Below are 71,667 nucleotides of genomic sequence, written 5' to 3'. Positions count from 1 at the left end.
AGCCTGCTGTCCGTACTCCTTAACCGCTGGAAAGTCGGTTAGGGAGTGGGCAACTGAAGCACGATGATGCGTCATTGTTTATCGCGGTCCCTATGGCGACCTGCAGCTGGTGGGGTGGGGGCCAGAAGAATGTCGGAAGCGGATCGTGATGATGCAAGATGATGTCATGGCCATCTTCACACAGGCTCTCTACCGATATCAAACCATCGATCAAACCATCCATCTTCTTCACTTAGACGTTCAGAAGGGGAGACCAGACCCAAGTTCCGCCAAGTCCATTTCAAGTCTGTTTGGCCATTGGAAGTCTCTTTGGGGGTTGAATGGAAGTCCAGCCATGCTCTCAGCTTTCCTCTTTGGCATCAATCAATCAATCAATCAATCAATTATATTTGTACCCCACCCCTCCAGTACACTTCTGCTTGGGGTGGCTCAGGTTAGTAAAATAGATATAATCTAAAGTAAAAGATTAATAAAACTGAAGAAGTGAAAAGACCCAAACCACATTTAAAATGACAAATTTTAAAAGTTTCACATTAAAAGTTATTAATAAACAGCTAAAAACTAAAAAATTAAAGGACCAACCAGATTATAAGCAGCAGATAAGACATTAAAAAGCATCTTTAAAAAGATATGTTATTGTGGTGGTTGTTTTTAAAACACTGAGGGAGTGAGCATGGCAAAGATCTTCCAGGAGGGCATTCCAAACCAAGGGGCTACAACCGAGAAGACAACTGAGAAGACCGAGAAGACCCTGTCTCTAGTCCCCCCCAACTGGATTGCTTTTAGGTGGGTCAAACACTCATGAAGCCACTTGCGCCCAAGAGATTCTACAGGTAGATCTAACTGTATAATGATGTTGTCATCCACCCCAAATGACCCCAATCTGATAGGGACATCGGAAGCTGTCTTGTACTGAGTCAGACCACTGATCCATCTCATTGAGTATCATCTACGCTGACTGGCAGCATCTTTCCAAGGTTCCAAATGCTGGTGAGAGAATCTGTATAGGTGCATCCATCTGACCCATTTCTCACTTCCCATCTGACCACTCCCCTCTTCTCCTACCTAGCTTTTGGAGTTCACACAACCCTGGTTCGGGAGTGCACCTGGCTCTCTTACCTTGGCTGGGTGCTCCACCTACACAGGTGGGGATCATGTGACCTAGCTTACTCTCTCAAACAGAAGTCGTTGACTGCCGTAGTCACTTTAGCCAGAAAATACCCCACTTCTGTCTGCGCTGCTTCCTTTGTTGATTCCCTTCTGATCTTGGCAGTGTGAAACTGAAGGACTGTACCACTTAGGGTTACCATATTCAAGCTTCCCAAATCCGGGTGGCCTGATTTGCAGATTATGCAGATTACAGACAACTAATTTGCATTATTTATTTATTGATTGGACAGATTTGTATACACTCCTTCTCTACCCTCCCATGTGATTGGATCCAGAGTAAAATCCGGAGTAAAATCCAGAGTAAAAAGCACATTTGAAATCCACGTCAATCCGGGTGGAATTTAGCAGCCGGGTGGAGGAACCAAAATCCGGGGGCTCCGCTAAATTCCAGGGTGTCTAAACACACGAAAGTTCAATGAGGCAGGGGAAAGCATGTGGCTAAATGGATTGTAATTGTAGAGCACAAGAATGAAGAGCTCTTCACCACCTTATTTCCCACCAGAGTGAAGAGAACACAAGTCTTTCTTTGGGATATAGATCAATATTTAGTGACCATGTAATATTCAGCCTCATGAAAGACATGTGCTCCACCAGCCTAACAGCTTTGTGACTATGCATTGACTGTTTTATTAATATAATAGCTTTTATGATGATGTTTATACTTCTACAGTTTTATAGCTTCATCACCTAGTATCTGCTATTGCAGTTCTATCACTTTGGTAGAATACAGGAGGGGTTGACCATTGCCTCCTCCCACACAGTCTGAGATGATGCCTTTCAGCATCTTCCTAGATGGCTGCTGTCTGATATAGTACCAGTGGGGATTCGAACCGGCAACCTTCTGCTTGTTAGTCAAGCATTTCCCCGCTGTGCCACGTCTCTAACCATACTTGTAAATCGCCTTATACTTTGTACTGGTCTATGATCATAATCAAGATTGATTGATTGATAGATATTTATGTGGAGTCAGGGGGGTCACTAACAGGGAACAGGAGGTGAAAAATGTCCCTGGGACCATCAGGGAGCCCCCCCTCCACCACTCTGGGCGACTGAGCAACTGCTCCCTCCCTCCCCCCTCTCTGAAGAAGAAGATGGGGAGGGGGCCCATCTTTACCTTTTGTCCTGGGGCCCTTGCTACGCCCCTGTGTCGCGTCTGCACATTTATAGGGTTTCCCCACCCACACCCCCTTGTACAACTGCAGTTGGTATTTCAAAAACAATTCATACCTGTGGTCATTCATGATCCATTTTAATTCATCATAAAAATGTGTGGATAAAGACAGATGGTTTCTGCACTTCTGCTTACGATAGAAGATGAAAACCTGAAGACAGATTCTAGTTTGTTTTGCGGCAGATATTCTTGGTGGTGGCAAGTCAAAGGTAGGGGTAGGGATGTGCGGTTTGGTCTGGATCCGGACCGGTTCGTTCCAAACCGGTCCAGATCCGGCAGTTCGATCCCGGACCGAATCGGGCCCTTTTGGGACCGATCCGGACCGAATCCGAGCCGGTTCGGGAGTGCCAGAGGCTTCTATTGAGTGTCTGGAGTGTCTATTTCAAGTTTAGAGTGTGTCCTCCATTTTGTGGCTCATTCCTGAAACTTTTGCTCCTGGCATCCATTTTGTGTGATGCTATTTTCAGGCATTGTATTGGCTGCACTATTGATCCTTTGATTGGCCAGAATGAGTCCTTTGGTCTGGTAGGCTGCTTGGCTGTTGCACTGTTGAGAGCTGGCACCCTGTTGGCCGTGGGGGGAGTGCAAAGGTGGGGGCTCCCAAAGGAGGGAATTTCAAACCTTTATAAACCCAAGCCTCTTCCATGGAAACTTCTCTTGGCTGCAGTTGTGGGATCATCTCTGAGACCTTGCTTGCTCTTTTGCTGCTGGTGTCTGCTGTGAGTCCCTGCTGACTGTGTGTCACATTAGTGTGTGTCTGTCTCTCTGCTCTCTCTGTGTGTTGTTGTGTGCCACCTTTTGTCCATCTGCCCTCTGTCTGTCTCATCTGTCCAAAGTTACCTCTTTACTTTTCCCTCAACTTTTCCCAACTTTTCCTGTTGTGTTTTCTGTTCTCTTCTCACCCTTGCTCTCTCTATCCTTCTCCCAAAGTTTTGGCTTGCCCTCCTCCCCCCCACCCCCACCCCCACCCATCTTCTGCATTGCGTTCCTGTTTTTGTGCCTTGCCTGACTTTTGTTCCACTTTTTGAGTTTCATTCAATTATTGCTTCTGTGTAAATTTATATATTTGCTGATTTTGGTTTTTAATTAATAACTTGTGCCATTGTTATTGCTGGCTGCCTGTCTGAGTTCTGTTTCTGAGGATTTAGTTTATATTATTGCTGCAATTTGATTCCATTTCCTTGGGTTCTGATTTTGATTGTTAATTTGTTCCCCTCTGGCCCTGCTCCTAGCTTCCCCCCTCCCTCCCTCCCACCCAGATAAGATTGTTTCCCTCCTCGCTGGTGCTGCTGCCTGTTGAGTCTTGCATTCTTTGGATTTCTTTGTGGAATTAGGTTCTGGTTTTGGTTTTGCTCGCTGTGTGTGTCCCACCCACTCCCCCAGTCCCTCCCCCTGGTAGTTGCTCCCCCCCCCCGAGCCTTTCTGGCTGCCCTTTTGTCCAAGGTTTCCTTTTTTTTACTTTGCATATAGATTGTTTTGATTCAAATTTGATTGTTCCCCTGTGTGGTCCTGCTCGTAGCTTCCCCCCTCCCACCCCTCCAGAAACCCACTCCCCCCACTGCCAGCTCCTCCTCCACTCCTGCCCTGCCTGCCCCCTCCCACCCAGACTGAGTGTTGTTCCCCATCCTCCCTGGTGCTGCTGCCTGTTGAGTCCTGTCTTAATTTGGATTTTCTTCTGAAATTAATTAGCTTCTTTTGTTTCTGGTTTTGCTGTGTGTGTGTGTCACATTCCTCCCTGCTGGTTGTTGTTGGTTCCCCCCCCCCCAGACTTTCTGCCCATTGGTCCCAGGTTTTCTTTTTTGAACTTTTTTTCATATTGATTGGTTTGCTTTGATTCATTGATTGTTCCCCTCTGTGTGGCCCTCTGCTCCCAGCTTCCCCCCCTCCCGTCCAGAAACCCCTTGATTCTGCCCCCTTGACGCACACTAATCCCCCCAAAACACACCCTGCCCTCTGGTCTCTCCCCCTCTCGCCCCCCTGACTCCCCGCTACATCCCCCAGACCCCCTGAAACACACCACACACCCCAAACACCCTCTGGTCTCTCCCCCTCTCGCCCCCCTGACTCCCCGCTACATACCCCAGACCCCAGAAACACACCACACACCCCAAACACCCTCTGGTCTCTCCTCCTCTCGCCCCCCTGATTCCCCGCTACATCCCCCAGACCCCCTGAAACACACCACACACCATAAACACCCTCTGGTCTCTCCCCCTCTCACCCCCCCGACTCCCCGCTACATACCCCAGACCCCCTGAAACACACCACACACCCCAAACACCCTCTGGTCTCTCCCCCTCTCGCCCCCCCGACTCCCCGCTACATACCCCAGACCCCCTGAAACACACCACACACCCCAAACACCCTCTGGTCTCTCCCCCTCTCACCCCCTGACTCCCCGCTACATACCCTAGACCCCCTGAAACACACCACACACCCCAAACACCCTCTGGTCTCTCCCCCCTCTCGCCCCCCTGACTCCCCGCTACATCCCCCAGACCCCCTGAAACACACCACACACCCCAAACACCCTCTGGTCTCTCCCCCTCTTGCCCCCCTGACTCCCCGCTACATCCCCCAGACCCCCTGAAACACACCACACACCCCAAACACCCTCTGGTCTCTCCCCCTCTTGCCCCCCCGACTCCCCGCTACATACCCCAGACCCCCTGAAACACACCACACACCCCAAACACCCTCTGGTCTCTCCCCCTCTTGCCCCCCCCACTCCCCGCTACATACCCCAGACCCCCTGAAACACACCACACACCCCAAACACCCTCTGGTCTCTCCCCCTCTCGCCCCCCCGACTCCCCGCTACATCCCCCAGACGCCCTGAAACACACCACACACCCCAAACACCCTCTGGTCTCTCCCCCTCTCGCCCCCCTGACTCCCCGCTACATACCCCAGACGCCCTGAAACACACCACACACCCCAAACACCCTCTGGTCTCTCCCCCTCTTGCCCCCCTGACTCCCCGCTACATCCCCCAGACCCCCTGAAACACACCACACACCCCAAACACCCTCTGGTCTCTCCCCCTCTTGCCCCCCTGACTCCCCGCTACATCCCCCAGACCCCCGAAACACACCACACACCCCAAACACCCTCTGGTCTCTCCCCCTCTTGCCCCCCTGACTCCCCGCTACATCCCCCAGACCCCCTGAAACACACCACACACCCCAAACACCCTCTGGTCTCTCCCCCTCTCGCCCCCTGACTCCCCGCTACATCCCCCAGACCCCCTGAAACACACCACACACCCCAAACACCCTCTGGTGGTCTCTCCCCCTCTCGCCCCCTGACTCCCCGCTACATCCCCCAGACCCCCTGAAACACACCACACACCCCAAACACCCTCTGGTGGTCTCTCCCCCTCTCGCCCCCTGACTCCCCGCTACATCCCCCAGACCCCCTGAAACACACCACACACCCCAAACACCCTCTGGTCTCTCCCCCTCTCGCCCCCTGACTCCCCGCTACATCCCCCAGACCCCCTGAAACACACCACACACCCCAAACACCCTCTGGTGGTCTCTCCCTCTCTTGGGACCATCACCGCTGCTGCTGCTGTCCTCCCACACCCGAATCCCCCCTCCCTGCTGCTACATTACAGCTCCTGCTCTCTTCTTCCTCTCTCTCTCTCTTTCTCTCTCCTCATCCCTTCACTTCTTCTTCCTCCCACAGCTGCAGCTACACAGTATATCCTACCTCCGACCTCACCTGGAGGTCCCCGCCATCGGTTTTTTTTCTTTTGAAAATTCTTTTATTTCATTTGTCTCTGCTTGGGGGTGAGTTGAGCAACAAGACATAAATAGTGTTGTCTCCTCACTTCTGCCCCTCCATCGTTGAACTACCCCGGTTGCCTGTGCCTCGTGCGGCCGCCCTGTTGTGTCCCAGCCCAGGGGGTTGGCTGGCGGCGGCGCATCCGTGACCAGCAGTGAGCGGCAGGAGAAGGACCAGAAGAACGGGGGGTTAGTGCGTATGCAATTGTGCACCTTTTGTTGCCCCCTTTCTCTCCCTAGCTGGCGGTTTTAAATAGGGACACCCCTATTTTGAAATGCATTTGGGTGTGGGGAGGAGGGAGAGGAGATGTACGGTTGTAACTTGTGTCTTCATGCCCAATAAAGAAATTGCTGCTGTGTGTTGCGTTGCATTGCATGCGTCTTGAAGTTGGTTTTTGAACAGGTGCCTTCTTCCAGAGTGTTTCCTTGCCTCTGGGGCAGTCTGAGTGGGGTCAGGGGATCGGATGCTGCCACTACATGCTGGGCCAATGCCATGCCAGAGTGCTTCCTTGCCTCTGGGGCAGTCTGAGTGGGGTCCTGGGTTCCGATTCTGCCACTACATGCTGGGCCAATACACACATATGATGATGATGTTCAATCCATGATGCTGCCATCAAGTGTTTGCTGCTGCTTGCTTGCCATGGCATTGGGCAGGCAGAGTCACAGTGGGTGGGTTCAACCTCTGTGTAGGTGCGACTGGGTTCTGGTTTTGGTTGTGTGCAATTTAGAGTCACTAAATAGGCTGCATTGAGTTTGATGCTCCCCCCGGAGGAGCATTACTTGAGAACCACCCCCCAGAACCATACCACACTTTGTGTTTCAGTTCACTAAATAAGGGTTTCCTCCTTTGATCTGCAGGTTCCCAAGCGTTGACTGCGTCCCTCCCCCCCCCGGTAGGTGCTGTGCCCTCCCCCCATCCACTCCCCCCCCAAAATTAAAAACTTGCCACCCACACCACAACTACTCCACCCAACTGCCTGTGCCACCCACACCAGGGGTCCACCCTTTAATCCCCTATTTTTAAAAAAACCCCTCCCAGACCCATCTCCCCAATTGGCTTGACTCCCAAATTTTAAAAGGACACCCTCCACCTCATTTCAATTGGCTTCCCCCCCATATCAAAAACTCTTCCTTTCCCCCCAATTGGCTTACTTTTTCTAAAACAAACTTCCCCCCACCATCTCCAAATCAGCTGTCTTTTTTTTGGCCCCTAACCCCCTCCAAATTATTTTTTTGACCCTGTCTGGCCTTCCTCCTAAAGTCTCCCTCCTTGTGACCTAGCATGTCTGAGCGCCGTGTGGCGGGCAGGGCTCGCTCAAGGTTGCCAGGCAGAGGTGGGAGAGGCCAGGTGCGGGGTGTGCCTGCGGCACGGGCAGGGAGAGGACGCGGGGAGCCTGAGGACACCCCAGTTCTCCCGATTGGAGAATGCTTCGCTCCGGCCCCATCTTTGGTGCGCAGGATTCAGTTCCCCCCGCCTGCTGCTGGCAATTGCGGCAGAGGCAGAGGCACCGTTAGGGCTGTGGCGGGTCCCTCCTCGGCGGCACCAGGTGCTGCTGAGGTACCGCCAGTTGTTGTGGTGGAGGAGACTGTGGAGGTGGAAGAGCAGGTAGAGGGTGGCGAGGATGTAGCCATGTTCTCCCTCCCTCTGGGGCCCCTTCCCCCTATCCTTTCACCACTCAGTGGGCCCCCCCCTCGTGAAGCTCGACACTCTGGTGGGGAGCGGTCTGGCAAGGTGGTGGAGGAGAGGCCTGCCTCTCCGATGCCAGTTGAGCCGGGCCCTTCCCCCGCTGTGGAGGGCGGAAGGGGTGGGTTGGGTGGCAGCAGTGGGCAGGCAGCGGCGGCCACCCCCCCCCCCCCCAGGACTGCAGCCACCCTGTGAGAAATGGCCTAGAACGGCACCCAGGGCATAGGAGGCCAAGGGCAGTGGTGTATGGGTGCATTTTGAGGTCCCTCAAGATGACCCATTCCACGCCTGCTGTGTCCACTGCAGGATGCTTGTCAGCTGTGGAAGGAACCCTGCGCACCTGGGTACGACGCCTATGTGGAGACACATAGAGCATCACCACCCAGGTCTCAGGGGACAGGCTGGCAGCGCTAGTGCGCCTTGTGCATCTGCCACTAGGGCGGGCAGCGGCAGTGTGCCAGCCAAAAGGCAGGCTACACTGCCCGTCCAGCGGTGGACACAGTCGTCGGGCAGCCAGCGTATTGTTCGCATGGACCATCATCACCTCACCCGCCTCATAGGGGAGAGGATCTCCACCGATGACCAGCCGTTTCAGGTGGTCGAGAACAACGGCTTCTGCCGGATTCTCCAATACCTGGCTCCCGAATACGTCATCCCCTCAAGGACCACGTTCAGCCGGAACGTGGTCACCTCCCTGTACTGCCGATGCAGGGAGCTCGTGTCGGCCGAGCTGCGTGCAGCTCCGGCCGGGACAAGCGTGCATTTCACGACTAACCTCTGAACCAGTGTCAGTGGGATGCAGGCTTCTTTCCTGGCCCTCACTGCCCACTGGTGCGGACCGGAGAGTGAGGGGACCTCCGCGGGCGATGCTTCCGGGTCCGGCGCGGCTCCCGCTGAACTATGGCACAGGTGGGCCGTCCTGCACGTGGAGACGATGGACACGAGGCACACCGCGGAGGAGGTGGCGGCCGTACTCGACCGCCAGATAGAGGAGTGGATTGGCGGGTGTCCACACCTCTCCCGCGGCTTCATTGTCACCGACAATGGAGCCAATGTTACCGTCGCTGTCGAGACAGTCATGGACTGTGTGAACATACGGTGTATGGCACACACGCTCCATCTGACCGTCAGGGACGCCCTTGGCCTTAAGGAGCTGAAGGCGTCCCAGGAGAAGGGGGCCCGCCACATCCCAGTTGCTGTTGCAGCCACGGCCACGCTTGTGGATAAGTCTCGCAAGCTGGCCGCCCACTTCCACCGCAGCGAGAAGTCCAGGAGACTGCTTCGCCAGAAGCAGGATGACCTTGGGCTTCCTCGCCATCTCATCCCTTCGGATGTGGAGACGCGGTTGAACTCCACCTTCCTCCTGTTCCAGCGCCTGTTGGAGCAGGAGAGAGCCCTTGTCGCCTTGGCGAGGGACGAGTACTTGGATGTCTGTGACCTCTCGAACACAGAGTGGAAGCAGATGTCCGAGGCGGTGTCGGCACTCCACTCCCTTGAGCTAGGCGCTGCCCACAGCTATGGGTCTGGAGAAGCTGATGGGTGAACTCCATATCTCTCTGACCACGCCAGAGGGTCGTGCTCTGGCTGGGAGGCTGAGGTCTGGGGTTGACAGGCGGCTCGTTGATGTGCTGGGAGACAGGGAGGACTATGTCCTCGCTCTTCTCTGTCACCCAGCCCTCAAGGGCAATGCCGTGAGTGCCGACGAATTGCCCAGGTGGAGGGGCATCCTGGTCGAGAAGGTTAGGGAGGAGGAGGCCGCTAGGGCCCGCAGAGACCAGGGTGTTGGTAGTGGTGCGGGGGCAGCCCTCGCGGCCCAACCCGCACCCAGCAGCAGCATGGGCGGCCAGCCGGCGTCAGCTTCCCCTTCCCCTTCCTCTTCCCAGTCCAGCAGCGCGGCATCCCAGGCGGCACCATCACAGGAGCCACTTGCTACCGACACGAGATCCGCCCAGTGGTTTCAGAGGTTCTGCTATGGTGCCATGCCTGGTATGCAGGAGGCTCGACCTGCCAGGCCCCCCTCCAGTGCTGAGCAATGCGTTGCACAGTACTTGGAGGAGCCTGTGGAGGAAGACGGCGTGGACTGCGCACAGTTCTGGGCGAGCCGCCGCCAAGTCTGGCCGGACCTGGCGGTGGTGGCTGTGCGCCTCCTCTCCTGCCCCCCAACCAGTGTCCAGTGCAAGCGGGTGTTTTCACGTGCCGGGGACGTGGTGACACCCTCTCGCTCCCGCTTGGACCCTGGTCTGGTGGAGCAGCTGGTCTTCCTTAAGGTGAACCTCCCCCTGTTGGGCTACCCCAAGCTGGAGTTTGAGCTGGGCGAGTGATTACCGTGGGTTGCCCCATGGTTGGTCACCTGCCTGGCTCGACCTCTGTGCTTATCCCTACCCTCCCCACATCCACCACCTGTAGCTGAGCTGACGTGCCAGATGCTGAGCCATGCCAGCCAGTCGCAGCGTGTAGTGTGCCCACACAGAGATGCAGTGGTAGTAGTAGTTGTAGTGCTGCGACTGGCCAGATGTTTACAATGCCCACACCCACCTAAAAAGAAACCCAATGCTGACCAGCACAGGCCCTTATCTCTCCACCTGTCAGCATTTGGGGACCTGGCATGGGCATGGCACACCCCCCCAAAGTAGCACAGCCCAAAGAGTACTAGACTTAGCGGCAGCGGCGGGTATACGTTCTAAAATGCAGTGTAAATATGTAAATACTGTATGTAAATAAACATGTAACTAAATTTTTCTTTAAAAACCCCATGTTAAAATCAAGCCTCAAAATTATGCAAAAGAAAAGAAAAAGGTGACAAAGGGAGAACAAAATGATGAATGCTAATGAATTGATTTTATTGAAAATGACATGTTAGCAGAAATCATGTGTGGGGGGCTTGGTTTACATGGAGAAAATAATTGGATGATTTTTTATAATGAAAGGAATGAATTATTATCATCTTATGTTCATCTTGATTGTGGTCACTGTTGATGTTGGCTGATGGCAAAAAACCAAAAACCATCAGAATAGCAATGAACTGGCTGCCAACACAACATATTGATTGATAACTATGCAGGGGGGGAATTGGGTCTCTCTCTCTCTCTCTCTCTTTCTCTCTCTCTCTCTCTCTCTCTCTCTCTCTCTCTGTGTGTGTGGTGCAGGCTCAGTCTGTCTCTTCCTGTTGTGTGTCTGTCTGTCTGTCTGTCTGTGTGAATGGATGCCTAGCACTGTCTCTGTGTGTGGATGCTTTCTCTGTGTAGTGTGCTGTGTGTCTGTCTACATGTTTTTTTCCTCCTCCCTCCCCCCCATGCCTCCATCCATCCCTCCCCTCTCATCCTCCCCCCTTCCTCTTCACCACCCTCCATCCTCCCTCCCTTCCAGCCCACCACCGCCTCACCTGCCCCCAACCCCGGTCTGGCAGATGATGAGAATCTGGTCTCTCCCACCGAAGCATACACGTGAGCACGTGTGTGCATAAATATGTGGCTGACAAACTCTGAGCCGGACCCTCCCCCCCTTCAATCCCCTCTACATCCCTCTCCCCCTCCCCTTTCCTCCCCCCTCCCTCCCTCCCTCCCTCCCTCCCTCCCTCCCCCCTCCTAGCTAGCAGCACACACATACACACACAAAACACCTGTGGTGGCAAACACCACCAGCACACATGCACTCACACTGGTGCCACCACCTCTGCCTTGGGCCTCTGTGTCCTTGAGCAAATATGTGGTGGTGGACCAGAGAAGCATTTCTTTCCAGTAAGGAAAAAGGCATGCACTCACTGCACACACACACACACACACACACACACACACACACACACGAAGAAGAGGTGAAAAGACGAGAAGAGGCAACTTCTAGAACCAGCAGCAGCAGGTGAGTGTCTTGTAATTGTGTTGCTTCCCAAGGCCACTGCCCATGCTCAATGCTCAGTCTGCTGAAACTAAAGAACTAGCTACTATCATCCTCAGACACGCAGCTCAGCTGAGCCGCTGCACAGCACTCACTAACTGGACACTACAGCTGCTGGTGGTAGAAAGAAGAAGATGTCCTGTCCTGGTGGATTTTAAACTTTCAAATCTGTGCTAGGATTGCCTCGCCTCCTCCTCCTCCTCCTGCCTGTAATTGTGCCCTCTCCCTTTGCAGTTGCGCCGTCGTGATGGGTTGGTGATGTGCGTGCGCCGTCTACTTAGCTCTCTCCTCCTCATGTTGGCTGGGCTTGCTAGGCACTGGCTGGCAGCAGCTGTTGGCTGTGTGTTAGGCTCAGGCTGTGGCGCGCGTGACTGGACTGGGAATGTTAGTGTAGCAGCAGCACTGGTTGTGGTGGTAGCAGTAGTAGTAGTTGTTGTTGCTGGGCTGGTGGCTGCTGCCCTGTGCTGACTCTGCGCACTTGGTCTGGTAATTTGGATGCAGATGTAGGGTGTGTGTGCATCATCCATGGGGAGCATCAGAGCAGAGCAGAGCAGGTTGGCTGGCTTCTGTCTGTCGGGTCTAGTCAGTGGCAGGCACTGAGTGAGGCAGTGGTTTCTTTGGGCATCACATCACCCATCATGCAGAGCATGGCCTCAGTCCCTCCCAGCAATCCCCGGAGAGATAGGAGTGATGGTTCTGTTGTTTCTGAGGTGTTCTGAGTGTGGATTCTGTGATAGCAAATAAGAGTGGATTCATGGTGTCTGATTGGAAATCTCATTTGCTATCATAGAATCCACACTCAGAATACCTCAGAAACAACAGAACCCTCACTCCTGTCTCTCCGGGGATTGCTGGGAGGGATTGAGGCCATTTTTGCCATGGCCCCAGACCCACTTTCGAGGTGCTGCCACCCCACAGAGGCGGGTCTGGGGCAGCCCCAAACCCCCATTCTAGCCAATGTGAAATATTTTATTTTCAAAAATTCACCAATAATACTAGGAGCCACCAATTGCCTTGGGATTTTTGGGGTGGAGGACACCCATGGGTGGCTACCACCCACCCCAGATTTTTGCCCCTAAGTGCTCCACATTGGGAGTTATGGGCAAAAATTAAGTTTTTTTAAAAAATTGTAAAAAATCAGAGGAAGGTCCAATCGACTTGAAATTTGGGTGGCAGGTAGAACACAAGGTCCCCTTCAAAACCAGCCACTTTTTGCGATCTGAACCAGTTCGGTTCAGATCCGAACCGGTTCAGATCCAAACCGGTTCGGATCCGAACCGGACTGGGGTGGTGGTTTGGCAGAACCAAAACTGAACCACCCCGGTCCGGTTCGGACCCAGTTTGGATCCGAACCAAACCAGGAGACCCGGTTTTATGCACATCCCTATAAATGATCAATTCCTGCTGAGATGAGTACAATTATAAGTAGGGATGTGCAAAACCAGTCTGGCGGTCCGTGGTCTGGCGGTTTGGTCCGGATTTTTGAGGGTTCGGGATCAAACTGAAACACACCCCACCCCCCAGGTTCCGTCCAGACCGGAACCGAATTGCTGGACAGGTCCGCAAATTTGGTCAGTGAATTTGACCCATGAATTTTTTAAAAAAAATTAAATTAAAGTTAAATACCTGTAGCCCCTTCGGGGGGCTTGCTGTAGGCCGTGAGGGGTCCACGAGGGCCAAAAATACTACATTTACCCGGCTGTGGCATTGATGAGGGAGGCCGGCAGGGGGAGGGGGAATTCTCACGGACACACACCCCCGTGGCCTACAGAAAGCCCCCCAAAGGGTCTACAGGTATTTAACATTAAGTTTTTAATTCCTTTTTAAAAAAAATCACGGTCCCCAGCAGACTGGACCAGTGTGTGTGTGTGTGTGGGGGGGGGGTTTCGATGGAGGCCGGAATGAACTGGCCTGGTTCTGTGCACACCCCTAATTATAAGGCAGAGGCTAGGTTTGAGTCCACAGTTGTCATTACTAAATATATTTTGAGGGGTTAACTCAGAGTTGTCATCTAAGTAAGGAATTGATAGTATTTATGTTAACAACCACCAGATTGTCTATTGTACAACGGTGGAAAAATAAAACGATGACCCTTCTTGATACTTGGTATCAGCACATGTAGCTGATGAATCAAATCAATCCGAATCAATCCGACATGTAAGGGGAGGGGGGAGGGGGACGGGATCCTCCTTTCAGCCTTTTTTTAAAAAAGGAAAGAGGCGCTGGGAAATTACCTTTGCTGTGCAGAGCCCGCAGTAACGGGGGAGGGAAGAGGCAGCGCAGGGGTGGGGGAAGGCAGCAACCGACCCACCATCACTGCTTTTAAAAACAAGAGATGCAGAAGCACCTTTGAACCACTCCTGGGAGCAGTAACAGCAGAGCGCACAGAAGCTGGGAGGCAGAGACTCGATCCACCATCCCTCCCCATGTCCTGCTGGCCGTTCACACCAGGCTAACCCTTTAAATGGCCTCTCTGAACATTTGCCTGGTGTTTTTGCTCCAATTCTCTAGTGAAAAGAACACCAGGTTATCCTTTTAAATGGCCTCCCTGCATATGTGCAGAGGACATTTAAAGGGTTAGCCCAGTGTGAGCAGCTGAAGGCCCATGGGGAGGGATGGCGGGTCTGAAGTTGCTGCTCCCAGGAGTGGTTCAAAGGTGCCTCCACACCTCTTGTTTTTAAAAGCAGCGGCTAGTGGGCCACAGGGTGATGGCAGGTCAGGTTGCTGCCTCTCAATCCAGTGCCTCTTTCTTTCTTTTCTTTTTTTTCAAGGCTGAAAGGAGTCTCTCCTGCCTCTCCCTCCACCCATATAGGTTAAATCGATTTGGATTTGAATAGAATCGGGACCAAATTGAATCAGACTATTTAGGGCTCATTTGATTCGTGTTCAAATTGAAACACATTTTGATTCAAAATTGAATCAAATCAAGGTTTTCAATTCATGTACATCCCTATTTGAATCTTGGGTCAATCCTTCCTCTTCCACACCCTTTTGCTGTTCCCATCCCCTTAACAGCAGTTTGACTTACATAAACAAAGCATGTGAAGCTATTTCCAGGATGGAGATCAAGTAATGGGGGAAAGCTTCTCAAGCGGACTGCCCTCGGAGGCATAATAGGACCAGAAAAAAAGTTAGCATGCAGTTTAAAAAGCAACAACTGGGAAGTTCAGTCAATTATGTAACTGAACGACTCATTGGAGCTATTCCAACGATCAGGCAAAATTGGGCTAGGGGAGCCTAGGCTCCGTGCCGCAGCCACTCATGAGGAGACCCCCAGAGGGGAGGCGAAAAGCCGCCTCCCGGCTCCGGGGGTCTCGCCAGCATGCCCTGCACAAGCCAATCACCATCCAATCACCAATCACTGTCACGGAGCTGTCAATCATGTGGGCAGCTGATCCGACTGCCCAGGGCTCCCGCCCTGCTCATGTGCGGGGAGAGCGGGCTTAGCCTGATCTCCCTGCTGAGCTCCTGAAACCGGGTCTCACTGATCATGAAACCCGGCTCATTGTTTTATAAACTTGTTTCCTTTAAAAAAAAAATTAAGCTCAATGGCTAGCATATGAGTTTGGAAATAATAGAACACAGCAACAATCGAACTGAGCATCTTTGCCTTACCACATGCTTGCTTGTACTTTCTTTTATGACACTCCATTGAGTCAACCACCCATAAAATCGTTTTCCTGAGGTGGTGGAGATAGAGGGAAACAAAAATAGGCTTTCTGACAAGCAAACTTCGCCCCTTCTGGCTTTAGCAAACTTTTTTTCCTGGCTCCAGTTAAGCATTTCATAACAGCTAGTTAATGAGGCTATTATTTATTTATTTATTTATTTATTTTATTCTATACATTTCTATACCGCCCCAAACCAAAGTCTCAGGGTGGTTCACAATAATAAAACAATACAAAACCACAAAACATTTAAATCAATCACAACACAAGCAGCCTGGGGTAACCCAGGTGACTTGTATTGTCTGGAGCACGGGAAGCCCTCTGTCCCAGCTGTTCCAGAAGACAGTAGCCCTGGTTTTTTTGATCTGGCATTTAACCTGCGGTTTGTTTTACCTCAGTAGGCAATTGTGTGCATGATTGCCCTTGGGTAAAAATACTACTGCCTGGCCTGCTGCCATTTCCAGCAGTGAGCTGGTGGGAAACCAGGGCTGGTAAGGCAGGAGCTGGTAATAGTTTGACTCAGGGCAGGGAGGCAGCACAGCAGGAAGGGGGGAGAAGGGGTTTCTATGTGGCTAGTTGCATTTCTAGCCTGACCAGAATGAGAGGTGGCATGGGGGCAAGGCTGAGTTCATAGACTCATTTCCAAGCTCTACTAGGGGTGTGGTAGAGAGGGAGTGCTAGAGCCAGAGAGAGTCCCAAAATTCCCCCCAACACAGGCATTCAACACAGCTGTGGAAGGCACAGAGAATTTTTCTGAGGAATTGAGGTGGAGGAGGCAGAGCAATCAAGGGTAGGGAAGGGGAAAGTGTGACTCCTGGATGAAGATATAAGGGAGGAAGACTTGGGGGCCTTAAGTGAAAGAGGCCTCAAGTGAAAAAGAAATGGAGTGAGTTGCAATGAAGTCCCCCACATTTATATGCTCAGGTATGAAAATCGGGGAAGCACTACAGTCATTACCAAGTCGGAAGACTACAGGAATTGATGGAATAGCTACAGAAATATGGCAGGCAACAGAAGAAGAATCAGTCAAGGCTCTAACTAAACTATGCCAGCAAATTTGGAGAACGACACAGTGGCCAACAGATTGGAAGAGTACCAATACCAAAGAAAGGAGACATACCAACTATATACAACATACCAATACCAAAGAAAGGAGACTTAACAGATTGTGCAGACCATTGCACAATATCCTTAATTACACATGCCAGCAAAATAATCCTCAGGATCATCCAATGCAGATTAGAGCCCTAAATGGAAAGGGAAATGCCGGATGTTCAAGATCTCCAGAAAAGGCCAAGGAACAAGAGACATAATTTATTATTTATTTATTTATTTATTAAAACTTTTATACCGCCCTTCCAAAAGGCTCAGGGTGGTTTACATTAAAACACCATTAAAATCAATTAATAATTAAACAAAAATTATAAAACATAAAACAATGATTAACAATTAAAAACATCATAAAACAACAATTAAATAATCAGAACAATTTAAAAACATGTTTTAAAAAGCTGAGAAAGCCTGGTTGAAGAGATGTGTTTTCAGGTGTTTTCTGAAAATTGCCAGAGATGGGGAGGATTATATCTCAGCAGGGAGCACATTCCACAATCTCGGGGCAGCAGCCAAGAAGGCCCATCTCTGTGTAGCCACCAAACGAGTTGGTGGCAACTGGAGACGGACCTCCTCAAGTGACCTCAGCGGCCGGTGGGGCTCATAGCGAAGAAGACGCTCTCTTAAATACCCAGGGCCTAAGCCATTTAGAGCTTTATAAGTTATGACTAGCACTTTGTATTTTGCCTGGAAACCTATTGGCAGCCAGTGTAACTCCATCAACAAGGGAGTAATGTGGTCTCTCCGAGATGACCCAGAGACCAACCTGGCTGCCGCATTCTGAACCAACTGAAGTTTCTGGACTACAGAAGTCTAGTCTGGAGTTTACCAACAAATGTACCACTGTTTTTAGGTCATTGATCTCAAGAAACGGGCGCAGCTGGCGTATTAGCCGAAACTGTTAGAAAGCATCCCTGGCCACCGCCTCAACCTGAGAAACCAAGGAGAGACGTTGATCCAGAAGTACTCCCAGACTGCGAACCTGTTCCTTTTGGGGAAGTGTGACCCCATCTGGTTAATGCATGCTGGTTAATTGAGAAAGCCAAAGAATACCAAAAAGAAAAAATGTGCTTTATTAACCATAGACAAGTCTTCGATGGCATCGACCATGTCACATTGTAGAATATCCTTAGGAAAAAGGGCATCCCAGAACATCTCACCATTCTCATGAGAAACTTATACACAGGACAGAAGCCATAGTCCAGACAGAACATGGTGAAACACACTGGTTCTAGATCAGCAAAGGTGTAAGACAAGGCTGTATATGTTCTCCTTACTTATTCAATTTATATGCTGAACATATTCTGAGAGAAGCTGGATTGGAAGAAGATGAGCATGGTTTTAAAGTTGGAGGAAGAAACATCAATAACCTGTGCTACTCTGATGACACCACTCTGATAGCTGAGAATGCAGATGATCTGAAAGCTCTAGTAATGAAAGTCAAGGAGCACAGTGAAAAAATGGGACTACAACTAAATGTAAAGAAGACTAAGCTAATGACAACTGGTACAGCAACCAGACTCAAAATTGGTGATGAAGACATTGAAGTGGTGGATAGCTTCGGCCTTTTAGGATCGCACTTCAACAGTAAGGGATCCAGTAGTCAAGAAATATGCCACAGACTAGCACTTTGTAGGGTTGCCATCAAGGCCTTAGAAAGGATATTTAGATGCTCTAACGTGTCTATGCTTACAAATATTAGAATTATTTGGACAATGGTTTTTCCTGTGACACTCTGTGGATGTGAAAGCTGGACTTTGAAGAAGCAAGATAGAAAAAGCATTGATGCTTTTGAACTTTGATGCTGGAGAAGACTTCTGAGGATACCATGGACAGCCAGGAAAACAAACAAATACATGGATCATAGAACAAATCAATCCAGAATTTTAACTCACGGCACAAATGACCAGGCTCAAACTATCATACTTCAGACACATTATGCGAAACCCAGTTCCCTTGGGAAGTCCATAATGCTGGGAAAAGTTGAAGGAAAGGCTTAAGGTTGAGTTGGTTTTCCATCGAATTGGGCCAGCTCGAGGGTTGACCCTTGAGCTGGACCAGGCCTGGTTTGGCTCAACCTTGAGCTGTACCCTCCAGGCCAGCTTAGAGCCAATCCAGGGTTCGAAATGTTACAAAAAAATTTTTTTTAACTCACTGGCGGGCCCGGGGCCATTCTGCTGCCTCTGGGGTGTGTTGCTGTGGAAGTGTGTGTGTGTGTGTGTGTGTGTGTGTGTGTGAAACTTCCGTCTCCCCCACCAGCCTCCCCCTGTTATTTTCTAGATCAGTTTGGCCTGTTTTGGGTCTGTCCTGGGGCCAAGGGAAGCCTAGGCTCCCATCATCCACTAATCCCCATGCCAGGAGATCTGCACTGCTGTTCTGGACCCCAGCATTTTGAATGAGTGTAAAGGAACATCAAGGAACCCGATCTCTCCATTGCCCACACATGGGGCATGCCCTGACACATGGCCCCCTTATGGCAGGGATAGCCAACATGACCAGAGCATTTCTTGTTCAGGTGGAGAGCAAATGATTGGGTGGGGGGGGGGGGCTCCTGTCCAGGTTTAAGAGGCTGCCACAAGCAGGGGTTGCTAAGTTCTACTGTTTTCACCAAAAGGTTGGGGGCGGGGACCCGGCTCCTTCCCCAGGGGGTATGTTGTTCATCAGCAAGGCTGCTCACCAGGGTCAGTGGTGCTCCAGGATTAGGAGAGAGAACTACCACTGTGAGGACAGATTTGGCTGACCCTGGACAGCCTGCTCATGCATAGGAGTGCCAGGCTGTGGGGACACCCCCACACAACTCATGAGAAGAACCATCAGAGGGGAGAAATCATATGTGAATAATCATATGCAAAAAATAAAGCATCCCTTTCTCCCTTGGACAACTCCCCCCACAAGAGTACAAGGCCATTGGGGCTCTAAATAGAGCATGATCGCTGTGTGGAGGGAAGCCTTGGGGAGGGTACCTTGGAGACTTCTTTCCCTGTCATGGTGACTGCTGCTAAGTAGCTGTCAGAGCATGCCACCTGCGGACACGTCCATCCATGTGGACATGTGCATCCTTGCCCACACCCTTGAAGGGCGCTCCCACTGTCCTGGGCAAGAAGGAAACTGGGCTTATCCTCTCCTGGGAAGCCATATGCACACAGGTTTGCATATGGTGGCATGACACAAGCAGCCCAGGAACTTTAAATGGGTTTGAAGGTCTGTCCCTGAACCCCTTGCTTCCCCCACCAGCAAAACTACTTTGGGGGTAGGTGGGTGCTCATGGCCGACTATAATGGGCTGCCCCCAATCAGGTATTCTATTTTCCACACTGAAAGTTTGGGGAATAGGGGCCCAGCCCCTTCCCCTTTGGGGGTTTGTGTTCCCCAGGCTTACTCACGAGTAGGCATGATTGCCAAGGTTAGTAGTGCCCCAGTAAGTCTTACACTTCAGCTGTGAATATAGGGACACCTGACCAGGGGCACACTGCTCAATAATGAGAGTGGAAGGCCATGGGGACACCCTCTTAAAGCTCACGAGAACAACCACCAGAGGGGAGGGGAGGGAATTGCCGAGCAAATTCCGTCATGATGTCTGATAGCAAAACATCCCATTGTTTCAACTATCTCTCCCTCATGGGAGTGACAAACCACTGGGGGCTTAAAATAGAGCAAAGTTGCAGTGGGGAGGGAAGCCATGGGGAGGGGCAACCCGGAGACTGTTTTCCCTGTCTTGGCAGCTGTTGCCAAGTGGCTGTGAGAGTATGCCCCCTACCAGCCTATCTGCATATGTGAACATGTGCACCCTTGCCCCAAAATGGCAACCCCACTATACCGGGGTCAATTCAAGACAAGGTCACCCCTCTCCTGGGAATCCACATGCTGGAAGATCTGTATCCAGCATGATGCTGGACTGGGAGCTTAGATTCTGAATGGGTTTTAAACTCCATCCCAGTGTCTTTCCCCTCCCCTCTGCACACACATCCAGGCCGTGGCATGTGGAACATCTAGATGTCCTTTGATGTTCTTTGGGTGCATGGACGTATCCAAAGGGATACTTCCCCACAGGGTGGGGGAGTTTAGGGGGGGCTTTTCTATCTTTATCAGTGAGTGTTGGGGGTCCCACACAAACAGGACCCCCTTGGATGTGTTGGTGGGTGGGCTGGCTCAACTTGTGAGCTCACAGTCCATGGGTCGGGCTGCACCTTTACTTGAGCATCACCTTCCCCAGAAGACTGACTCTCTCACAAGAGGGCTAGCCCACTCGGCAGCAAGCTGCCAGACAGCAGGATTTCAGCTGGGTCTAAATGGACTGCTGGTGTTGCCCCTTGCAACATCTTCCCAGGTTATGGTGGGACAGACCCCCCCCCCCAGCATCCTTTCCCTCCCTCATCTACATACCCCCTCCTATGAAGTCTCTATGTTCCACTCCCCTCCCTTAATTAAAATGGAATACCAACCCCACCCGACCCCAACCCCCCGATAATTTGTGTTTGTGTGGGACTATAGGGGTGTGGGGCTACTTCGGGAACAGCGGTGCCATCGCTGGCAGAAGAAGTGCTGCTATGGCATGGCAAGACAGGGTAATTATATGGGTTTAAATGCCCTTTTCATGCTGAGGGTGGCGGAGTACTCTGAAAATGCACAATTGTGCTCAGCATGCCTCCTCCCAGAATGTGGCCAATCGCGGATGCCCCCCTGATGTGGTCTGGCTGTGTAGCTGGCTACTGTAGGATCTGCCTTGGAGACTGAACAGCAGGGAGGGGCTCCCCTCTCCTTCAACTGGAGTTTGGTGGTTTGACAAACATCTGCAGTGGGATTTGGAGTGACAAATTGAAATCTCGACGACGTTTAACTCCGGTTTGGCATTATATGTGAATGCAGTCTCAGAGAGAACAGTTCAAAGTTAATAATTTAGGTTCTTCTATTAACAAAAGAGCTGGCAATAGGGCTATGTGAAGCTTCAGGGATGTATTTGAATTTGGCCAGCTTTGGACCCCTTCCACCCAAAGGGAAGTGGTACCTGGAAGGCCTGAAATACAGACAAAGCAAAGCAAGCTGGGAGGAACCCTCCAGCCCCTTGAACTTTCTTTTACACACCTCCACCCTTCAAACTACTTACCAGGACTGAGGAGAAAAGCCTCTATGCTTCCTCTTTGCTCTCCCACAAGGGAAGCATGCTTTTAAATGACCCCCTTCCAGTAATTTCAGTCAGACTTTTAAAATGACTCTCTCCCCCACTTTTCACACAGAGTCCTGGGAATGGTGCAGGTGCACTTGGTAACTGTAGTCTTCTTTGAGACTGCAGAAATGGCTGCAGCCTCAGAGAGGATTACAATTCCCTGATGGACCCGTGCCATTCCCAAGGCTCTATGGGAAAAGCGGGAAAGTCTTTTTAAAATGACTTAACTGCCTTGAGCCATTTTTGGAGGGGGCGGTATATAAAATCTAAATGAATGAATGAATGAATGAATGAATTAAATTAAATTAAATTAAATAATTAAATTAAATTAGTCAAGCCACAAAAGTTAGCTTCTTGGTTCCTCATGGCAGAGCCAAGAGTGCCTTGTCACGCTGGTCAGAGAATTCAGGGTAGGAGTCAGAAAAGCATGCTAGCAGGCTGAGCTAGCTTTGGTCAAGTGGTGGTGGTGGGGGGGCAGAACAAAGGGACAGAGTTGGCCTTGGTGAGGCTAGCAAGAGGGTGGATTCTTGTGAGATGGAGATCCTCATGAGATCTGTTTCGACGGCTGTCAACTATTTAGATGAAGGCCAGAGAGGATCAAGCACTGAGGGCTTGGAGCCAAAGGAGAGAGAGAGAGAGAGAGAGAGAGAGAGAGAGAGAGAGAGAGAGAGAGAGAGAAGGAGCATTACTTATAGCCAGCAATGGGTGCCGCGATGCCTGGACCAGGTAGGTGCCATGGAGGGACCACATTTATGGGTGTGGTGAAGCAAAACTTTGAGTGGCTTAAGAGTTCAGCTTGAAGTGGGGCCAAAGAAAGCTCTCAAGTGGTCCTCAAAATGAAGTGGGACTGCTTTGCAGAGGCCTGTCAATTAAGCTTTAAATAACAAAGGGTATTTGTTGGTACATGCAATGTTATTAGACCCATCCAAACAAATCAACTCCTATGTGTCCCATTTGTACCCCAAGAATCCTATCCACTCTTCACCCTCATCAGCTAACTCTACAACCGTCAAAACCTATCTCTTTCCCCATATCATCCTCTTTCCCCCTTTTGCCGCAGTGTTTCATGCTCTATGAGATCCGTCCCTCCCCACTCAGACTCACCCAAGATCAGAGCTCACAACATTAGCAAAGCTTTTTTTTTTTTAAACCATAATCTGGTAGCAGTAATTCTTTCCCCAAGCTGAAGTAGTCTTTTTAAAAAATATGGCTGTTAGACACCTAATAATTCCAAAATATTCACAGCAGTCCAAGAAAGGGAATGGGGAAACTCCCACAGAAAACTGCCAAATCACCATCAAGTGGGAGATGGAAAGACTCATTTAACACAGGAGGGCAGTGTTTGCAGGCAATATGCAGGGGGTTTTGTTTGTTTGTTTTTTTGTTTTGCAAAGTTATATGCAATGAGATACTTCTGGGCACTTGCTGTTTTAAGTCTAGGATAGAGATTCTGCATAGATATAAGCATGTCCAATTTTTAAACTTTTCCTCCAGACCCATGTTACCATTTTCCTATTCTTTCCAAACCATGTCCTCAAAACATAATACATTATATCTGAGTAATGTCACAAGAGGTTGCTGGTTCGAATCCTGACTGGTATGTTTCCCAGACTATGGGAAACACCTATATCAGGCAGCAGCGATATAGGAAGATGCTGAAAGGCATCATCTCAAACTGCATGGGAGATGGCAATGGTAAACCCTCTGTATAAAGAAACCACATGGCTCTGTGGTTGCCAGGAGTTGACACCAACTTGATGGCACAACTTTACCTTTAATTTTTTCTTGGAGTAAATTTAAGATGATGTTCCCGGGGTCTTCTGCATGTAGCAGATACAAACAAGTTCAAGGACATGGAAAAACTGTTTCTTCTTGGGAGGAACCCAGAAATTCCTGTTCAAATTGGGATTCACTGTGGAAGGCACTGCCTCAATACTGCAGGTTCAACAAGGTGATATACAGCTTGACTTTCAGGTTTACTAACCGATAAAATACTTAGAAAACAACACCTTTTCCAACACTGGAATCCTATTACATTATTTATTTGTGTGTGTGTGTGTGTGTGTGTGTGTGTATGTGTGTGTGTGTGTGTGTGTGTGTGTGTGTGTGTGTGTGTGTGTGTAGAAACAAATAGCTTTTGTTCAAAAATATTTCCTAAAATTTCTGTGGTTAAACAGACCAAATACATCACACACACACACACACACACACACACACACACACACACACACACACACACACTTTAGAACTGTTGTCCATTGTCTAGGTTTTCCTTTACTTTGTCACACCAGCAGAATGGGAATGTCCCACAGCATGGCTGCAGCCATGGTTTCCACATTATGTTGTAGAATGATAACTGCTGTGGGACGGGCGTAAGAGTCCTGCGATGTTCATCCACAGCTTTTTCTATTCTTTTAATAACTATATGGAACAGTGGCTCCATGTCTGGTGACAGGGGAAGGTTTTCCGATGGGTCTTGAGAGAGATCAAACAGCAAAGGAGGATTATGATGTGTTACACCTTCTCCAGAACACGGACAATATTTAACTTCATAACATCCTTCAGACCCCTCTGGCTGAAAAACTGGTGTGATGAAATGGGCCTTCCACACATTCCCACCTGGAGGGAAAGAATACATATGATTAAGACAAATGCAGACTATTTAAAGTATCATGAGTTTGTAGACAGTGGCTGTCATCCAGACTAATGATGCACCAGCATTCTCTGTCCCGTGAGGCAGGTGGGCCAATTTTGTATGATCTCCCCTTCCTTCTGAAGTTGCCTGTGCCTTCTGAAACTGCATTCTGAAATAGCCTGAGGGTTGGAGGAGGTGCTCTAAGCAATACCACTGAGCTACACCCCAACCCCTAAGAGGAATATCTTACAGCAGACAGAGTTCACAGGTTGTCACCCACCCAAATGCAAACCAAGGCAAACCCTGCTTAGCAAAGGAGACAATTAATGCTTGGTACCACAAGATTAGCTTAATCCCATTATCCCATTGCTACACTATATCCAGAAAAAGGGGTTTTCCCTGGTCCGGCTATTGTTTTATCATCATTTATAATCTACCAATAAGTTTGGGGTAATTGTTGTAAAGGAGTAGGGAAATAACTCATACTTACTATCCTTCTGGTGCCACCGTACTGCATGCAAATGTATCCCACAGTAGTGAAACATGAATTCATGGTCTGATTGCTGAACTGATCCTAATAGCAGAGGCATCAAATTCCGGCCATCAATAACCCTGAAAGGACAGAGAATGCAGCAATGGCCTCAGACCCAGAAAAGACTACACTTCCTAGTATCACCACACCATTCCTAGGGCTCCAGGAGAATTAAAGAAAAAATAATTTTAAGATGTAAGCCATGAAAGACACTTCCGGTTCCCTGGCTGCCACAAGGGAAGATACAGAAAAGCAGCTTTTAGAAGTGAGGAAAGGGGGATAGGCCTAATGGTTTGGACTGAAGTGAGGCAAGAGCCCTTGCAGTGGGTACGAATCAAATTGGGGATTCCTCTGAAGATAGTGGGGAAGTAACCTGTCTAGAGAGCAGGAGGTTGTTGGCTGGAATCCCCACTGTTGTGTTTCCGAGAATATGGGAAACTCCTATATTGGGTAGCAGTGATGTAGGAAGGTGCTGAAAGGCAGGCATCCTCTTGTACGGCATGGGAGAAGGCAATGGTAAACCCCTCTTGTATTCTATCAAGAAAAACCACATAGCTCTGTGGTTGACACCAACTCGACGGCACAACCTTTCCTTTCCTGAAGATTTATTTTCCAGACCCCACCTTCAAGGAATACTACATCATGATAAAGAATAAGTCTGAAGGGGGGCTGGGAAATAAAAATAGCCATTGCCAGCAGGGACAGTACTGCTGCTGGTAAGTTTTGTGCCTCCAATCCCCTTCCCCATCCCCTCCATTTCTACTGCTTGTAAATTGGATTGTGAAAATCAGAGGGACATTTTTGCTTAGCCCTAATTTGTTCCCTTTGTACACTGAAGCACACATGGAATTTCTGATGAAGACTGATTTAACTGAAAACCTGAGTGAAGTAAATGTCCTAAGAACAGAGCTTAAACAAAGGGAGAAATTCCTAGTGTGTCTATTTAAATGTAAGTCCCAGTGAATTCAAATGGGACTAACTCCCAATTCTGTTTAGGACTGCAACCTAAGAAAAATTACACACATAAGTCATATTTATTAAAATTAAAAATTTAACTTAGTAGCAAGAAGCCTGAAAGTTCATTTTTCTCATTTTCCAAAATCAGATAACTCTGCATGAACACGAGAATTCAAAACATCTATATATTTAATTCTCCTGGGTGCACCTTGGAATGTGTGTCCCAGCGCCCAGCTGATTGGCTGGGTGGGCGGAGGCACCTGATTGGCTGAAACGCACCCAGGAGGATTGGTCACCGCGACGGCGGTGGCGGGCCTGACCGTGGAGGCCAGAGGTGGCAGCGGCAGGTCCGGCCCAGCTGCGGAGGCAAGGCCCAGGAGGGGGGGAAGAAAGTGGGGGGCAGAAGTTGCGGTGGGGAGGAGAGGCAGCTGAGCCCAGCATGGGCCGGCCATGGTCAGGAAGTGGAGACTGGAGCAGAAGGTGGTGGGGGAAGAGGTAACTGCTGGCCCCAAAGAGCGCACAGACGCTCTGTGCGGGGTCGGCTAGTCTATTTTATTATTGCAGGATTCACTATTCACTTGCAGGAATGGGTCACTGAGGCACTGAGGAATGGGTCACCAGTGGCACTTATGCATTATGAGTTTACTGCCGGTGAAGACGCCCTGGAGTAATATAGATGTTTCCTTCATTATTCAGTGTGAAGTACTTCCCTAATTTTGATGATGTTCTAGCTGGAAAAATATGAAAAAGTCTCAAGTAGCAATTAAGAAAGACATTCCAGGCATTCATAATTTGACCTTCTTTCTCTTTCTAAAGTCCTCGAGTTCTTCCTTTTCCTATATTTATTTTGCATTTTCTCATGTCTCCATAAAGCATCTCTCTTGTTCAGAAAGCTATGGTTTCATTCTGCCTAGTTCATTTAATCAATTTAACACATTTATTTGCTGCCCTTTAATATGCATATTCTGAGGGCAGCTCACACAGTAAAGGTAGCACATTAAAGCTGCCACAAGGCACCAGCAACAACAAATAAAAATAGCAGACAAGAAGATATCTTAGTTTTCCAGGCTGTGATAAATTGTATTTGCCAAAAGGACAGCAGGTGAAACCCTCTGGGTAGAGAATTCCATAATTGAGGTACCTTAGCTAAGGCCCTCTCCTCAGTTACTATTCACCTTCATCCATTATCTTTTCTCTGAAGCAGAGCATACTCACAAGAAAATTCATACTTGTATTGTAAAGAAATTACACACGTTTGCTCCTCACCATGGTGCCCAGTAGGGATGTAAGAATTGATTTGAGGTTGAATCGATTCAACTCAAATCTGGTCAATTCAAGTGATTTGACCTTGAAACAATATGCCCAGTCACACCTGGCCAAATTTGAGCTCAAATTGAATCTCACCAGATCCAATTCAAATTGATTTGAGATTCGAGTTTCCTATATTCATTCCCCCCTGATTCCCAGCTTTCTTTCTTTCTTTTTTTTCTTTTTTAAAAGCTAAGCTCTAGCACTTGTAGAAGTGGAGTTATGGAGCAAAATGTACAGTCACTATTTTTGAAGTGTTTAGACTCTATGGTGTGCAATGACTTTTCCTCATAATGAATCCCTATGAGGAGTCATCACACACCAAAGAGTCTAAACACATCAAAAATTCCTTTAAAACATGAACTGAGTACCTCACTCAAGGTTAGACTAGGATTAGGGTTAGGGCTGTTTTGAATCCCCATTATTTCTTATGGTGCAAATATACACAATCACTAAAAACTAAAACATTCGTTAAAAAGTCAACCAAGTGCTCCACTGCCTTGAAATCTGGGTGGTAGGTGGCACTCATGTGGCCTTACCCACAACCTCACAGTGGTGCCCCCTGGACATTTACTATTGGGTTGAAGTGATCCAAATTAAATCAAATCCTACTCAAATCAAATCTGATCATATTCAAGTTTACAGATTCTAGTTTGAATTGAATCTGGCTGATCTGATTCGATCTTGAATCGAATAACAAAAATCAATTTGTGCACATCACTAGTGCCCAGTTTCTGAACACATGAGTGTACCTATTTGTATATTTTAAGGGGAAACTAGCCACTAGCATATGTAGTGGATCTTATTTGCAAGATGGAATGTGGATTTTGAAGTGTTCTGGATTCATAATGTTGCTTGGGTTCTTGAGGAAGTTATTCTTACAAAACAAATGAAATATAAGCAGACCCATACAGCTAACTTTCAGAAATTCATAACACAACGTAGGAAACAAGCAGTTGTTAGCAGTGTCACTGACAGACGGTGACAACAAAAGCTGCTATGATGGACCTGAGGCAGCAGGGGGCCTGCCCAGCGAGCTGGAAGTTGTGTTTGCTCACCAGCGGCTTGGTTGTAACAGTGACTGAGAGAAAGGCGGTAGCTGCATTTAGCAGTCCTTTTCTCACTTTTTCAGGTCAAAAGGAAAAACAGCAGGAACAACAGGGGGGCAGCATGGGAACAGCATAGCCACGCAAAAAAGTGTATAAGGCTAGGCAAACTGGATTGTTAAGATTTTAAATTCCTTTTATTCAGACTGTGCTTAAAAAATAGCAGTGTGGGGAGGAAGAAAGCATCTGCTTCTATTTTAGAGAGTAAGCAAGTCAGACATGGGCACATGTATGCTTACTTGAAAGTAAGCCTATTGAACTTAGTGGGACTTCTGGGTATTTGTGCATAGGATCAGTACCTTAGCTTTCTTTTCTGTCCATTTTAAATTAAAAAGTTAACAACATAGAAAACCTTTCTGACTATCTCAAACCCATCTTTCTAAACCCCCAACATATTTTAAGAAGAAGAAGAAGAAGAAGAAGAAGTCATAGCTGCAATGTAACTTCAGATTAAGCCCACTGAATTCAGTGAGTAAACATATGTAAAGAGAGAACAAAAGGGTCTATTCAGCAAAGCCCTGAGAAACAGCTGTTTTGTCTGAAAACAAATTTATTAGCACAGGGGCCTAAAGGCTTGCTTGGATAAACCATTGCAACCTGAGTAGGTTTTACTCTTTGGCTGATTGTCTGTGCACTGGCTAACTGCAATTCCTATTTTTCTGGGTTTGTGGGATTTTTTGTAATGCTGCTGGTCTTACTTTGATTAGACATAGAATCTAGTTCTGTATAAATTTAGTTCTCAGACTGCCTTCAATTTTATGTATAGTAATTTGACAGTGTAAGTGTCACTAGATGTGGGCATAATAATTAGAATGTGGGACTTAAATCAAGAAAACCTTGGTTCAAATCATTCAGCCAGGAAGCACTGTGTGACCCTGGCCCAGGCACCAACCACCTTAGAGGATTGCTCTGAGGATAGAGGGGAAGCTCTGAGCTCTTTGGAGAAAGGATGAGATGACAAATAGTTTTAAGTAGAACTAATGAAGCCTACTTTCTACTTCTTTTAACATGATAACTTTTACATAAGATCCCTTCCCATGTGCTGTTTGGTTTGTATTGGATTGTCAGCACATGGATTACAAAAGGGTGATGCCTATACTGTGAGTGACTGCTGCCTTGAAATAACAACAACAAATATTTATATACCGCTTTTCAACAAAAGTTTCCAAAATGGTTTACATGGAGAAATAATAAATAAATAAGATGGCTCCCTGTCCCCAAAGGGCTCACAACCTAAAAAGAAACTTAAGATAGACACCAGCAACAGTCACTGGTAGTACTGTGCTAGGGGTAGATAGGGCCAGTTACACTCTGCCTGCTAAATAAAGAGAATCACCATGTTAAAAAAAAGGTGCCTCTTTTTAGCAGGGGAGACGGCTGATCAGCAATAAGATGGCTGATCAGCATAAAAAAAGTACGCCCATTGGGGTCCTCAAGAACCCCCTCTCATCTGCTGTGAATTTGGGTTGTACTTGACTATAAAAACACACAAAATATTACAGGGGGACACATAGGCATGGTGATCTCATTTTAGCTCACTTCCCTTTGGAAAGTGAGCTAAAAATGAAATAGACATTGCAATTCTGTAATTCTGTAATAATATGTAATCAGCAGTTCTTGCCAGTAGATTGTGGGTGGGTGGTCCAATCTACTACATACAATGTACTGGGCCCAGAAAATCTTACTGGCATTCCTGATTGTCAGTTTCAAGCTCAACAACATCCATACCTATCTTGTGGTACTGTTCCACCAGCCAGATGAACCAATGTGGGGTAAATGTCCATCAGACTTGTTGGTTCATCGATGATCTTGCCCTCAGGTAGAATTCCTGTCCATCTAACTAATCCAGGGACACGAATTCCTCCTTCCCAGCCTGCCATGGCTTTTCCACCTAGAGTTAAATCATACACAAGTTTAGAAACTAGAAACCTTCTCATCTCAAAAACTTGTGTTATGTCCAAGTTCAGCTTACCTTGTGGGTCCCAGAGCATGGTCTAAGAGCACATGATACAGCCACTTTGCTGAAGCTACTAGTACTCAGTTATCTTTAAGAAATAATTTAGTTCCCTTTTCATTTCATGTTCTTTTGGTGTGTGTGTGTGTGTGTGTCTATATCTATATCATCTATAAAAGTAAAGTGTGACGTCAAGTCGATTTTGACTCCTGGTGACCACAGAGCCATGTGGTTGTCATTGGTAGAATACAGGAGGGGTTTGCCATTGCCTCCTCCCACGCAGTATGAGATGATGCCTTTCAGCATCTTCCTATATCACTGCTGCCTGATATAGTACCAGTGGGGATTCGAACCGGCAACCTTCTGCTTGTTAGTCAAGCATTTCCCCGCTGAGCCACTATATCTCTATCTCTATCTCTACCTCTACCTCTATCTATAAATAACATATAAATACGAATATGATGAATATTGCTTATCAACAAAGTTCCCAAGCATTTACATATAAATAAATAAATAAATAAATAAATAAATTTAAATAAAGATGAATAACATAGGTATGTTAGATATGTGTACACAGACATGCCCCTTACCTTCAATTAATGTACATATGTAGGGGAGCTGTACTGTATCTGGTTCATTTTAGCCAGTACTAGCTATTTCCTCTTAAAGTAAAGGATTGTATCCAAAGAAAGATAGTCATAAAAAAATCCCATTGAAATGGATGTATTTCAGTTAGTCACAATTAATTCATACCCCATGAACACTGATGGGACTTCATCATTGTGACGAACCTTCTTTGGGTACAACGCAGTGGCTGACTTCATAACCCAGTGCATGTGTTGGTAGGGTTCGTGGGGGTGTAGTGGGAGCCCTTGTGCAACTCCCCCAGTCCTCTTGTGCTTGCACAGCTGCACAAGAGCTTCAATACTTTCAAGAGCTGCCTGCCCTCCAGAAGTGCTCTGTAAGAACAGCAAGATGTCACTGAGGTGGCCCTTGTGCAGGCAGCTCTTGTGCTTCTACTTTGACAGAGGGTTTATGGAATGTGGGAAGCATTCAGAAGTTCTAGAGCCTTGGTGCAACAGTGTGAGCACAAGAAGACTGTGATAGATGTACAAGAGCAGACAATGCAGGCACTTCATTAGTCAGGATGTCAGCCATTGTTCTTAATATTTCTGCTTTCCCTATAGGAACTTCTGATTTTCTCTGAAACCTTTCCTTTGTATCATATGGATTATCTGCAATTATGGAGCCTGCTTTGGATTCTCTAATTTAAACTATGCACGTGTCAGCATTTTATGGACTGGGGACACCTTCCGTTGCTTGGTCTGATTTTTGATGGTCCAAATATTTAATCACATTTTACTTAAGGTAACAATTGTTGGGCTACCAAATACAGTTGATTACTGAAAAGCAGCTTAGGAAGCACACTGGGGAAAAATCTGAATTCTCACCTTTGTATATGCCATTCCATCCGCCTAGCTGAACATTTCCTTTCCGAGCTTCTAAGTGTCCACCATGGTCAGAGGCAAAATATGTCAGAGTCCTGTTTTTCAAACTTCCATTCTCAAGAGTATCCAAAATTCTTCCTATAAATCAATAGTGAAATATTGGTATTGCTAAACATAAGAAAGCTCTGTGCTCCACTTTCACAGCATAACATTTTGCGGTTGTTTTATGTCTCCAATTAATATCACTATACCCTTGCACTTAGCCAGATCCTTCAAGATTAGACCAAAATCATAATATCTCAGCTTCAGTTGATAAAAGAATTCAAGCTTTTAATGAAATTCCAGGGAAAGTACAGCTGTAGCAATATTTATTTATTTATTTATTTATTTATTTATTTATTTATTTATTTATTTATTTATTACATTTATAAACCGCCTCATCCAAAAGCTGTCAATACACTCACTACAGTAGAGAGAAACTTCATTTTACTTAAAATTAATCATGTGATTTTTTTCACACGTACAAAGGACCCAGTGAGCAGAATTTGAGTGCTATTGTTTATTTCTTGCTTTGCAGCTGCAAGTAGTTAGTATACTGAAGTATTGCTTTCACAGTATTCATTGTTTCTATATGTTTGACAGTTGCACATGTAATTCTATCCACTTCTAATAGTTTCCACACATTATTTTGTTGTGTAGTATTTTAAAATAGTTGTAGTCAAACACTCCAATCCTAAGCACATTTACTTGGGAGCAAGTGACATTGATTTTCCTGTAAGACTGCTGCTCACCGAAATGAATTGAGATTCCACAGTAGGTCAGTATGTGAGAAGGTTAGATAGGGAGACAAACATGCAGAGTTTCTAGATTTTAGGAGTTCCAACAGAGCAAGATGCTTCTAATGCTTTCATGAGGTAAGATTTTCACTTAACAATTTACTTCCTGGTTTATCTATCAGAAAGAAAACTGGTGATAGGATATGGGACGAGTGTCAATTCAGCTCTGTACATATCACATCATATTTGGGATGCACATAGTAACCAATTCTGTGAAAATGAGCTGCTGAAAACATGCTTTATCTGACAAGTTTGTTCTACACATTACATTATGCATTTTCTGGCTGTGTGGAGACTCATGCTTCCATCTCCCCATGTAATATTTGTTGGGATTTTGCTGTGGACATTAAGGCTATTCCCACGATCAGGAGAAATTGGGCTAGAGGAGCCTAGCCTGATTTCGCCTGACCGTAAGAACGACCAGGCTCGCAGGCAAGCCCGGTGGCCTCCTGGCGGTTAACCCGCCAAACTACCCCTCGCTTTAAACTGGGTTTGCAGAGCACGCGCTCCACAAACCCGGTTTTTTAACTTGTGTGTTGCCAAGGCACGGCTCTGCGCTGTGGCAACTCATGAGCAGACCCCCGGCCAGGAGGCTCAAAAGCAGCCTCCCGGCCCGGGGGTCTCTCCAGCATGCCCTGCGTACTCGTGCAGGGCATGCTGGAGCTTCTGGGACCTGTTTGGCCCCCAATCCCCCCAGCCCCCGCCGGCTCTGTAACGGAGCCGGCAGTCGTGTGAGCAGCTGATCCGGCCGCCAAGGGCTGCCACCCTGCTCGTGTGCGGGGAGAGCAGGCTAAACCCGCTCTCCTCGCTAACCCCCTAGAGGCTCTTCTCACGCATCGTGAGAAGAGCCTCATTGTCTCAGTTCTTTGTGTGGAGGAGCATGCTTGTCTGTGTTTGAATGTGTCTATTTGGGTGTGGAGTCACAGTTTGTGTGTCTGCTTCTTACTCGCTGTCCTGATTTCAAACTGAGAGGTCCTCCCTTTCACTGCATGAGAGAATGTTAGTTTATTGTTTTCTTAGCCTATGTTTAATTAGTAATAAATATCAAATTCTTGTTTCTCAGTTAAAGTAAGCTTCCTGTGTAACCACTTATACAAGATAAGTAATTTATCTGCAACAATACTGACTGCCGGTCATCACACAACTCCTCAGTACGGTGTGTGGATTTTCCACACCACCATGAGGTGGTTCCTGGTCAGTTCTAATACTGGAGCAGAAACTCTGTGTGGCTCTACACACAATCAACGTGTAGAGGCCCATGGGTTTATGTGGAGAAAGCAAGCTTAGCTCTTAGTTGCTCGCTGCTGGGTGGCCAGATCAGCTGCCCAGAAAAGGGTCACTCCCATACACGATCCAAGAAACAAATGTAGCAAGTGCTCCGTTAGCCTCGTTTAAGGGGAGGGGTTTTTAGGCAGGCTAGCCACCCTGGAACCACCAGGCTTGCCCACGAGCCAAGTGGTTCTCACAATGGGGGAAAACTGGGCTGGTCTCTGGTTTCCTCTCATCGTGAAAATAGCCTCTACATATGACAGATAGGAATCACAGTTATGTTGGGTATGTAGACACAGAGAAGCTCCTCAGCTTCCAGGATCAGTCATGGTGAGCAGGTGTGTGTAGAAAGTTGCAGAAGCAGCCAGCAGCTCAGCAACTTAACATGTAGACTGAAACTTTTGTCCAGGGACCCAATAAGAATCATTTCACCAGTTAGGTCCTACTTACCTACCATCCAGTCCATCTCTTCTACATTGTCACCATACAAGCCATGGTTGCTTCTGCCAATAAAATTTTCTGTGGTAACTAAAGGGGTGTGAACATGCAAGAAGGAAACAAAGAGGAAGAATGGCCCGTGCTTGTTTCTGGGAGGGAAAAAAAAAGCAGAGTTGCCAAAAACCTCTGTAGAAATTTGAACTATTTATGTTTAATGTTAGTTTAATACTATTTAAACTAGTTTCCCCAATATTCTTGTCAATGCCTTGTGAAGAATCTATACTGATAACCGTTAATCAACCAAAAAGCTTATGTGCCAGTGTTATCATATCCTGATATGTTTTCCTTGTTTCCTTGAACATATCTTTCCCCCCTCTTCATTCACTGTTTTCCACACTCTCATGAAATAAAAGAAGTTTAAAGGACTCTCATATTACCTTTCAATAAAGGAAATGGCCTCTCTCAGCATAAGAGATGAAGCTCTCTCTACTTTCATTGGCTGTTCGGTGATTTCATCATTTTTCATCATGATACAATCCCAGTATCTTACAAATCCATAGCTTGAATACCAAGAAATGAAGAACAAGAAGCCAAACACAGCAAGGAAGAAAATAGTTTTCCACGGAACAGACACCAAATGAATAAGTTTTGCTGCTAGAAGTGTGAGCACAGTAAGAGCAATTATTTGAGTGTAGGACCAGAGTTTGGCCCGTAGGGGTCCATCTAACTCTGCAGGCTGTGATACCTGACAGTCATTCATTAGTGTAAAAGGCATCCCATAAAAAAAATCAAATCCATGCTGTAAGGGGTGGTGGCAATTGTCATTATGGTATTCACAATTCATACCTAGATGCCATTTCCCTGAAAACAGAATTTGAAAAGAGAAAAGAAAAGAAACATGAATCTGACAAGATTGCCAATCAATGGCTGCAAGGCAGTTATTGACAAGTTGGTTTCCAAATTTCCCAATGCATTTTAAACATTAATGTTCTTCCTCAGAGGCAACTAGTCAACAGGTACAATGGGGGGGAAACCCACTATTAAACATTAACTTAGGCTTGCAAAACTGATATAATCACTTCAGCAAGTACCACCAGTTTTCACAAAAATATATATTCTGACTTTTCATATCTATATATTGATTGTTTTCCTGCCCTGGAAGAAGAATACGTAGGTATGAAGTGTGTTGGAAATGGTTTTCCTGTATCTTTCTGCTTACCACTTTCTCGATGTCAACCATACCAGCTGTGCACATGTTAAAAAAGTTAATTGGTAAAGTTATTCAGGAATTATATCCTCATAGCTGTAGTCCCTCTTCAACTTGTCCCCCCACCCACCAGCAAATATGTCCCTAGTGAATCCTGGCAGAAAGATGATTTACCTTTCACCTATTGTGATCAATTTGCCATTCATAATGATAATTCATGTTTCCTTTGTCCAATGCTTTCAGAAAGCATTGAGTAGGCATTTGGAAGTGTGACCATTGTAAATAAAAAGGCATTACTTCATGGTTTCAGAGGGAGTCAGATGTACATCTCATGCATATTTGACTCAAACCACCAGCACGCCAGTGTTCCACATGTACTAGATCTCCAGCATAGATCTTCCACATGTGCTAGATCTCCAACAAATGTGCTATAACTCAACTGCAGACCTTTATGAAACCAGCAGAGGTGGTGCACTATGTATGAATCAGTGATGCCAGTGCACAGGATTATGCATTGCTTTGAGGAACTGTCCTTGCACCTCCAGTTCCATACCGTATTAGGAATTTGGACAGTTCCTATGCAGTCATTCCCAAAGAGCATATAAGGCACAGCCGCTCTTCCCAAATGAACTCCTTTCCTCTACACTACTGTGAAATATAAAGATAATCAAAGATGAGCAGGAGAAGCCCAAGTTTCTTCCTTCAAATATCTAATGCTGTCCACATTCAAAATATTAGAAATCCTGATCATCACTGGCTTGGTGGGTAAAAGTATACCTATGCAATTTCCTTATTGAACATTGACAATGCTTGGCTGTATTTCATAATTCTCATCAGAAATGAGATTTTCTGATATCTTTTCTGAAATATTATGTCTGCTAACTGGACAAAGAGGCACTTTTTAAGAACGTAAGAACAGTTCTGCTGGCTCAGGACCAAGGCCTATCTAGTCCAGCATCCTGTTTCACACAGTTCCCTACCAGATGCCTCTGGGATGTCCAAAGGCAAGAGCTGAGGGCATACCTCTCTCCTGCTGTAGGTATCTTGCTTCTTAGGCTGGAGATGGCCTGTAGCCCTCAGATTAGTTGCCATTGATAGACTTGTCCTCCTTGGCTAAGCTCTTCTTAAAGCCATCCAGGCTGGTGGAAGTCACCACATCTTGTGGCAGGGAATTCTATAGGTTAATTATGTATTGTGTGAAAAAGTTCTTCCTTTTGTGGGTCCTAAATTTCTTGACAATCAGTTTCATGGGATTACCCCTGGTTCTAGTGTGATGTGAGAGGGAGAAAAATTTCTCTCTCTCCACTTTCTCCACACCATGCATAATTTTATGTTGCCCTCAGTCATCTTTTTTCTAAACTTAAAAAAAGGACCAGTTCTTGTAGCCTTACCTCATAAGGCAAGTGCTCTAGGCCCCTGATCATCCTGGTTGCCCTCTTCTGCACCTTCTCCAGTTCAATGATGAGGTATGGTGACCAGAACTTTACACAGTACTCCAAGTGTGGCTGCATCATATATTTGTATAAGGGCATTATAATATTAGCATCCTTATTTTCAACCCCTTCCTATTGATTCCAAGAATGGAATTGGCCCTTTTCAACGAGCTGTCCACCATGACTCAAAGATCTCTCTCCTGGTCAGTCACTGACAGTTCAGATCCCATCAGTGTATATGTGAACTTGGGGTTTTTTGCCCCGGTATGCATCACTTTACACTTGCTAACATTGAAACACATCTGCCATTTTGTTGCCCACTCCTCCACTTTGGAGAGATCCTTTTGGAACTCCTCACAACCTTTTTTGGATTTCGGTACCCTAAATTGTTTTGAGTCATTTGACCACTTTGCTGCTCACCACAACTTCTATATTGTTTCTGAATAAATTAAAAACCACTGATCCCAGAAGAGTACAGATCCCTGGGGGACCCTACTTCTTACTTCTCTCCATTTAGAGGATTGTCCATTTATATCTGTTTCCTGTCCTTCAACCAGTTACCAATCCACACATTAACCTATTCCCTTATCCCATGACTGCTAGGTTTTCTCAAGTGTCCTTGATTACAAACTTTGTTGAAAGCTTTTTGAAAGTCCAAGTATACTATGAGGCGGGTCTCATGATCACAGAGACCCCCCCTGGGGAGAGTGAGCAGGGAGAGCGGGCTTAGCCCGCTCTCCCCCACACGAGCAGACAGTCTGCTCTGAGCAGCCGAAGCGGCCACCCACATGACTTCTGGCTCTGATACAGAGCCGGCGGGTGCTGGGGGGAGCGGGGGCTGATTGGTTGTGCAGGGCATGCTGGAGAGACCCCCGGAGCCGGGAGGCAGCTTCTCGCCTCCCCTCCGGGGGTTTCTTCGTGAGTTGCTGTGGCGTGGAGCCGTACCAAGGCAACTCAGGATTGCTCAGACTCGGGTTAAGCACTGGGCTACTTAAGTGGGTGACCTGCTTAAGAACCACTGGGCTCGCAGTCGAGCCTGGTGGTTTTGATGGTTGTAGAAAATCGAGCTAGCGGAGGCTAGCTTGATTTTCTACAGTCGTGTGACTAGCCTCCCTGTCAACTGGATCATCCTATGTATTTAACTCTCTATATTGCAGATTTGCAAGAAATCAAAATTTTACCCTTTTGCATCTCCAACATTATCCTAGTGCAGTTGTGTACATGCTTTTAATCTTGTCAGGCATATAAGACCATTGATATAATGCTTCAAAGAAATCATGGCTATCATAATTGTGAATTAATCTTGGCTTTTTTGAACTAATATGCAAATTGAGGGATTTAAGTTTATCGTTTTTAAAAAAAAACAACAACAAACCTTCCTCCACTTAAATCGAGGGATTTAAGTTAATAGTTTTTGGTTTTTTTTTTAAACAACAACCAAAAAACCTTCCTCCACTTTTCCTCTCCTGCTTGGGGAGCATCTGTTGCAGTTAAAATGCAAGGCTTGGTAGCATGCTAAAAGTTGAAGGACTGGGCACTGAAGTACACAGTATAAAACAATGAGCGGTGTGGGGGAATCCAGGATATAAACATTCTTTCATGAGAACTTTTAAGCAAAGAAGTGCACCCTGTCAGTTGATACAAGCAGGGGTGGTGGGCAGGGGTAGGACAAAATGGCAACTCCTTTATATTTAGCAGGGGAGAACAAGAGTCCATATTTGTACATATGTGAGCGCTTAGATTTTGAGCCCCTTTGGGAAAGGGAGCTTTCCTCTCATTCCTTTTGCTGTGTAAACCACTTTGAGAACTGTGCTTTCAAATGCTGCATATACATATTAATACATAAATATGCTTCTTACCAAGCAGGTTTTAATTAATGCTTCTGAATATAACCTGCATGCTAACATTCAGCCTGAAAAAAATGTCAAGTTCAGCTGCATTTTAAACAAGCCCTTTAAATACCAATTGTCATCCACATTCCAAACATGAGAAATGCCCACATTCCAAACATGAGCAGACTATAAATTTTCACCCAAACATTATCCACAAGGCATCATACCTATTAATCCGGTGGTGTAGCCTTGCTTCTGCAATATCTTAACAAAAGTGGTTTCATTTGGAGGGAGGCCACCTGAACCAGCAACCCACTGAAGGACACGATAGACATTGCTTTGATCCATACCTGAGATATAAAAAGGATGGCCAGTAGCATGATGGTGAATTTCAGTCAGTCAACCAACTAAAGTTCTAATTGCAGATTAAGAGTTTCCCTTCCCCCTTAATCAACAAACAGTTCTGTATAATCTGTGGAGTGACAGAGTCACTGAGGGAAAGTGAAAAAATGGTCATTTCAGCACTTCTTTAATATACTCAGTGGTTTCATAGAAATGGAAAAGTATCCTGCAGTTTATCTTGTACAAACCTAAGGTTGTGAAAAACTGGTCATTTCTAGGGGTGTGCATAAATTGATTTTTTCATTTCAATTTGTACCCAAATCAAATCATCCACGATTTGTTTTAGGTCCAAATCTGCCCCCATGTATCACCCCAGATTCTATTTGTACCTGAAGTTTCCAAATCTGCATCTGAATCAATTTGGATCAAAAAATGATCCCAGGGCTAAATGGGTGGGGTAGGTGATAGTGTCCAATGGGTGGAAGCTACCGTCCAAATTTCAAAGAAATTGGACAAAGGGCTGATTTTTAAAGAATCTTTGAAGTTGGTGTATCTTTAAGCTTTCCCCCATAGGGAATAATGGGGATTTCAGCAACCTTATAGCTCCACGTGGGGGGAACCAGGGTAGCGCAGAGTGGGTTTTGGTGGGTGGTAGTGCCCCATGGGTGCAAGAAAGCTACTACTCAGATTTCAAAGAAATTGGGCAAAGGGGTGATTTTTAAATGATTTTTGAAGTTTACACGACTTTAAGCTTTTTCCCATAGGGGATAATGGGGATTTCATCAGCTTTAGCTATTACTCTGGGGGGGGGGGGTAGCACCAGGGTGGCCCAGAGCGGGTTGTGGTGGGTGGTAGTGCCCAATGGGTGCAAGGAAGCTACCACACAGATTTCAAAGGAATTGGGTAAGGGGTGATTTTAAAAGAATTTTTGAAGATGGCATGCCTTTGGGGCAGATTCGGGGCAGAAAAGGGGTTTCAGGGACAAAAGAGTGCGTCTGGTGGTAATGCCCCAGTGGGTGCCTGCTACCTTCCAGATTTCAAATAAATGGGTGAAAGGGGTGATTTTTAAAGAATTTTTGAAGTTTGCATTCTTTAAGCTTTTTCCTCATAGGGAATAATGGGGATTTCAGCAGCCCCGTAAGTGTACTTGGGGGGCAGTACAGTGGCCCAGAGTGAGTGGTAGTGTAGTGCACATAGGGTGCCAACCACCCCCAAACCCACAAGCCCACAAATCATTTGCTACCAGAGAATCTACTCTCAGAACACCTCAGAAACAACAAAACCCAGTGCCCCGTGGGCTTGTGGGTTTGGGGGTGGTTTGCACCCTATGTGCACTACACCACCACTCACTCTGGTCCCCCTGTTCCCCCCCCAAGTAGAGTTATGGGGCTGCTGAAATCCCCATTTTCCCCATATGGGGAAAAACTTAAAGTCACATAAATCATCCCTTTGACCAATTCCTTTGAAATTTGAGTGGTAGCTTCCACCCATTGGGCACTACCACCCAACCCACTTTGGCCAAAAAATGGAGGTCTGAATCCTAGCTTTTTGGGGTACAAATTTGGGGTGATTTGTTTCATACCCGAATCTGGGCTATTGAGGAGGACATGGGTGATTTGTTTTGTATACAAATCACCTGAATTGGCCAGATTTGGGTACAAATAGTTTTGTACTCAAATTGTTTCACACATCCCTAGTCATTTCAGCACTTCTGTAATCTTCTCAGAAGAAAAATATCCTGCAGTTTATCTTGTCCAACCCTGACCCTACTGAAAGATATCCAGTATCCGCAAATAGTAACATCAGGGACACTTCCAAAATGGTATTGAAGGACAATAGTTTGTACTTGCAATTAGACTATGTCATACAACAATATAGCAAACCTGATCGGATGGGGTATCGTCCTGTTAAGAAAGCTGCTCTGCTTGGAGTGCAAACTGGAGCGGCAGCAATGTGCTGAGTGAGTTTCACTCCTTCCTTTGCTAGTCGATCTATATTAGGAGTCCTAAGAGGGAAAAAATATCAGCACAGCCCCTTTCAGTTGAATGGTTGGAAAGCAAATAGGAACTGCCAAACTCTTGCATGAATTCATTGATATGTATCTAGTACTGAATTTATACACTTGTGCAAATGCATTTCTGCCCCCTTTACACTGAGACCATGTATGTATACATATTACCTTAGTGCTTGCCAGGCGGCACCTGAAGTATAAATCACCTCTGCTAGAGACTCATTTTTGCCAGAAACTGGCAGTTTGAGATACCTGCTTGATGCCTTAGACTGGGTGTTCTCAAACTTGGGTACCCAGATGTTGTTGAACTATAACTCCCATAATGCCTTAAGGTTCCATATTGTCTCCGATGTTGTTTAACATCTACATGAAACCACTGAAAGAGATCATTAGGAGATTTGGTGCAGGGTGTTATCAGTATGCTGATGACACCCAAATCTATTTCTCCATTTCAGCATCATTGGGAGAGGGCACAAGCTACCTAAATGGCTGCCTGGAGTCGGTGATGGGCTGGATGAGGGATAACAAACTGAGACTGAATCCAGATAAGATGGAGGTACTCATTGTGAGGGGTCAGAACTCGAGAGACAATTCTGATCTTTCTGTTCTGGATGGGGTCGCACTTCCCCAGAAGGAACAGGTATGCAGTCTAGGGGTGCTTCTGGATCCGAGCCTCTCCCTGGTCTCCCAGGTTGAGGCGGTGGCCAGAAGTGCCTTCTATCAGCTTCGGCTGATACGCCAGCTGCATCCATTTCTTGAGGTGAACGACCTCAAAACAGTGGCACATCTGCTAGTAACCTCCAGACTGGATTACTGCAATACTCTCTATGTGGTGCTGCCCTTGTATGTAGTCCAGAAACTACAGTTGGTCCAGAATGCGGCAGCCAGGTTGGTCTCTGGGTCATCTTGGAGAGACCATATAACTCCTGTATTGCAGGAGCTACACTGGCTGCCAGTATGTTTCTGTGCAAAACACAAGGTGCTGATTATCTCTATTATTAATTCTCCAAGACAGGCCATGCGTGCGGATGTGGTAGAAAAGAGGCGATTGGCTGACAGAGGAGGAGAAAGTTCCGGAGCAGCAGGGAGTTTTGCAGGGCGGCTGGGAAGCAGTTTGACAGTTGGCTCGGGGGTCCCGTCAAGCAGCAGGGAGCTCGGAAGCTGGGGGTGGCTTCAGGAGTTGGACAGTTGGTTCTGGGGGCTGCCGGCGGCAGGCAGTTGGCTGAGCTGCACCATGAAGCGAAAGGGAGCAGGGGGCTTGGAGGCTGTCAGCCGAGCGGGCGACAGTCCCTGGCAGTGGCAGGGGGGAGCAAGGACTGTGAGACAGAGATAGAAAGACGGAGGACAGAGTGTGACAGAGAGAGTTGCAGGGGGGGGGCGGCAAGAGTGAGTGTGAGTGACTTGGGGGGGGGAGCGGGCGAGAAAGTTGCGGGGGTGGCAAGAGTGAGAGCGAGAGTTGGAGGGGCGGCGAGAGCAAGCGAGAGAGTTGTGGGGGTGGGATGCCACAGGCTCAGTGCAAGACCTCACAGATGCTCTGTGCGGGGTCAGATAGTAACGTATAAAGCCCTACACAGCTTGGGCCCTGGGTATTTAAGAGAATGTCTTCTTCGTCATGAACCCTACCGCCCACTGAGATCTGCTGGAGAGGTCCGTCTGCAGTTGCCACTGGCTTGTCTGGTGGCCACTCTGAGGCTTCCCCGGGGCTTTGGAATGCGCTCACTATTGAAATAAGAGCCTCCACATCGATGACAGCTTTTAAAAAGTCTTTAAAAATGCATCTGTTCACTCAGGCTTTTAATTAGTATTGTTTTAATGGTTTTAATGCTGTTTTAAAATATTCTTTAAAAAATTTTAAATTGTTGTAATGTTTTAAACTTTTCATTTTTGTTTTAATTAATGTTTTACTTTGTTTTTATTTTGTTGTAAACCTCCCAGAGACACAAGTTTGGGGTGGTATAAAAATGTGTTAACAAATAAATAAATAAATAAATAAATAAATAAATAAATAAATAAATAAAAATAATCCTCAGCCACAATGACCTTTGGGTATTGTGGCAGGGCATGATGGGAGTTATAGTCCAACAATAACTGGGGACCCAAGTTTGAGAGTCCCTGTCTCAGATGGTTAGGCCCCTATCTTTTACCTGATAGTGTTGTTTCCATAGCAGCCTATATCTCCAATGCCCAGGTCATCAGCCAAGAAGAGGACAATGTTGGGCTTGTAGCTGACCAAAGCTTGCAATTCAGGCAGTTGTAGCAATAAGTACAAAGCTAGAAATGAGCCTGCAGCGCTCCTAGAAATAAGAAAAAATGATTTAACTGTAACATCTTAATCAAAATTTAAAACAAATGGCTAAACATTTAATTAAGAACAATTGGCTGTATGATCATTAGGGCTTTTGTCTTTCTTCATGCCCTGCTTGTAGGCTTCCCAGAGGTTTCCAGCTGGCCACTGCTGGAAACTGAATGCTGGTTCTTATGATATTTGCTCGTTGGAAATGCAATGGTCAGAGGCACTCTTTCCCCTGGACTTCCGGGCCGAAGTCCTAGGTAAACTCTGGCAGTGGTGACTCTACATGATGTGAAGTAACCCAAAGGTATTCTCCATGAGAGATCATAAGATACTGGCATTTCCTAAAAACAATTCAAGCATCTCTGTCAGTTTCATTTGGATTCCTATTATTAGAAGTCATCCTCAGGGATTGGCATTGCTTGACAGCTGCAAGAACCCAAGAGCTGCAGAAGGGCCCACTACTGATCCTTGAGACCAGCTCTGTGCCTATAACCTTCATGCAATGGTGGCTGAATGACTGTCTCCAAGGGTGGATCCAATTGGGGGTGCCAGGGTGCTGTGTGACTCCTTGTGACTTGCTTGGCAGTGCAATGTCCTGGGCCTTTTGTCATTCCTGGTAGCCAAGTGCTCTCTCCTGTCTCCTTTTCCTCCCTTGGACAACAACAAGGCACCCATCACCCACCAATCACGCTCTCTCTGCCTCCCCTTCCTCTCTCCCAGTTGCCAGGCAGAGTGAGGCAGAGAGCGTAGCACCTGAATTCATGTGCGCTGCACCATGTGTGCCTGCTTCCCTGCCTACTTGCATGCTGCCACCTCCGCTATGCTTTTGTTCAGTCTAAGCGTCCGACTGCTCTTCTTCAGTTCTGCTGCTCCAGGCAAGAAGAACTGTGGTTATTGGATGTGCTGGGGGTTGGGAGAGGAGAGCTAATGCCAATCAGTGCTGGACTCTTTGGTTTGCTTTGCTTCTGCTCTGCTGCTCCAGGCAAGAGGAAAAGTGGAGGAGAGGGCAGAAGAGAGGAAGAGGGTGGGGAGGAGGGAGTTTGACTTGAACCCCACACACCAGCCCAAATCCTCATCAATACCTTCCACCAGCCTTATTCCACTTACCAGATAATTTAGCCTTTGCTTTATTGGCCCCTTCACACATGAGTTATCTATGCATGCATACTCAAAATTAAGTAGGGATGTGCATTTCGTTTCGGATACAAAATGTTTTGTGCACAAAACAGACCATTTCGGCTGTTTTGTAGACAAAACAGAACACCCAATGCTCAAAACAGAACATTTTGTAGCCAAAACAAAACATCCCTGTTTCAGATACAAAACATTTTGTTGTTTCGGCTGTTTCGGAACTCCGTTATGAAATCGCTCATTATTCCTTTTAAGGAAATTTAAGGGTAAAACTTACCCTCATTGGCCAGTGGGACAGTGTGCACACTGCATGGGACAGTGTGCATTTCACTGTTGTTGTTTCACACTGTTTTGTGTAGATCAATTGCATTTCTGCGAGGTGGGGTGGGGTGGGGTGGATGTGCATGACCTTTGGAAATCTGCCTGGTTCTTTGCAAACATCTGCTGTTTTTGATGTGTGATGTTGATGTTATTTTGGGTGGATTTAGGGCAGAAAGGGGGCTTTGGGGGCAGAAGAGTGGGTCAGGTGGTAGCGCCCCAATGGGTGCCTGCTGCCACCCAGATTCCAAAGGAATTGGAAAAAGGGCTGATTTTTTAAAGAATTTCTGAAGTTTATATGTCTTTGGGTCAGGTTTGGGGCAGAAAGGAGGTCTGAGGGGCAAAACAGTGGGTTGGGTTGCCCCAAGGGGTGCCTGCCACAACCCAGATTCCAAAGGAATAGGGCAAAGGGCTGATTTCTTAGGAATTGTTGGAGTTTATGCATCTTTAAGGTTTTTCCTCATAGGGAATAATGGAGGTTTCAGCAGACCCATAACTCCACCTGGGGGGGCACTGGGGTAGCTGGGAGTGAGTGGTGTGGTAGTGCACATAGGGTGCCAACCACCGCCATGGGTTGCTAACCCATGGGGTGCTGGGTTCTGTTGTTTCTGAGGTGTTCTGAGTGTAGATTCTCTGGTAGCATATGAGATTTTCAACAACAAACCATAAATCCATTTTCATATGCTACCAGAGAATCTACACTCAAAACATCTCAAAAACAACATAACCCAGTTCCCCATGGGTTAGGAACCCATGGGGGTGGTTGGCACCCTCTGTGCTCTACACTACCACTTGCTCTGGGCCACCCTGGTGCCCCCCAAGTGCAGTTATGGGGCTGCTGAAACCTCCATAATTCCCTATGGGGAAGAACCTTAAAGATGCGTAAACTCCATTAAATCTTTACAAATCAGGTCTCTGTCCAATTCCTTTGAAATAATTCTGGCAGCTACCTTACCCCCACTGGGCACTACCACCCACCCAACTCTGCTCTGGGCCACCCCTTCCCACCCAACGTGAAGCTATACTTTTGCTGAAACCTCCATTCTTCCCTATGGGAAAAATCTTAAACTTCAAAAATTCATTAAAAAATCAGCCCTTTGCCCAGTTCCTCTGAAATGTGGGTGGTAGCTTCCACCCATTGGGCACTACCACCCCCACCCACTAGTTTTTCCCTGGGGCCATTTTTTAAAATCCAAAACGTTTTGGATTTGGATTTTGCAATTTCGAACAAAGAACAAAATTGGGGTGTTTCGGATTGGTTGATTTCGAACAAAGAACAAAATGGGGGTGTTTCGGATTCAGGCCAAAAACAATACAGAAAAAACAAAAACAAAATGCACAACCCTAAAATTAAGTCCAATGGGATTTACTCTCACATAAGTATGTATAGGGTGAGGATCCCTATAATAGAGTCGCTGTTTAGATCTTCTGATTTTATTCCGGTTATTGCTTTTCCTATAAGAGGAAGCAAGAAAGCATGGAGGGAAGGAAATAACCAAAGTCAAAGTCAAAGTTCTTTATTTGCGACCCAAGGTCAGCATAACATAACATAACAAAACATCTCATAGCATAGAAAAATACAACAAGGAAGTGAAATATTTAAATATATAGATGAATATCCACAAACAAGTGATCAATAAAATTTTAAAATTTAAGCCAGAAGATTAAACAGGAACTGTATTATAGGGATCCTCATAGTTCTCACATCAAATAAGGTTTGGTATGAGACCTTGGAAAGAAAATTGTATCATGCACATTGACACATAGCTTCAAGCAACTCTTGCACAACCCTTCCAAAAGCTAAACCCACTAAAGAAAACTAAATCAGTAGGTCATAAACTGTTTTGTTGTAGCTGCAGTATTCTTTGCCTTTCCATATCTGTTAAACTCAACATTTGTTAACAGAATCCTTGTCATTATTTTATGTGCTTGTTGATATTGATAACATTTGTTATCAATTTGTTATCGAAGCTATTTGTTATCGATAACATTTGTTATTTGTTATTTGTTCGATAACATTTGTTATCGAAGTTATTGTGCACTAAGACTTATTGAAGATTTCAAGTCATGCATGAAAATGCAGAAGAACACTATTCACATTTTCCCATTGTAATGGCTACTGAAACACATTTCGAAAATATAAATTATTACAAAAAACAATGGCATGTTTTAATGAAGATTTTACCAGAAATGTGCTAGGCACACCATGTCCTCTTTGATGGACTGCCAAGACATAGTATAGATAAACACCAATAAAGAATCTGAAAGAGAGATTATTAGAGAGTCTAAATAAATGTGAATACTATAGACATTACATCTTTACACATTCAGATTTGAAAGAAAATAGCAAATTGCATACTAACTTTCACCCTATGGAATTCCTCTGGAAGCCAGGTTGTCCACTTCTTTGGTGTACTATTTTACTGCTACCTTCTTAGAGTCACAACAGAAATGAGCATTTATTTTTATTACCACATTGTGTGTGGTTCTCCCACTGAAAATATTCCATTCCACTTCATTTTTGCTGTTGCAAAACTGCATTCCCATCTCTAGGCTAAGTGATTTTAAAATTCCTAGTATGCAGGGTTGGACTGGAGACACTGAGAGGGTGGGGGAATGTATGTGGGAAGGGCGCCAGGTTTTGAGCAGAATAGTATGGTTTCACCATACTTCTTTGGTTTCATTTACTAATTAATTTTTTTCTGTTAATCTTTGATATCTGACCTCTGTTTTCAGTTACTTATAGGTTACTATAAATGCTTCAAATGAAGTATCACTTGTAACTATTAAGAAAGCACAATTCTATGCTAATAAAATAGTTTGGATATATGTGTCCTATGTAGCCCAGTTCCTGCAGGATAGTTAGAAACGGAAGTGGATGGCATCTTAATTCACTCTATGAGTCACTTCATAATCTCCCCTCAGTCCTACAATAGCACTATTTTAAGTTCTCTCTCCCCACCAGTTTCCAAGAGATGCTTGCCCTCCTACCAGTGTTCCCTCTAATTCTTACCATCAGTAAGTGGAAAGAGTTTTCTGTTTTGGGCAGCACTATCAAGGCAGTGTGTGCACATCACTCTCTTTCTCTCTCACAGACGTAAATAATGCGCCATGCGCAGTGTGGCACCCAAAAACATTTTATCTTACCTCCAGCCCCCCACCTCTGGCTCTGACTTTACGAGAAGTAAGGTCTCCAGGATAGCTGAGAAGAGATAAGTATTAGCCTCTCAAGCTATGGCAAAGACAATGGTAAACATTGGCAATGGTAAACACCTCCTGTATTCTGCCTAAGACAATCACATGGCTCTGTGGTCACCAGGAGTCGACACCAACTCGATGGCACATTTTACCTTTACATGTCCAGAACTGAGTGAGTGAATCTGTGTGTGTGTGTGTGTGTGTGTGTGTGTGTGTGTGTGTGTGTGTGAGAGAGAGAGAGACAGAGAGAGAGATCCGTATGTATATTCTTTAAACTAAGGTGTAACATATAAGTAAGGTTTTCATTTCACAGCAATTCACTGGCCAGCATGAACAACCACCTTCACAAAATTCTTCTGACTCTCCTCCATCTCATCACTGAAACTTACACAAGATCGCACACAGACTTTTTTCTTTGTGCCAATTAATCTCAATTTTGTGCATACATTCATGATTAAGCAGGCAAAACACGCAAGTAGTCCTTGCTCCTTATTTTCACCCTTTAAAAAATAGTCCCTTCCTATGCCTGTAAATTCGACTCAATTAACTCAAAATAATCATACTGAAAATTAAATTGAACATTATACTGCATTAAGGAATACTCCATTTTTACTGCCTTTTTGCCCTGGATTCTACAGGCACTGCATGTTTTGTATTCAATACACTGCCATCCCCTAAGGCCTTCACATTTTCTGTCAACTCCAGAAACATGTAAAACATGATGGATGTGCTATAAAAAGGCAATATTTAAAGATAAGATTTATTTCATGTTCCAGAAAACCAGAAGCTCTCTGAAATTTCATAGTAGAGCAGCATCAATGCTGACTATTCTCAGAGTTCACTTTTCTTCCCTCCCAGTGACACTGCTAGCACTGTTCCCTCTAACAGGGATTTCCAGATGTTGTTCACTACAACGCCCAGTATTCTCAGCTGCAGTTGCATTTGGCTGTGGATTCTGGAAGCTGTAGTCAACAACATCGGGGAATCCCTGTTAGAGGGAACAGTGGAGATGGCTATGTAGTTATAGGTTGTTAATTATTAGGCCAAGTTTACTGTTTATTGGCAGGCATTTAACCAATTAAGCAATCATGACAACAGTTTATAGCAAAAGTGATTGTAGTAAGAATAAAAGTAGGAAGAAAGCACCATGCACACTGAGTCTCTTAAAAGAAAGGCAGGATACAAGTGTCATGACAAAACACATGTATGAATGATGTGCATACAACATATTCATATTTATGCTGACATTTAGCCACATGACCCCAATAAATGCATCTCATTTGATGCCATTTATGCCAAACAGAAAGAGAAGTTACCTACTAGCAAGCCAATATATACACAACCATTAATGTCATTTCAAACTAGACAACAGAACGGTATATATGGAGTCATCCCAATTTCTTACTAGGGTTTAATAATATAAGTAAACATCTGAAGGGCAGGAAAGCAGTGTTTCCTCTCCCCCCTCCTTTTTGTAATGATTCCCTCCCCCACACTTCCCCAATCAGTCACAGCCACTCAGTCACAGACACAGCGGTCCGGGGTCCGACGGTTCAGTCTGGGGGTTCATGAGTTCGTGATTGAACTGAAACACCCTCCCCCCAGTTCCGTCCAGACCAGAACCGAACCGCCGGTCTGGTCCGACAGCTCCACGATTTTTATAAAAAAATTAACTACCTGTGGCCCCTTCAGGGGGCTTGCTGTAGCTGCACAGGGGTGTGTATGTGTGTCTGCGAGGGTTCCCCCTCCCCCCGCCGGCCTCTCTCATACTGCTGCAGCCGGGTAAATGTAGTCCTTTTGGCCCTTTCGGGCCTCTATAAAGGCGAGCAGTGGCTATTTTGGCCACCACCGCGCATGCGCAAATGCCCTCTGTGAGGCCTGGTATGGCCTACGGCCTCACAGAGGGCATTTACGCATGCGCAGTGGTGGCCAAAATGGCCACCACTCCACTTTACGGAAGCCCAAAAGGGCCAAAAAGACTACATTTACCCGGCCATGGCAGTGATGAGGGAGGCCAGTGGGGGGAGAGGGAACCCTCGTGGAAACACACACCCCTGCAGCTACAGCAAGCCCTCCGAAGGAGCTACAGATAGTTATTTTTCATTTCTTTTTTTTTTTTTTGGAAAAAAAAATCACGGACCTGTCGGGCTGGACCAGACCAGGGCGGGCAGGGTTCGATGGGGACCGGACTGAACTAGCCCAGTTCCCTTCGAGGCCGGTCCAGCCTCGAACCGAACCGGGCCAGACAGTTCTGTGCACAACCCTACCTGATATCTCTCCATTTCACATCCCTATACGCTCCCTCCTTTTTTCTTAAATTCTTCCTCCCCTCTTCCCCACTGAGTCACAGCCACCAGCAGAATCTGAGCATTAAGCTCCAGGAGGCAGGGGTTGGTGGGGGGATGGGGGCACCAGGGGGAAGAAGAAACAGGGTCTCCCCACATGGCCGGCTGTGCCAGAAGCCTTGTAGGGAGATGGAGGCTTTAACATCTGCTTCCCAGAGACAGTGGCTGCCCAGTGGTGAGAGCCTGGGAGGTTACTGTCTGCTGTTGTCAGCTTGCCAGCCTAGGTGCCCCCTAGTTTGTGGGGCTGTGACTGCCCTGCAGGTGAGTCAGTGTGGGATTGGGGCCAGAGGGGGTGAGTCAGCACTTCCTGAGGGTCAGCTGCTCAGAGTAGCCAACTTTCTGGGCTTATAAAGGGACTGGTGCACTGTGAAAGCGGGCCCGCCACCAGCAGGGTTGCCCCTTTGGGGGAGCCACTTTGAGGGGCAACGAGGGTGAGGGCCTGGTGAAATTTTTTGGCTTCTGTTGTTGTTTTTGTATCCTGGGTGTTTCACGTGTGTCTTGGTTTGTCTGGGGATGGGGAGCCAGGGGGTGTGTCCACTGACTGTGGGATGGCTATTCCAGTGGTGGTAGGGAATAGAGGAAGTAAAGTTGGCAGATCAGTGTTTCGTTACAGGGGAAGGGAAGTCAGAGATCTATTAGTTGTTTCCCTTTCAGGCTGCCCTGCCAGCTCTTTGAACTTGGGGAGCAGTGCGAACCTCCCACAGACTCTCACCTTGCTTCTCTGTAATGCCAGGTCTGTCCAGAATAAGTCAGAAACTATCCTTGATTTGATTCTGGATGAAGAGGCAGACATGGTATGTATTACAGAGACTTGGTTGGGGGAGGCTAGTGGCCCGGTCTGGTCCCAGCTACTCCCTCCAGAGTACTCTGTTGAGGAGCAGGTGCGGGGACCTGGGCGGGGAGGTGGAGTGGCTGTGGTCTATAAGAATAACCTTTCCCTGACCAGGATCCCTGTGGAAGTGTCTGAGCATATTGAATGTGTGTACCTAAGTTTGGGGACCAGGTATAGATTGGGACTTCTCTTGGTGTACTGATCACCCCGCTGCCCAGTGGAGTCCCTAACTGAGCTGACAGACTTGGTCTTGGGTTTGGCAATGGAGTCTACCAGGCTTGTGGTGCTGGGGGGCTTCAATGTTTACTTTGGGACCAATTTGTCCAGGGTGGCTCAGGAGTTAATAGCGGCCATGACAACTATGGGCCTATCCCAAAGGGTCTCAGGACCCATGCACATTGCAGGTCACACAGTTGATCTGGTCTTTCACTCTGATCAGGGTGGTGTTTTATGGATGGGGACTCCTGTGATTTCCCCATTGTCATGGACGGACCACCATCTGGTTAAGGTTGGACTCACAGTCACACCCTACCTTCGCAGGGGAGAGGGGCCCATTAGAATGGTCCGCCTGAGAAGGTTGTAGGATCCAATAGTGTTCGAAGAAGCCTTGGAGGGATTCAGTGTTGGCTCTGCTGGTGATCTTGTTGATGCCCTGGTGGAGAACTGGAACAGCAAGCTCACCAGGGCAGTAGACATGATTGCACCTAAGCGTCCTCTCCGACCTGTTTCAAAATTGGCCCCTTGGTATACAGAAGAACTACGGGAGCTGAAGCGATGAGGTAGACGACTGGAGCGCAAGTGGAGGAAGACTCGACTTGAATCTGACAGATTACAACATAGAGCACATTTGAAGATCTATGCTCTGGCAATACGGGTGGCAAAGAAGCCATTCTTTTCAACCCGTATTGCATCCGCAAGCTCACATCTGGAGGAGTTGACTAGGGTTGTGAGAGGGCTAGTGAGTGCCCCTCCTCCCTTGAATCATAATTTGGAACCACCTATTACCCACTGTGATGTGTTTAATGATTTATTTGTGGATACAATATCTCATATTCGGGCCGACTTGGATCCAAACTCCACAATTACTGCAGTGTCTGAATCAGAAGTGTCCAACGACTCATCTTATGTGGTTAGGCTGGATCAGTTTCAGTTTTTTACTCATGAGGACATGGACAAGCTGCTTGGAGCGATGTGGCCTACCACCTGTTCTCTTGACACTTGCTGGACGTCAGAGGCGTAACTAGGGAAAACGGCGCCCAGGGCAAGCACTGAAATGGCGCCCCCCCACCGCGCCCCCACCGCCGCTGCCCCAACATACTACATTATACTTAGGTTTTTCCTCACAAGCGCCCGCCGCCGCCGCAAAGCCAGGCCACCAACTGGCCGCCAGGTGCCAGCAAAGCAATGGGGGGCGCAGGCGGTGCAGACGGGACTGCTTGTGGGGAAGGGGGCACCGACGCGCTCCCTTGACTGCTGCAGCGCTGCTGCACTGAGCAGGAAACATTTGTATTAACAATTTTTTTAAAAAAAAAAAATAAAATTTGGTCATGGCGGCGCCCCCCACGTGACCAGAAAAGATGGCGCCCGGGGCATGTGCCCCCCCTGCCCCCCCTATAGTTACGCCTCTGCTGGACGTGGCTAATACTATCTGGCAGAGAAGTTGTTGTAGAAGGCCTGGTAGAGATCATAAATGCCTCTCTGAGGGAGGGCAGGATGCCTCCTTGTCTTAAGGAGGCAATCATGAAACCTCTTCTGAAGAAGCCTGCATTGGTTCCCTCAGAGTGAAGCAACTATAGGCCTGTTTCCAACCTTCCATGGCTGGGCAAGGTAACTGAGAGGGTGGTGGCCTCCCAACTCCAGGCAGTCTTGGATGAAACTGATTATCTAGACACGTTTCAGACTGGCTTTCGGGTGGGCTATTGGGTGGAGACTGCCTTGGTCAGCCTAATGGGAACTGACAGAGGGAGTGTGACTCTGTTGGTCTTTTTGGACTGCTCAGCGGCTTTCAATACTATCAGCCATAGTATTCTTCTGGAGCATCTGTGGGAGTTGGGGGTGGGTGGCACTGCTTTGCGGTGGTTCCACTCCTATCTTTCAGGCAGATTCCAGATGGTGTCTCTCGGGGACTGTTCTTCAAAAACTGAACTTCTGTATGGTGTCCCTCAGGGCTCCATATTGTCTCCGATGCTGTTTAATATCTACATGAAACCTCTGGGAGAGATCATCAGGAGATTTGGTACTGGGTGTTATCAGTATGCTGATGACACCCAAATCTATTTCTCCATGTCAATATCATCAGGAGAAGGCATAACCTCCCTAAATGCCTGCCTGGAGGCAGTGCTGGCCTGGATGAGAGGTAACCAACTGAGGCTGAATCCAGATAAGACAGAGGTACTTATTGTGCGGGGTTGGAACTCGGGAGATGATTTTGATCTGCTTGTTCTGGATGGGGTCACACTTTCCCAGAAAGAATAAGTATGCAGTCTGGGGGTGCTTCTGGACCCAAAGCTCTCCCTGGTGTCCCAGGTTGAGGCAGTGGCCAGAGGTGCCTTTTATCAGCTTTGGCTGATATGCCAGCTGCGTCCATTTCTTGAGATAAATGGCCTCAGAACAGTAGTACATCTGCTGGCCACCTCCAGACTTGACTACTTCAATGTGCTCTATGTGGGGCTGGCTTTGTATGTCATCCGGAAACTGCAGTTAGTCCAGAATGCAGCAGCCAGATTGGTCTCTGGGTCATCTCGGAGAGACCATATCACTCCTATCTTAAAACATCTACACTGGCTGCCGATAGGTTTCCTGGCAGAGTACAAGGTTTTGGTTATAACTTATAAAGCCCTAAGCAGCTTGGGCCCTGGGTATTTAAGAGAACGTCTTCTTCGCTATCAACCACACCGCCCATTGAGATCATCTGGAGAGGTTCGTCTGCAGTTGCCACTGGCTCGTCTAGTGGCTACTCAGGGACGGGCCTTCTCCATTGCTGCCTCGAGGCTTTGGAACACACTTCCTGCTGAAATAAGAGTCTCCCCATCTCTTAAAACTTTTTAAAGGGCAGTCAAGAGGCATTTGTTCACCCAGGCTTTTAATTAGATACTGTTTTAATTGTGTTTTAATAGTTTTAACTTTTTAATTTGAATTGTTGAAATATTTTAATCTTTTATTGACTGTTTTTATTGTTTGTAAACTGCCCAGAGAACTTGCATTTTGGGCAGTATAGAAATGTATCAAACAAACAAACAAATAAATCAATCAATCACAGACACAGAGTGATTTCATGCCTGACATCTCCCCATTTCACAAAACATCCTGCATATGCACCCCCTCCATTTTTGCTTACTGTTTGAAATATGAATGATAAATGATGCTTGCTCTTTGAAATGAGACTGTGTGTGTGTGTGCTCTTGCTCCCCATGTCTCCTTTCTCCTCACTCTGACCTGAAGATCCTCACTCAGTGAGGTGAGGAGTGAGTCTATGCATGTACAGAGAGAGCAAGCGAGGAGGCAGGTAGTGGGAGGAGGAAAGCCTATTTCTAAAGTTTCTAGTAAGGAGATTCTAGTAAGGAGATTCTAGTAAGGAGAGGGACCAGGTTCCCAGCAACACTTGGGAGACATGAGTGGAGGCTGAAATCTTTTCTTTCTGCAGTTAATAGCAGCGATCTGGCGGTGCATTAACTGCAGGAAATGCACTCCTTATGGACCCTACATGTTCTATGGGCAGCAGGTTTAGAGGCTCTGGTTGAGTTAGCATAGCCAAGCTAGCAATAGTTAACAAGTGACTATTGTTTTGACTTGTTGACTCAGCAGACTGAGCAGAGGGCAGCAGGAAGAACAAAGGGAAGCCGGGAGTCCACTCCCCCCACCCCCTCCACGAGTCTATCTACCTTGATCAACTTAGGCAGAGAGAGCAGCAGCAGCTTGCCTAGCTGCAGATACCCTGCCCTGAAAGAGAGAGGCAGGCGCTGTGGGCCGCGGGAGGAGGCCGGGGCTCAGGCTTAGGGCGGGGCACTCACACTCTTGAGTAGGGCACATAACATAGGCAAGATTCCCTGGTGGCTGCCCTGCTAGAGAGAGGCAGGTGCATGCAGCCATGGAGGCGGGAGGGGGCTCAGGCTGACAGGCTGAGGGCGGGGGCACTCACACTCGGATGGCAGCAGGGCACACTGGGAATTTGCCTTACTGCCTGGTGGGCCAGTCTGAGCCTGCTAGTATGCTTATAGCTCAGTCAGTTATAGTGCAGTCACTTATAGTGCAGTCACTTCTGATAGTGACTGCACTTATAGTGCAATCACTTCTTCCTTGAGGAGAATTCTTTGTACCCACTGGTTTGTGGGCAATCTTGTGGATATGCAATCTTGTGGATATGCAAAAATATTTTCTCAATTTCCTAGGGCCAAAAGGCATTGCTAAGGCCCTGGTTGATCTCTGGAATGGAGAGATGGCCGGGCTGTCGACACGGTTGCTCCTAAACGCCCTCTCCGGCTTGGAGGAGCCCAATCTGCTCCTTGGTTTTCCTCGGAGCTTAGGGCGAGGAAGCAACTCGGGCGATGGCTGGAATGACGCTGGAGGAAGAGTCGTCATGAATCTGACCAAACACGGGCTAGAGCCCATTTTAGGGACTACTCTGTGGCGGTGGGGGCAGCGAAGAAACGTTTTTTCTCCGCCTCCATTGCATCTGCTCAGTGCAGACAAACAGAGCTGTTTCGTGTGGTAAAAACATTGCTCCACACATCCCCCCAGACAATGGGGGAGGAGTCATCTACAGCCCAGTGTGATCAGTTTGCCTGTCACTTTGCAGATAAAGTCGCTCGCATCCGTGCTGACCTGGACTTCAGAGTTTTGGCAGTTCTGGCAGACATGCCTCTGGTACCATCTGGACCCGTTGTGTTGGATTCTTTTCGGTTGGTGCGGCCTGAGGATGTGGACAAGATCTTGGGCAGTGTGTGGGCAACTTCGTGCGCTCTTGACCCTTGCCCTTCATGGCTCATAAAAGCTGCCAGGAAGGGGACAGGCAGATGGCTGGAGGTGATCATTAAAGCTTCATTAAGGGAGGGCAGGATGCCATCGTGCTTCAAGGAGGTGGTGGTAAGACCACTATTAAAAAAGCCATCCCTTGATCCCTCCGACCTGGACAACTATAGACCAGTCTCTAACCTGCCCTTTTTGGGCAAGGTGATAGAGTGTGTGGTGGCGTCTCAGCTGCAGAGGGTTTTGAAGGGTACGGATTATCCGGACCCTTTTCAATCTGGCTTCCACCCCGGGTATGGGACTGAGACTGCCTTGGTCGCTCTAGTGGATGACCTACACCAGGAACTAGACGGGGGAGTGCATCCCTTTTGGTTCTGCTGGACATCTCAGTGGTGTTCGATACCATTGACCATGGTATCCTTCTGGGCCGCCTCTCTAGTATGGGAGTCAGAGGTACTGCGTTGCATTGGTTCTGGTTCTTTTTTGAGGGGAGGGTCCAGAAGTGGTGCTGGGGGACTACTGCTCGGCTCCATGGCCATTGGCCTGTGGGGTCCCGCAGGGTTCGGTCTTGTCCCCCATGTTGTTTAACATCTACATGAAGCCGCTGGGAGAGGTCATCCGGGGATTTGGACTGAGTTGTCAGCAATATGCGGATGACACTCAGCTCTATCTCTCCTTGTCATCTGATCCTAGGGAGGCGGTAGATGTCCTGAATCAGGGGCTGGAAGCCATGATGGGTTGGATGTGGGCTAATAAACTGAAATTTAATCCAGACAAGACGGAAGTACTGTTGGTCAGCAGGAGAGCCAATCGGGATGAGGAGATTTTACCGGTTCTGGATGGGGTTGCACTCCCCTTGGAGGAGCAAGTAGGCAGCTAGGAGGTACTACTGGACCTGGCTCTGCTTTTGGAGGCTCAGGTGGAGGTGGTGGCCAGGGGTGCCTTTGCACGGCTTCGGCTAGTGCGCCAGCTGCGCCCCTTTCTCGAGAAGGCAGATCTGGCCACAGTTACCCATGCCTTAGTCACGTCATGGCTGGATTACTGTAACACGCTCTACGTGGGGCTGCCCTTGAAGAATATCCGGAAACTGCAGCTAGTGCAAAACGCGGCAGCAAGGGTTTTATCCGGAGCTGCCCGTTGGGAGCACATCACCCCCATTCTGAAAGAGTTGCACTGGCTGCTGGTTCGTTTCTGGGTCCAATTCAAGGTGCTGGTTTTGACCTTTAAAGCCCTTAATGGTTTGGGCCCGGGATATTATTATTATTATTTTTTATTATTTTACATTTATATCCTGCTCTTCCTCCAAGGAGTCCAGAGCAGTGTACTACATACTTGAGTTTCTCTTTCACAACAACCCTGTGAAGTAGGTTAGGCTGGGAGAGAAGTGACTGGCCCAGAGTCACCCAGCTAGTTTTCATGGCTGAATGGGGATTTGAACTCAGGTCTCCCCGGTCCTAGTCCAGCACTCTAACCACTACACCATGCTGGCTCCTTTTGAGGGACTGCCTGCTCCCAAGGGTTGCTGCCCGCTTGACGAGGACATCTGAGGGGGCCCTGCTCCAGGTGCCGACAATGAGAGAGGCCCGGCTGTCGTGCACTCGGGACAGGGCCTTCTCTGTTGCTGCCCCCAGACTTTGGGATGCTCTCCCAGTGGCCATTCGCTCCTCGGACTCCATCACGGCTTTTAGAAAGCTTGTTAAAACTTGGCTTTTTACCCAGGCTTTTACATAATCATTTTTACTGCTGCTTCTGTGTGTTTTTACCTGTTGTATTGTTTTTATGCCTGTATTTTATATGTTTTTATATTTTTTAGCTTGATGTTTTTATTGCCTTTTTATTGTATGTTTTAACTTTTGTAAACTGCCTTGGGGTTGTCTTTTAACGAAAGGCGGTATATAAATGCAACACTAAAAAAAAAAAAAAGTACTTAAGAGATCCAAGGTCTGACCCATAGGGCTTGGCTCAGCCCCACATCCTCCATTCTCCCACTCCCGCTGCCGGTTTTCATATTTAACCCATCATATGCTCTCATCAAACTCTCTTCCATTTTTGAAGCCATTAATCCCCAGGACATCCTGGTTATATCTGGCGTTTTTTGACTCACAGTACTGCTTTATTTCAACATTTTCCTCCCTTCTGCAATTACTTGGTGCAGGGGCCTTGCTGCCATATGAAATTTGGGAGGTTGGGGTGGTGCCTCAACCTTTTTATTTTAGTATTTTAAAAAAACCCACAGAAGATTTTTTGAGAGGCAGTAAACTAGGATTGCCAACATTCCATTGCCTGAGTATGGAACACAAGTGGTGTGTGTGTGTCTAAGGGGTGGGGTCATCCTAGAAGCTTGAGTAGCAATGTATTTGTAACAACAACAACAAAACAAGCCCCATGATTTCACAAAGCTTCTTGACACAGACCATCCCATGTAGATTTAGAGCGAGCATCAAGTGAAAAATTCTCTGATCCCCCAGGTTTACACACACACTACATCCCCACACCTTCATAGGAACATAGGAAACATAGGAAGCTGCCATATACTGAGTCAGACCATTGGTCTATCTAGCTCATTCTTGTCTTCACAGACTGGCAGTGGCTTCTCCAAGGTTGCAGGCAGGAATCTCTCTCAGCCCTATCTTGGAGAAGCCAGGGAGGGAACTTGAAATCTTCTGCTCTTCCCAGAGCAGCTTCATCCCCTGAGGGGAATATCTTGCAGTGCTCACACTTCTAGTCTCCCATTCATATGCAACCAGGGCAGACCCTGCTTAGCTATGGGGACAAGTCATGCTTGCTACCACAAGACCAGCTCTCTCCCCACTGAAAGCTTCACTGAAAGACTTTTTTTAATCTGCCAGAAGTGGTGAGTCGGTTAACAGGAGTCTGTAGGTCTATTTGATAAGTAATTATTTGATAAGTAAATGATCAGCAACTTGCAAGAGTAAATAAAACCAGACAATTGCTCCTGCAGGTTTGCAGAGCAACTGGGGTTTGTTTTGTGAACTTTGTTGTTTCTTTTAGTTACTATTTATTTATTTATTTATTTATTTATTTATTTATTTATTTGATTTATATACCACTCTTCCAAAATGGCTCAGGGCGGTTTACAACAGAATACAAACAATTAAAACCAGTGAACAATTAAAATCAAAACTATAAAAACAGAATATTATATTTCACATTATAATATGGACTTTACCCAGAGATCAAAAGGGCTCAATGCAAATGCAGTGAGGGATAAGGGAGAGCCCCAGGCTCTGCCAATATGGGAAAAAGAAGAGATTTTTCTCTCAGATATGGGATAATACGGGACTGTTGGGAAAGCTAGTTCTTTTGGGGGAAACTATCCACCTCCTAACCCTGGGCCATCACCACCTTGTCCACTGTTGAGCTCAGCAGCTGGGTTGCCGCGGATCACAAGAGCCACACAGCACCTGCTCCATCAAATCTGGCAGCTGGATTACTGCTGGGATCAATGACTGCTCGCGTATCCCCTCCACCATGCTCAACAGGTGGGTTGCCTCTGAGCATGATGGCTACCACCCTCTCCGCCATCCTCCACTACACTCAATTGCTGGATTGCCTGCTAACTGAGCAAAGAGGCACCTTTTAGAAGTGGTGACTCTATTTATTTAGCAGGGGGAGAGCAACTGGCCCTATCCATCCCCAGCACAGCATTCCTCTGCTAGCTGTTGCTGGTGCCTGTCTTATGTTTATTTTTTAGACTGTGAGCCCTTCGGGGGCAGGGAGCCATTTCATTCATTCATTCATTCATTCATTCATTCATTCATATGTAAACCACTTTGGGAACTTTGGTTGAAAAGTGGTATATAAATATTCATCATATTTGTACTGCCTCTGGGTGTGAAGATTAGCTGGTGCCCCTTCTACCATGCCCGGCAGCTGGTTTGCTGTCCAATACAAGAGCTGTTCCCTCCCCCTCCAACGTGCTTGGCAGCTGCATTGCCACTAGGTGTGACGGCCACCCACTGCCCCCTCCACCTTGCTCAGCCATTTGGTTGCCGCTGGGCAATAAGGCCTGCTTACCACATTTCCACCATACACAGCAACTGCATCGCTGCTCGACAGCTGGGCTGCTGCTACACATGCCCACTTCAAATAACAGAGCTTTCAGAATTAGTTTTGATTTGGCAACCCACTGCTCATTGCAGAAAGGTTATGGTATGATGTGTCAAGAGCATTGTGGGTTCTGAAATGGTGCTGAGTGCTGTTATGCAGGAGTTAAGGCTACATCTGTTACCTGGCTCTGCTCCTGGATATTTTCCCAGTGATTTTGGCCCTAGTAAGTCTCTCCTTTGAATTACTTTGGCTGTATTCTCACAATCATGGCAATCCTGGTTAAATAGTTAATCATGGTTGCTGATCCCCATGGAGCTGTGAGATTGAAGATTTCCCAGGTAATCTTGGTTAAAGTGCTGTGGTTGAATTGCATGTAACCAGGATAGAGAAGCAGAGTTTAACCAGGATTGTGAGAACACAGCCTCAATCACAACCAATTTAGAAACTGTGAGAACAGAGTCATTAAGTGGCAAGAGAAGCTGCAGACAATGCAGTGTTGTAAAGGCTGTGGGTAGAATGTTGCTTTCTCTGAGCAAAGGATAGCAAGAAATATAGTGACTTTAACCAAAGGTTTCCCTCAAATTGAGAGTGACAGGCTGAGATGGTATAACTAAGAATTAACCTTGCTATGTATTATGCAGAGTCAGGTACATGATAATGGGTCTGAAGGCAATCTGAACCAGGCCAATTGGAAGCGCAATAACATTTTTTTCTTAGATGTTATAACCCACAGTATCCACAAAGTCTCTTGCTTTTATGCAGCATGCAGAGGTGAACAAGGAATTGCATATTTTGGAAATCTCAAAGTATCTAAGAGTCTGTGGCAAAAGGCAGGGTACTGTTGTGTATACTTGTTCATCAGGAGAAGGAGATCTCTTCTTGTAGAGATGTGTATAGAAGAACACTTTTGCAAGCCTTTTGATAAAGTTGGAACTCGGGTTTTGGGTACTGCCATCAGGTGTGCATGGCCTCTTCTCTTCATATTTAGGCTATCACAGTATTATTTCTCTCTGTGGCTGCAATCTGAAGAGTGAGCCAGATCTTAAGCTTTCCAGTTTCTCTAGCAGGTACACAGAAGGAACCCATACATAGATATTAAGGGAAACATATTTCATTCATTACTCAAGAGTTTTTTTAAAAATGGGGGGGGGGGAGGCACACTCACTCACCCACTCACCCACCCACTCAAGACAGTTCACTATGTTCTGAAATAGTACAAAGAGAGACATGAAGAAAATTAAAGTTATATTTAGTCTTTAACTAAAGTTGATTATGCTTGGTAAACTTTTAAAGACAGTCAGTTATGCATTTATATTTCCATGTTATGAATCATTCATGAGGCAGCTCTAAAAACAGTTTTGCCACAGTATCTGAACAGGTTTTGCCAGATTTTTTCTTCAGATGCTTAATATATCGGCCTTAATATATCTCAAACCATCCTGTTCTGTGCACATGTTCCTGTGGTACTGGTTTTGTCCTCATTGATATCATCAAGTTGCTTGCTGCTGCTTTCAACTGCAAATATATGAGAGTCTGGGTGATTTTATCAAATAGATGCCCCTTCTGTCCAGCCTTTGCACACAAACTCTACACCAGTGGCTGAATCTCATGAGAATTTTTATTTATTGAAGTGGGCTAACCTTTAGTGAACTCATACATATTGAACTGGTGTATAATACAAAATCCAATTCATTTACTTTTAAATGTACATGCTGTTTTCTCAACATGAAGTGTCAAAAGCAGTAACACTGCATACAATCAAAAATATACCAAAATGCATACAGCAGAAAATTAAGACAGTCTAAAAGCAATCGGATCAGGAAGACCCCTGTCAATCTGGTCCAAAGACTAAATGTAACTGGTGCATTTTTTACAGACACAAAAAGGCAGCAAGGGATGGGTGAGGGAATTCCACAGTCTGACATAACCGTAGGGAAGACCCTGGCTCGTATGCTCACCAACCAAACCGTAGGAGGTGGTAGCAATAGCAGAGACTTTCCCAAAAACTGCAACATGTAATTTGCAATAGAGCACAATATATAATTTGCACAGAGGTTTTCAGCATGTTCTCTACACTCTGGAGGCATCTAGTTTCTGTTTCAAGATGCTACATTTGTCTTAAGTGATTAAGACAAATTAATTCCAGGCAAAGCACGTGGATATTTTTCAATCCATTCTGCTTGACATTACAATACATTGCAGACTTTCCAGTTTACTTTACTCAGGGAAATGGACAGACACTCCCAATTTGAATGTTATAGCTTGCTTTGCAGTCAAACAATGCCCACGCTGCTGCACATCAATAGCTTGCATTTCTTTGTAGTGTTCAAATACTCGGTTCCATGTACTCAAGTCATTTATTTGCTCTTATTTTTGTACAGTGTTAGAAGTTTATATGTAAACCATATCTATACAAGTTCTTCTTGTAGAAAGAAAATATATCTTCAAGAGATGTTATCATAAGACAAGTTCAATTGTTTTGAACACAGTGTACCAATGCAATCTTAAATGCCATTTCTGTACTTTCCCCAAACCGGGCTTTAACTGTATATTTGGTTAGAGCAAAATGTCTTGTACTGTACCTGGTAAAATCTCACTGAAGCCCAGGCGGCTAAAGCAGCATCAGAGAGGAGCTTGGGTTCAAAGTGGACTTGAAATCATTCCTAGCTTGTCAGGAAAGCTTAACCACAATGCAACATTTCTCATCCATTGCTGCCGGAGTCTGGAGGGGAAGTCATCATGTCTACGCCATCTGCTCATGCGTGCTCCTGAGCAGTTCCCCCTGGAAGAAAAACTTAGGTCTGCAGCATAACAATTAGGCTGAAAAACTCACAGGCTGCTGCTGCTGCTGGATACAGTTTCCCCATTCTGTACCTCTCTTTGATATCAGCACAGTGTAAACATTCAGCTGCCCATATGGGACTGATCAGAGAACAGTGGGTCTTTCATTAGAGACCTGGCTGCGATGATTTAGTGGCTGCTCCCTGCTTTCCAGGAAAAGGTTGTCGAATCTTCCTACTCAAGTCTTACTGAAAGAGTCATTTGCCCATTTGCAGATGAGTCCCCAAAAGTCAATTTTCTTATAGGAATCTAAAATAGCAATCTGGGGAACAAAAATGTAGAGACCTTGCTGCAAGGGTTACATTAAAGAAGAGCTTATTACATGAATAGGGTGATGCATTTTGTAAAAGAACAGTGTGTGTGTGTGTGTGTGTGTGTGAGAGAGAGAGAGAGAGCGAGAGCGAGAGAGCGAGAGCGTAATATATAAGGCTCATTCACACATTTGAGAACTGGATTGGAGAAGTGTCCTACCCAGTTTTGGAAGCTGTGTTCACTCCCATTTTGTGATCATGTGTGAGGGGAAACACAAAGTAAGAGGCACCGGCACTGATAATCTTCTAGCTTCCCACTGGCTAGGATGGGGCCCTCTGACTCAGCAGGAAGCTAGCTGATGATCACTGCCAGTGCCTCTTACTTTGTGTTTCCCCTCACACATGATCACAAAATGGAAGTGAACACAGCTTCCAAAACTGGGTAGGACACTTCTCCTATCAGTTTTCAATCATGTGCATGAGCCTATAGTGTCATGGCTTCATTTGTATAGTTTACATTAACCATAGTGTAGTATTATGTATGCACAGGCACCAAACATGGTTGATATTAACCAGATTCCTCAGAACCAGTGTTTGCAAACTCACTTCAAACCCTGGTTATAGAAGGCAATCCCAGTTGGTGTCAGTTCAGATACAATGCTACACCACAGTTAAACAATGGAAGGAAGCCGAGAAGAGGGGGGAATAAGGTTGTTCATGGCATGATTTCAAACTCCTATCCAAAGGAAAGAGACTAGGAACATTATGCCATAATCTCCATGTGATAATCTGTTCAACAATGCTTATAATTATGCACACCAAGGGAGGCCCAGAATTTCTAAACACAAAAGCTGTGATCATTGTAAAACTGCAGGCAATTAAGTAATGTACTGTGCTGATTGAACAGTGTTGCTCCAGTAAATTAACCTTAGTTTTCTGGTTTCCAAGAGAATACAAGGGTTTTTAAAAAGATGGTTTTTCACCCTAGACCTTTCCCTGCATACTATTCAGCAGAAAACCCCTCTAAAGATACACTGAATGAGTCCTTATTCTTTTACTGCTAAAGTCTGCTGAAGACAGATGGATATTGTAAAAGCATGGGGAGCTGCCATTTCACAGTCTTCTGGCACTGCTCAGTAGTTTATCACTTTTGGAAGGAAGGACTAGAATCAATATAGTTCTGAACACATGTCATAAATTCACACATGGTGGACTATTGCTCCAAATCACTAGATCTAGTTTGGCTACATTAGTAACCAAATGATAAAATACTAGAAGTCAATAATAACTTCTGATGGGTGACAGACCTGTTGGATTAGGCAACACTTGAATAAATATCTGTTCCACAGGAAAAGAAATTTGAATTGATTCAATGTAGGATTTCCAAGATCTTTTCAATGACTTGCCACCTAAAAACATCCTTCTCACCCCTGCACCAAGCTATTCCTTTTATTTTTATTTTACACACACTTCCTATAATTTATAGCTCAGACAGAGAGAAGATAGATGTGCAGGGTAGGAAAAGAACTGTGTTACTGTAAAACAAACAAACAAACAAACAAACAAACAACCAAACCCAAACATCAGAAGCAATATAGTTTAAATAAAAAGTCAATTTTATATAAGAGACAAGGCTCGTTCCCCTCAGGCTGCTGACAGGCCCGGACCCGTCCCTTGCCTCCCTGCCAATGGCCTCAGAAGTTCCAAACAGCAACAGCAGGCCTGTCCCCCATCCTTCGTTCTTTCTCTCTCTTTCTTTCTCCTCCACTTGCTGTCTCTCTCCCCTCTCTCTCTCCCTCTTGCTAGCTCTCTCACTAGCTCTCTCCCTTCCTGAATTAACAGATCTTGTTCATTTTGTTTCTTCATCTCATTCATACAACGGCAGCCTCCTTCTCCTGAAGGGGCTCTTTCCTCCCTTACAACCCCTCTCTTCCCAGACCCCTGCCCACTATACTTTTATTTATATAGATTCTTCTCCTCTACAATCAAGAACATCTTCAGACCAGTAACAGCTGCATTCAAACTGAGCTTAACCATCACAGGCTCCTCCTCCCTATCTGCATATGAAATCCCCACTGCCTAATCACCATGGTGCTTCTGCTCTTACAGGCTCCTCCTCCCTATCTGCATATGGAATCCCCACTGCCCAAACACCATGGTTCTTCTGCTCGCAAATTCTTGCTAGAGCTGCCACGCATGGGATTAGCCACGGGCACGTCTTAGAGAATTATATATAGAGATGGGACTGCGTCTGAAAAGTGTCCAGTGACCAGTGTCACTGGTGTGAAATTGTATTTCACACTAGTGACACTGGTGTGAAATACAATTGCTAAGGTTTTGATGGGAGCTAGTTCTTTAGGTCATATAGCACCAGTGTTGTACCAACTTCATTGGCTCCCACTTCATTTCTAGACCCAATAAAAATGATGGGTTTGACCTGTAATTTCCTAAAGGGGTTGAGACCTGAAACTCTAAAGAACTGTTTCCACCTATATGAATATCCCATCCTGCTCTGTCTCTCATCATCTTCTGTAATGCACTGGGTGGGAACCACAGGATGGGGTCTTCTCAGTGGTGGCATCTGGACTATGGAACTCTTTGCCCCATGAGACCCAGCAAATGGTCTCTCTTTCTTTGGCATTGAAGTGAAAATGTTGTTCAGATATATCTGGCCTGAATGATTTATGGATTAAACTGTACTTCTGCTGAGAATGTTGATATTGCTGCTACTGCTTTTTTTTTTGTTTTCTTGGATCTTTTAATGTTAGCTGCCTTGAGGGCCTCTTTAGGGATGGAAAGATGAGATATAATTACTTTTGCTATATACATAATAAAATACTACAGAAAACCAATGGTAGCTCTCCAAAAGCACCAAAGAAACTAAAAAGCTTTCGTTTATACAATAAAAATATGTTTTATGAAAGAGGGAGAAAGGAAAAAACATTTCTGGAGGAAGTGGCCACCACAGTAAAATGCACAATTGTCCACTGCTCAAGGCATTATTAATGCTCTAGGCATTATACAGTGGGTCACATATGGATGCAAAGAGATCCAAGGAGATATCCCGGGCCTTAACAAAAAGATCAAGAGCTATAGCTGTAGCTATAGCAAATACCATCGACTGATCTATAGGCAGCCAATGCCAAGAGTGTAGAATAGATGCAATAATTACTCCTTAGAGCAGTAAGCAGTCCTGATGCTGCATACTGAACAATCTGCAAGTTTTTGAGAAGAATATCTAGAAGCCCACATGAAGGGAAATCATGAAAATCCTTACCAGAGAGCACTGTTATGTGCAGCTGGATCCTTATGTGTGCACTAAACTAAAACATGCAATACTGTAGTAGCTAAAATAACCACACACAAAAAGAGAGAAACACACAGATTAATAATAAGGCCAAATGCCTGATGAAACAGAAAAGTCTTAGTGGTCTGGTGAAGATTTGCAGCATGGGAGCTTCCATAACCTAAGCTCCACCACCAGAAAGGTCCCATCCCATGTCACTGTCCTGGGGCAGTTCCATGTGTTAGAATTGCTGGGAGGCGGCTGGGAGCCTAGGGTCCTCACTAAGGCCCACTGCTGATTCCCATCCACCTCCATACCCATAGCCTTCATGTGGTGGAGCCACTCTCTCAGTACCTCTCCGGTAATTCATGTCCCCTTGAACCTGGTCCTGGCCCCGTCACTGCCAACTGTACTTCTGAAAGTTGTGGGACACAGAGCAACTTTTCTGCTGAAAATCGAAAGGCAGGCAGGCTTGCGTGGGAGAAGGCAGCCTTTAAGATACCTCTCTGGGTGTGTGACCAGAACTTTTAACTGTGCCCAGAAACAATTAGAAGTCAGTAAAACAAGGAAGTAACATGATCCTTGTACTCACACCCAACAACAGTATGGTTGCAGAAGTCTGGACCAACTGCAGCTTCCAAACACTATTCAGAAGCAGCCCATGGAGAGTGCACCACGGTAGTCAAAACCGGATGTGATCAAAGCACAGGTGTGAGCGTCCAGATCTGCCTTCTCTAGGAAAGCATGCAGCTGGTGCACCAGCCAAAGCTAGGCAAAGGAACCACAAGGTGGGCAGCAAAGCTGGCTCCAGAAGCTCTGTGAGAGAAGAAGCTCTCCAGACTGTGAATTTGGTCGTTCAGCGGGAGTGCAAATCCATCTAGAACAAGCAGTTGATACACATCATTCTGGACGGGGAAGTCCCTCCATGATTCTAGATGAGGCGAAGGTCTCAGGAGGGGAGTGCAGGTGCTCTGCGCCCCCCCAGGCATCACATGCCATTGCCAGCTGCTGCTGCCACCACTGCTGCCACATTTCTCCCTGTCACACCTGCCCCCTGGCTGGCTTCACCAGTGCTTCATCTCCTGTCCCATCCACCCTGTGGCTCTGAGCTGCTGGGGGTGTGCCAGCTGCTCGGATGTGAGGGAGCCTCTGGAAGCACCAGCCAGCCTCTCTTCTCCTGTGCTAACACCATCTCTCCCCCACTCCCTCCCTCTCCCCTCCTGCAACAAATATCTCCAGAGACAAAGTGGACAATTTTCTAGAGACCGGGGGCGGCTCAAGAACACCTTGTTTCAGGGAGTAAAGGGGTTGCAAATAATTTTACTAGGAATTAGCAGGAATTTTGCCATACATTAAATTCTTGTAGCGGTGATGTACCTAAATGCACTTCTCTGGGTTCTTGTCTGGGCTCTTAGTATAAGAGTAACTAGACACAGGAGAAACATTTCCAAGGCTTTATCTTGCTCTGCAGCAGACAGAGGGTGCCGAGTGGTTTTCACCAAGCTGAGATGCTGAGTTACAATTTCCATGAGTTTTTATACCTTTTAGTATACAGTTTACACAGTTTACACAAACATGGGCCACACAATAATGATTAAACAAGCTATGCCATATCAGCATGAATCATAGTCATCCGTTTCCTAATTAAGACATCACTTAATCATTACTAGACTCTGAGTTTCTGTTAAGATAAACACATGTACCTAAACACGTACACAATTATCACCTTTTGTGGATTCAAATACATCAGTGGTAAGGTAGTGGATGCTGAATATTTACCTTATTAATGAAGCTGAAAGCGCCCATTGTAACAAGAAGCACATCTGTCTACAGATCAAGAGACTTTGATAATCCGCCCCACCCCCCCGCACGCACACACACCCAACACCCATGATATTACTCAATCTCTTAACTGATCATTTGTCGTGCAGTTCAGACAGTGGGCCAGATTCCTCTTAGAAAGCACTGTCTTGTTGGTTTAGGCCAAACCTTCTAATCTGTTTTCCAGGCTAGGTTTCTCTTCTCGTCCATATAACAGGAAAGAATGGGGTGGGGAGAGAGGTCAGTAACAGGCCTGATTAAATCGACAGGGGTCAAGGGAGACATGAACTCACCAACCCCAGTTCCCGACCAGGAAGGAAGTCAAGGGGTTGGCCTGATTTCTGGGAGGCTGGAGGAGTCTCCTACCTGTCTGGCTGCACTGGCTTCTACTGCTTGTTCTGGGATAGCGGAGTCAGTGAATGAGGCTCCTTTAAACAATAGAGGACCTTTGAAATAATTAATTCAGGCTATAGATCCATAACATATTATGACTTACATTAGGATGTAAAGTTCCAGTCTGAAGGATGGGGGAGCCAAAGGGGAGCAGCAAATAGTTGGGTGTAGTGCCTGCTACCTCTTGGATTCATTCTGGGAGAGAGCATTTAAGATAGAGAGCTGAGGCTGGATTCTCCTCTTCATTACTGCATTGCTAAATGAGCCAAGAGGAGAAGCTGGCACCAGGGCTGCCTCCCCAGTTGACTCTCCTCTCCAAGCACGGAGGGTCATTTCAAGCTGTGAAGAAATCATTTCCATTCAATCTGGGTTGACTTCTAGAGAACCAGCTTTTGGCATGCCATAGAATACCATCCTAGTATGGGTTGTTGCACTGCAAAAGGCTAATTTGGCTTGACAATAACCCATGGTAGTGCATACAACTAGGACTAGAATTATATAGCAGCTGCCAAGGGCTCAGTGCCCTACTGCCGATACCCAATGCCACCTCCGTTCCCACAGCCTTGGAGTGGTGGTGTCCGTACAATCATGCCCAGGGAGGACAGGGACCATTTGACGAGGACATCTGAGGGGGCCCTGCTCCGGGTGCCGACAATGAGAGAGGCCCGGCTGTCGTGCACTCGGGACAGGGCCTTCTCTGTTGCTGCCCCCAGACTTTGGAAAGCTCTCCCAGTGGCCATTTGCTCCTCGGACTCCATCACGGCTTTTAGAAAGCTTGTTAAAACGTGGCTTTTACATGATCATTTTTACTGCTGCTTCTATGTGTTTTTACCTGTTGTACTGTTTTTATGTTTGTATTTTATAGATTTTAAATTTGGTTTGTTTATATATTTTTAGCTTAATACTTTTATTATCTTTTTATTGTATGTTTTAACTTTTGTAAACTGCCTTGGGGTTATCTTTTAATGAAAGGCGGTATATAAATGCAACAATCAATCAATCAATCAATCAATTTGGAGCAATTTAGTGAGGGCCCTCTGAAACTTGCCCCAAACACAACTGTCTCATGAATAGACACAACACAAGTCAAAATATAAGCTCCCTGAAAACTGCCATCAACCACTATCTATATCTATATCTATATCCATATCCACACTAACACACATACACCCCCCCCCTTAAAAACAGATCTTTGTCAGAAACGAATTATGGTTTATGTTTACAAGTTAACTTTCACACATCTTTCCATATGTGAATGTAATACTTCCCCATAATTTCTTTGACTGATAAAAAATATTAAATCTTGCTAGATCTCCAAGAAAGAATATGATTTTGATTTGATTGCCCTGTTCTGAGATGCAACAAATGGGTTAATTTCTCTTTTAATTTGTAAACTCAGATTTGTTTGGGTTAATGTTTTTGAATTGTTTTGAATGCTTTAATAATAATTGAGGACTGGTTTCAAGGAAGCTAAAGTGTAAGAGTTTTTTAAAAAAAATATTATGTGATTTGTGATATTGTACTATGTATTGTCCTGCCTTTAATAAATATTTTTTTAAAAGAAGAAAACCAAGTACAGTACTTTCTGAGCTTCATTGTCTTGCACTGACTTTATGCAGCATTACCCTTTTTTCAAAGAGGTGCTTGCACCCTCTAGTGGTTCTGTTCAATTTGTGCATGTTTTCAGCAATAAATAAGTAAGTAAAGTGTGCCCTCGAGTCGATTTCGACTCCTGGTGCCCACAGAGCCCTGTGGTTTTCTTTGGTAGAATACAGGAGGGGTTTATAATTGCCTCCTCCCACGTAGTTTGAGATGATGCCTTTCAGCATCTTTCTATATCGCTGCTGCTCGATACCAGCGGGGATTTGAACTGGCAACCTTCTGCGTGTTAGCCAAGCATTTCCCCGCTGTGCCACTTAAGGTAGTAAAAGATTGAATCTTGATTCTAGGCCTTTGCATCCTACCTAATCATTATTGCCCATACAAAAGGATGAGAAAAGCTCATGTTGACATATGACAATGAAAACTTGCAGAGGTGGTGGACCTATTAGAATGGTCCGACTGAGAAGGCTGTTGGGTCCAGTAGGATTCCAAAGGGCCTTGGAGGGTTTTGGCATTGGTTCTGCTGGTGATTCTGTTGATGCCTTGGTATATACCTGGAACAGAGAACACACCAGGTCAATAGACTATTGCTCCTAAGCGTCCTCTCTGACCCACTTCAAAATAAGCTGCATGGTATATGGAAGTGCTACCTGAGTTAATGCATCAAGGTAGATGATTGGAATGTAAATGGAGGATGAGTCATCTTCGATAAGACACAACATAGAGCCTATTTGAAGGCCTATGCTGTGGCAGTACATGCAGCATGGAAGTGATTTTATTCTGTGTATATTGAGTCTGCAAGTTCTTGTCTAGCAGAGCTGTTCTGGATTGTTAGGGACTTAACTCAAGCCCCATCTGTTTCAAATCTGTTTCTGGAAACAATGTCTCACTGTGATGTATTCAATGCGTTCTTTGCAGATAAAATCTCTCACATCTGGGCCGATCTAGGCTCTGGTATATCTGCAGGACCAGTTAGAGAAGTGTCCAGAAATCCCTCTTGCAAGATTAGATTGGATCAATTTTGGTTTGTAACGCCTGAAGATGTGGACAAGCTGCTTGGAGTGGTATGGCCTACCACCTGATCTTTGGATTCTGGCCCAACATAGCTAATTTCATCGTTCAGGGAGGTTGTTGCATTTAACCTAGTTGATATCATTAATACCTCACTGAGGGAGGACATGATACCACCTTGTTTGAAGGAGGCAATGGTTAGTAGGGATGTGCAAATTGATTCGGGTACAAATTGATTTGTACCTGAATCTAGCTGATTCGGGTGATTTGGAGACAAAACAAATCACCCCTATGGTCCATTGGCTAGATTCAGGTCCAAATCGAATCGTGCCTGATTCAATTTGAATCAAATTGAG

At 46.3% G+C, this 71,667-nt stretch overlaps 2 protein-coding genes across 6 annotated transcripts in view; both read right to left on the bottom strand.

The window, feature by feature from the left end:
• Positions 1 to 254, bottom strand: part of LOC128348991 (uncharacterized protein KIAA1522-like) — an 8,349-nt gene extending 8,095 nt beyond the window's left edge. For all 3 annotated transcript variants that reach the window (XR_008318472.1, XM_053304810.1, XM_053304809.1), the window contains exon 1: positions 1 to 254. This exon is cut by the window's left edge and continues 115 nt beyond it. The gene's annotated coding sequence lies outside the window, so the exon portion shown is untranslated.
• Positions 255 to 23,849: 23,595 nt separating this feature from the next.
• On the bottom strand, positions 23,850 to 62,839 carry LOC128350849 (arylsulfatase D-like). Of its 3 annotated transcripts, none has more exons than XM_053309639.1 (11): positions 62,689 to 62,839; positions 46,881 to 46,980; positions 43,098 to 43,247; positions 40,826 to 40,947; positions 38,828 to 38,950; positions 34,566 to 34,989; positions 34,141 to 34,277; positions 31,589 to 31,723; positions 29,912 to 30,074; positions 24,771 to 24,892; positions 23,850 to 24,264 (listed from the first exon to the last, which is right to left on the bottom strand). In XM_053309639.1, the coding sequence occupies exons 2-11, from the start codon at positions 46,928 to 46,930 to the stop codon at positions 23,888 to 23,890; spliced, it is 1,803 nt and encodes a 600-aa protein (XP_053165614.1). In that variant the 5' UTR covers positions 46,931 to 46,980; positions 62,689 to 62,839; the 3' UTR covers positions 23,850 to 23,887. The 3 variants fall into 3 exon arrangements, with proteins under 3 accessions (XP_053165614.1, XP_053165612.1, XP_053165615.1); XM_053309637.1 differs by having other exon boundaries at positions 46,881 to 46,956; XM_053309640.1 differs by having other exon boundaries at positions 34,141 to 34,193; positions 46,881 to 46,956.
• Positions 62,840 to 71,667: the final 8,828 nt, after the last annotated feature.

Source organism: Hemicordylus capensis, chromosome 3 (genome assembly GCF_027244095.1).
Source record: "Hemicordylus capensis ecotype Gifberg chromosome 3, rHemCap1.1.pri, whole genome shotgun sequence".
Classification (NCBI taxonomy): Eukaryota; Metazoa; Chordata; class Lepidosauria; order Squamata; family Cordylidae; genus Hemicordylus; species Hemicordylus capensis.
This window is presented reverse-complemented; position numbering and strand designations above follow the sequence as displayed.

Coding starts and splice junctions, on each gene's coding strand:
- LOC128350849 (XM_053309639.1), bottom strand. CDS start 46,930: ATGTCTTGGCAGTCCATCAAAGAGGACATGGTGTGCCTAGCACATTTC. Junction 34,278..34,565: donor GCCATTTCCTTTATTGAAAG/GTAATATGAGAG, acceptor TTTCCCTCCCAG/AAACAAGCACGGGCCATTCT. Junction 24,265..24,770: donor ACGGTGGCACCAGAAGGATA/GTAAGTATGAGT, acceptor CTTTCCCTCCAG/GTGGGAATGTGTGGAAGGCC.